This window comes from Columba livia, chromosome 13, assembly GCF_036013475.1.
Source record: "Columba livia isolate bColLiv1 breed racing homer chromosome 13, bColLiv1.pat.W.v2, whole genome shotgun sequence".
Classification (NCBI taxonomy): domain Eukaryota; kingdom Metazoa; phylum Chordata; class Aves; order Columbiformes; family Columbidae; genus Columba; species Columba livia.
Genome location: NC_088614.1, coordinates 20,193,923 through 20,266,011, shown reverse-complemented (window position 1 = coordinate 20,266,011; position 72,089 = coordinate 20,193,923). Strand labels below are relative to the sequence as shown.

At 43.9% G+C, this 72,089-nt stretch overlaps 1 long non-coding RNA gene across 1 annotated transcript in view; it reads right to left on the bottom strand.

Moving 5' to 3' along the window:
- Nucleotides 1-71,220: 71,220 nt before the first annotated feature.
- The window catches only part of LOC110362315 (uncharacterized), a 5,396-nt gene continuing 4,527 nt past the window's right edge, over nucleotides 71,221-72,089 (bottom strand). Inside the window, exon 4 of the long non-coding RNA XR_010465837.1 lies at nucleotides 71,221-72,089. This exon is cut by the window's right edge and continues 274 nt beyond it. This is a non-coding gene — a long non-coding RNA (uncharacterized LOC110362315).

The following is a 72,089-nucleotide window of genomic DNA, read 5'->3' as shown; positions in this document are numbered from 1 at the left end:
ATAATAAGTCTTTTATTGTATTAGCCAGCTTGGTTTTCACTAATATGAAACGAAAGACTTGCTAATATATTGGGAAAGTCACTAACACTATTAATTTACTAGATAAATTACTTCTCTATCTTGGAACTTTAAATGAAATGGAATTCACTAATCCTAATTGGTTTGCCTTCTACCAGAATTATTTCCCATTAGTTCAGCATGTTTTCTTTTTTCATACTTGAACAGAAGAGATTTCTTAAACTCAAAGCCTTGGGGTACAGTATATGGGTTTATTAATTATCAGGTATTCATTCAAGGGGGTTAATTAAGCAATAACTTTCCATTGACTGGAATATACAAAGGAATAAAAGGCTTGACTTGGCCTGCTGATTAAAGCACTGAGGCCATTGTGTCGTCATTTTGCTCCATTTGGTTGTGGAGGAGTAAAGATTTTTCTACTATTTAATGTAATGGGCCGAGAGCTAGGAGACCCCATTGCTTATGTACGGGAACTTTGTTGCTTTGTTGATTTTTGTCCTTTTTTTCCCCTCTGTCCGTGCCTGGCGGCGAGGGCTGTGGCCTTTCCTGGTGGCTGTGGACCTTGGTGCTGTTGTCCGTGTGTTTGTCACCGGAAGACTTGGGAGCTGCATTGCAAAGGGATCCGAATCCCCTGGGAAACGGGGCGCGGGTGCCAGGGCAGGCAGCCTGCTGAGTGAGCGGGGCACCTCGCTGGAGGCGCGTGGCACCCATGCTGAGGAGCTGGTGCTTGGCTGCGTGTTGGCTTCCAGGCGGAGTTCGTGGTGTTGGCTTTGACGTCTGGGTCTAACTCAAACCTCTTTGGGATCAGCGGAAAGACTCACCATGTACATCAGTTGATTCTGGATCAGGCCCAGCAGTCTCTGAACACCCTTTTGGGGGATGTCGCCTCATTGCTTGAGAGGAGCAGCGTGTCAGTGAGAACATCTTTTTTTTTGGGAAGGACAGCAAGATGCTCTCAAGTGAAGACTTGAGACTCTTGCAAGGGCTGTTTTGGTCTAGGGCTTCTCACGCAGGGACTTGAATCTGTTGGATTTTCGGGCATACCTTTGAGAAGTAGAACCTTTGAGGACCTAAATTAATATATTAGAATAGGTGGAAGAGAAACGGGGTTTTCCTAGAGCTTCCCCAGGTCCAAGTGAAGTCCGCTTCCTGCAACCGCCTCCCCAGGGCTGTGGCAATCTGTTTTAATTAGAGCAGCCCGCGAGCATCTCTCGATTATGCTGAGGAATGGGGCTTTGCGGAGAATTTAGCTGACCCAAGCTGTGGGAGCGCAAAGGCCATCGTTGCACAGGCCTCCCACGTACCCTCATTTGCACCGTGCGAGTCTCCAGCCTGAGCCAGCTCTCTGCCGTCCGGGCTCTGGAATCCATTTATAAAAGAAGCTTGTGGTTGTGTCTGTTTGTTGGTAAATGCACATTATACGCGAGCTGGAGCTGGCTGGCTGAAACTGCCGCTCGCAATCAGCCGCGCATCACTGAGTCAGCGCATCCCCAGCACGTCTCTGCCCAGGGGACGCGGGTCGGGGCCCCACCACGCCCGGGAAGGTGGGGCCCCGGGGACCGGCGCAGGAGCCCACTCGTCCCGGGCACGGGAGGAGGTGGAGCTGCAAGCTGGAAAAGTGTGTGATGTTAGAGGGACTGCTGAGTTTATTCTCCAACAAGCGTTAGCATGCTTTTCTTGCTTGATTGTTTTGGTGATTGTGGTAAAGTGCAGATGTTATGCAATGGCAGGACTGGTAACACTGGCCACTGCCAACAGTGGTGCCAGGAATAATTTATAAGCTTCCCAGCAATGAGCTCTGTCAGCACATGCTTCACCTCCTGTTACCATTGCAGGCATCACCGTTGTGCCAAACTGTGTCGTGACGGAGACATCCTTTCCATCAGCAAGGACCGCACCAGGCGTCTGGGAGAAGGGATTCTTGCCCCTGTGAAGCCACCGGGCTGTGCCCACGCTGTCCCCTGTTAACTCCTGCAGACCAGCGCCGCAGCTCAGCCGGAGAAGCTAAAATTCAGCAACACCTTACCAAGAGGGACATTTTGGTAAAATGACGAGATTTCACAATCTCAACAAGAAAGGCTGTAAGATTGCCTTGAGTGCTTGGAATAATGTATGTGTGCATATATATAGGTATACCTGCATAACTACATGAGCCAAATGACTTGCTTTGGCTTGCTTATCATTCTAAGACATAAAACAGGTAATCTAGCTTTATTTGACACCTACAATAATCATGCAAGAAAATGAGAGGCTCTGTAATGGAGGTCTATAAACAGGTCTTGCAGGTCATTCGCACAACCTGGCTCTGCACGCCAGGGCTCTATGGAAACATGGCTATAAACACTGTTGGATGAGGAGCTTCTCTACTGACAGAAAAGACAAGCGCTAAAGCTGTACAAAACTGAGTAAGTCTCAGAAAATGATTCACCCTCTTAATTAATTTTCCATGTTGGTTGGTGGAATGCCCTTAGGTGGCTGCAGTGGGCTTGGATTTCTTCTTTCTGGGCAGAGTTCACCTTTGCACAAGGACTGGGAAACTCTCCTCTCCCACCTCCTGTGCACTGAGGAGCCCAGGCAGGATCCTTTAAGGGAATATTTTCCTCTACCCAAATAATTCTGAATCATACTAATTTCTTAAGGCACAGTCACATGTGGCTCAGAGGCTTATTTAATTGCCAGCACAGTGGTATGCTGGGAAGCCTGTAGCCTTGCTTTGTTAAGCAATGTCCCCTTCCCGTCTCATAGAAAGTATCCCCAAGTGCATCACTGCAGTTTTCTGTCACGACAGCTCCCAGGAAAAGCAGCCGTACGTGTGAGCTGTCCTTGCAAAGGGTGCAGCATTCTCCACGTTCATTTCCCGATTGCCTTCATGCTAGGATTTTTCATTCGCTGGATGAATCAAGCATTTGTAAAATAAAGCAGAGCAGGCGCGCAGTCAGGCATGCATTCCCTAACCATGCAGCACTCAAACTGCCCGTGGTCTGCCATCTTGTAACAGTACAGCTGGAGCAAACTCACGCCGCAATGCAAATGTTCACACTCTGCTTTTATGTCAAGTTTGTGTGGTTGCTGAAGTTCAGAAGAAATAGTTCGCTTGCGTTCTTTTGAGTAATAACAAATGGAAGGCTCTGCTCCAGCTGTTTCTTCCATGATTTACAACTGCATCCTTAGGCGCAGTTTTCCCACTGAAATCCTTTACTCTGCTTGGGAGACTGGACAAAGGAATGGAAAGAGCTCCCGTGTCATGCCCGGGCCATCCCAGGGAGGGAATAGGCAATCCTGTGCCTTATCTCTCTGAGCTTTCTCCCCGATGTGCTTGCAGAAATGACTAAGCTGGGGAGAGGAGCTGGAGCAGCACAAGGTAGGTGTGTAGGAGTTTGCCAGTGGGGTTGTTCCAGCTTATGCTGGAGTCACCTTGACCCAGCGGTACAGAAGAAAAATAAAACTCAATTTCTTCTTCCCATTCCTCCCCCAAAAACTGCACAGCATAAAATGTATCACTTTCTTATTTTCAAATAGCATTTCTATATGTATTATTAATGTAACTAAAACCCAAACCTTCAATTTATCACTCCCTGTACACTCGCGCTTAGAAATGTGTGTTATGTCGTTGTCTGTTTAGAGATGGTGTTAAGTTCTAGCTGGAAAAAGAAGTGTGTTGTTGGAAACGGTATCTTTCCCTAAAGGAGCACCAAAGTTGGTTGGTTGGTTGTTTTCCAGGACAGCAGTGTGTAAGGGTCCCCCTGCCGCAGGTGTAGGGAGGCAGCAGCGTAATGAGAGAGCATGGTCGTTTTACTCTGTCCTACCGGGCAGGAGCTACCTTGGCTGCTTCTGCCGTTGTGCCTTCATTAATCAGTAGTTTGACTGTTTTTCCCCTCCCCGGATTTTCCCAATAAACATCAGTTTAAGGCCCAATATGTACCCCACTAATAAATCATGGTTATTTTGTTCTATCAGGCTTTCATCTGGCTGAGCCTTAAATTTCTGGTGCCCTGAGGAAGACTTAGATTAGGGTGCTCCATGCGGTGCCAGAGAGGGAAGAAGGTCTATGTATCTAAGAGTTTTTAGCAAACCATCAGAAGCTTTAGGGTTTCGCTTTACTCATGAGAAAAGCTGCTGGCAGAAGAACAGCTTCTCCTAGTCGTGTTGGCGGAAAAATTACCGGCACCTCTAAGAATCCAGGTAGGGACTAGAGTTTTGGCCCAGTGAGATTTTTAAAGTCAAGATCCCCGTGAAAGCTGGGTGAAGTCAATGGAGATACTGCCATTGATTTCAAGGGGTGGAGGAGTATCATATATCCCATAGGGTAAAAATCTCCCAAGCTCTTCAAAACCTGAGTTAGGTGGATATGGGCAGCAGATCTGTGTTAAAGGGGAAGGGGACATCCACTCCCTTTCCCTCTGAGAGAGAAGGTGCAGAATATGTACCTGTTGGCTTATCTACAACAAGATGTAGCCCCAGAGCAGCCACTGTCCGTTGGAAGGAATTACGAGGGCTGTACCACCCATCCAGCTGTTGTCTCTTACGAGATCTCACCAACATTTTCCCTGGGCAGGCTGTAGTGCAGTGGAGCATTCGGGAGCTACCGTCACTTTGGAACCATCATGATCCATGCAACGCAGGGGTGGAGGCCACAGCTTCTTTGGCCTCTATATCTTTTCCACCACGTGGGAAAATAGCTCCTTTGTGGCAGGCTGAAGGATGGGAGCCGGCCAGTGTTAACACGCACACTTTGTGGAGCCCTATGCCTTCAGGCAGGAATTGGACAAGATAGTTGAGTTGAAGCTGGAAGAAGTTGCTCCTGGAGGACTCTCTGGTGGAGTGGAGTGTTTCTTTTCTAACGTCAAGCACCTGCACTCAACTGTGCTTGGGAGAAGCCAGTTGTTTAACTCTGGGTACTGTCAGCAGGGCCGGGATTTCAACTCCTGTAATTAGCAGCTAACGTCAGGACTTCAGTGTGCCAGGCAGCCAAGGGGTCCCTTCTCCAAACATCTGCCCCCAGCGCCCCACTAGGAGGAGAGACATATGAGCACAGGGAATTAAAGTGACAGCCCCCGCGATCTGGCATATGTCACTGCCTCCGAGGCTGATTCAACTGGGCAGCAGGTAGGAAAGACAAATATTCACTAGAGGAGCTGGAGAAAATGGAGGCAAGGCAGAATGAGATAAAAACTATTAAAGAGATTGTTTTACAGAGCAATTCCTTGGGGGGCTGCGAAGGAAGGGGAGAGCTCGCCATAAATGGAAAAAAGGCTGGAACTATCATTAATTTGCCTTGTCCGAGCTTTTTACCACATTTCTATTGTATTTCTATGCATGGGGAAAAAAATGCACCAAACCGTGTATGTTCTGTATTTTCTAAGTACACAACAGGTAACTCTCACAGCAGATTAGCATGGTGGTATATTTGCTCAGTATATGTACTTGTAATGGTCTTGGACTTAAGCTTCAGACGAAATAACTGACCCAGACTGAAAGGGCGTTTATTGGAAAGGCAGCACGAGAAAAGATGCTGCTGCTGTCTGAACTGCCTGACTCCTGCAAATTAACAATGTAAAGGAGAGGTTTTCTTGTAAATCTCTGGGCATACCTTGCCAAAAAGAGGCTGGGTAATCAGACTGTATTGAACATTTCTAGCACCAGCTGTAGTAGATTCCGGCACAGTTACCTGTGTGGGTTCTGCGGGTGAATGTACGCCTGTAACAAATGTGTTTTGTGCCTCTCACAGTAGTATCAGCAGTAGGAGAGACTGAAAGATTTGATCAGCCCGAAGCCAGAACTCGCATAATCCATTTTGCTATGTAGAACTAAAGCAGATGAAAACAACAGGATTCCAGTGAAGGTCTGAACTGTCCCCAGGTTCAAGGAAGCTTGGATTAGGGGCGGGAGTCTGCTAGGAAATCAAGGCTAAATTTCGTGCTTTCCCCTTCGCAGTGATGGCTATTCAGAAAAAAAGGAGATATATAGAAGGGAGCAAAGTATATATACACTTCTGCTGCCTGAGAGCTGGTTTCAGTACTGCATACGTTTATGTAGAACTCAATAAAATGCATTTGCAAACATAATTACAGATGCAGCAATGTTCTCTAACAACAGATTATATAAAGCATGTTATGAAATGCATTTGTATCTAGTTCTTGGCAAATTAGACTACCTACTGTAACCAGGTGTTATAAAACCAATTATGGGTATACAGGAATTACCAACACAATGTACGTACCCCTTCAAAAAATACAGTTTGAGGTGTTGTAAAACATGCTGTAGAGGGTGGTGGAGTTCTTTGAAACATGCTGGAGCCAGCAGAACAGGACGGGAAGCCGTTCTGGGGCAAAGCGTGGTGATAAATGGTGCTTCAGTGCATAGCCGCTGACTCTTAGCTCAAGGCCTACAGGTTGATCCAGCTGTCCTTATGTGCCACAATACTGTGTCCTGTTTTGTAGCCCTATAAAATCCCATCAAAATATGTAGTACTTGTGTAAATAATTAATGAAAAATAACTAATACCCTGGTTCGTAATATCAAGTATTGATGGTGTTGCTTCAATTTGCTGGATTCCCATATCAAGGCTTTATCTGAAGCCTTTTTAGTTGAGTCAAAATTTACTATTGAATTGGGCAATCTCTGGATAAAGTCTTGGGTTTATTTTGTCAGATTATTTCTTTAGGGCAGAAAGGATGTTATTCTGAGTTTTTAGGTTGTGCATGTTGCTGTGTCATGAGAAAAACAAATGGATTTCTTATTCTACTTCCTCATCGCTAAAAACAACTTCTAGTAAAAGATAAGCAGGACCAGTACAGATAGAAAGGAAGCCCCTTCCCTTTTCTCCCTGCGGTGAACCTTCACCCAAACTCTCTTTTTTTGTATGGTTCCTGTTGTTGTTCATATATTTCCTCATTCTGCTGAGGACATAACCACATGAGTTCCCATCGTCTTGCTTCTTTGCTATTCAGAAGAATCTTCTTCAGGCCAGTTTTTGTAACAGCGGATGGCTGAACAGTTCGTGTGCAAATTGTGCGTGGACTATGGCGACCGCATCTGCAAACTACAATTCCAGCCTAAGCACGCGCTTGTAGACATACATCCCTCAATGTATCAAAGACAAATTTTGAGCATGAAGTGCACCCTATAGCGTGCCCAAAGCCCAGCTCTCTGAGTCAAGGGGCTGGCTCCAACTGAGTAAGCTGTTCTTTCAAGCTATTTTCCTGCAGATTTGTCGTATGAAATCCAAGTACATTATGGTGTATAATCACTTTTACACAGATATGAGATTGAGATGCAGCTGGGACATATGCTTAAACACAGAAACCTAGATTTATTTCCATAAAAGCAGATACACTGATAATTTGCAAGTACATTTTTCCTCCAGGCACCTCCGAACACTTCATGAGTATTGTTGGAGGCTTAGAACGTTCTTGCACGTGGGTAAACTTGGTCTTGAGAGGTTAAGTGATTTTCTCGGGGTTTCCCAGTAAATTAGAGGTGGAGGTAGGAAGTGAAACAGGATCATGACTGTACATGACATCCCGTAACCCTTGGAGGTGCTACTGTGTGCCAATACAGCCCTGACCCTGGTAGCCTCGCTCATGTGAGCAGCGTCTCTGGGATTAATGGAATGACTGGCGTGAGAAAAGGGCTGCAATACTGGCCTCAGTAGATCTTTCTCTGTGAAGTGTTTAATATTTCCCAAGAGGTACTGTTTGGCTTCACCTCCTACCAAAGTGTCCTGTAGCAACAGCAGCAACAGAAATCTCTATTTCTTTTTGTTTTCCTCTAGTGCATGAAAGTCAGGACCCCAGGCAAGAGCTCTCTCTGGGTAGGCACTAAACCACCGGACCTGAAGACACTTGGCGTTTCTTGGAAATGAGCTCTGACTTCTCTGCTTTTCTCCTGGACAAGGAAAGAAGAGATTTTGGGCAACGATATGGACCAAGCTATTTCTCAGCTGCTAAAAACCATAGGCCGTGTTTCTTCTTAGCAAAGGTTTGGCTCTACCCCAACTTCAGCAATTACAAAGACTAATACGTAAAAAAGACCACATTAAAAAATACAATGCAAAAATATGTCTTTAACGAAAGGAAGTGAGAATTCCACATTTCTTTCTTCTTTCTCTGCAGAAAAAGCGTTTCTAGCTACAAGCTACTTTCTGCCTGTTTAAGTCTCTGTGCTGCTTGCTCCACTTCTTTAGCAGGCTTGAAATGAATGAAGAGGTAGAAGATGAGAGGGTGACACAGGTAGTAAATCATGTAAGTTATATAAATGCACGGCAATAGCAAGCAGATTTCGGTGTTAATGCAGGCGGCAGAGATTTCCTCCGTTAAGGAATGGAGGAGGGAACCTGCAGCATCAGAGGAGAAGGGGTCTGGCTGAAGCCAGCGCCTGCTCCAGCCTGCGCAGACCCGAGCCCGCCATGGACAGACAGTGGAAGCGGCTCCCGAAACCTGCAGAAGTGACAATTCCCTGAAGCTGCAACTTCTGCGATAAAGGGAAGGGGATCATTAACTGAGTGAGGAGAGCTGGTGGAGGAGAGCAGGAAAAAAAGCACAACCCAAACCCTTTAACTCTGGAGTTTTTAAAAGTGCCCTTGTTTGTTTTCTTGGCAGAGGAGCGGAGCGTTTGGCACCCATCCTTGGAAGGTGGCCCGGCTGTAAAACGCTGGGGTTGGCCCTTTCCGTGCTGTTGCTAAGCCGATGGCCCAATAGCTGGCGGGGCCTCCGCACCCCACCCGCGCTCCGGCCAGAGCCGGGCTCCAGCCCGCTGCATTAAAACCCGCTCTGCTCCCACTTGCTAATAATAATAATTTAAAAAACAAAAAGAAAAAAGGCCAAAGAAGCGCCGAGTTTATGCAAGCAAACCCGCCCCGGCTGATGCCAGGGGCCGGGCAGCAGGAGCGGGGAGCACAGCCCGTGCCCGGCCCCCGCTGCGCAGCCCGCGGGGATGGATGGGGCTCTGTGCCCGGCTCCCGTCCGACTCGTTCTGCTCCCCTCCCGCTCTGCTCCCACAGCCTCAAGGTATAGGGCAGAAACAAAGTCCCCCCCCGCCCCTCCTTTTTTCTTTTTTAATAACTTTATCAACCCCGAACCTCAGGATGATTTGTGTGTTTCATACTCTCTGTGCTTTTACTCTTAGTTAGAACTTGGATCCTTTCCATTTCTCAGTTAAAACCTCTTCTTCTTTTCTTTTTTTTTCTTTCCCCCAGTTGTTTGTGGTTTTGCATGAAAGGGCATTGTTAACTCTTTCACCGCCCTTTTGGAAAGGGCTGTCTTGGCGTAGCTGTTATAGGCATTTCTGGAAGAACAAAATAAAAGTGCTGGGTTTCAGAAACGCAGGCTGAAGAAAAAGAAGAGGAACGATGGAAAAGGTTTACATTGAAACTGCTACTGCGGGATAACTGAGCTAGGAAAGCAGAGCGCCTATTATTTATTTACAAGAGCCCTGGCTGCTTCTGCAGGGCACTGGATGAGGCATTTCCAAGCTGGTCCTGGAAGCAGCAGCACAGGAGGGAGAGGGGACAGGTTTGGTAAGAGAAGAGCGCGGTCCTGGTGGACAGGGGAGCTGTCCCACGCCGCCACCCCTCCCTGGGACTGCGTGTGCCCAAAGCCTTGCTCTTGTGTGCAAAATGGGGAGATCCGTGCTGTTTTGCTATAATGCAAGCAAAGGATGCGCTTTTCCCCTGAGGCTGTGTTGAACGTGGTGTCACACTTGCCTGCGGGTGAACAGGAGAGCCTCGACATACCAGGGGCACACGTAAAGCGTGAGAGGAGCCGGTGGAAGTTCTCAGTGGAAGCTGTAAATAGCGGAGATGAATTTTGCCTGTTGCCCGTAGAGGTGCGAGGCTGGGAATCTGGCATCCGACATTTAAAGCTTATTTTTCGGCGTTCCTGGAGCGCTGCAGCTGCAGCGCGGGGTATCGCTGGCCCCGCGGGAGCCCGGCCCGCTGCGCACGTGTTGGCTCGCACAGCTCCCAGAGCTTTCCCAGCTGAAGTCCTTGAGCCCCGAGTGAGCGCTAGAAACAGAGATGACTTAAATATTTGGCAGCAGCTCGGATAAGTTATCTTTTTCTTTTGAAAAATAACATGTTACGCAAGCAGGTTTTATTATATTTATGGCTATTTATTATTTCTTTCTGTAGCTGATAAAATAATCTTGTTGGAACCGATAGGAATGTAAATTTAACATTTCATGCTATATGTGAATTAAACGACAAAACATCATATGAGTTCTAAAAGCACATGAAATACCCCTTCCTATATTTGTACATCCTGCGGTAATTAGCACATTAATATTTTCCATTTTTAGTCTTTGAGAAAAATACTTTTATAGCAGTTAAAGCAAGTGCCTGTTTTTATAGCAGCTTCTCCAGCATGATTGCTCTTCTTAAATATTGTGTGCATGCTTGTCTATATGTTTGTTGTCCCTGTTAGTTCAGTTTTGTAGTACAAATGGAGAAAATGAAAATATGGATTTTTAACCACAACAAGATTCCCTGCAGACAGGGTTTCTTTGTACTGCTGTGGAAATGCAGCAGCTCGGAGGAAGAGCACAGCGTGTAGTTCTCCATACATCACAGCCCGGTTTTATTACTCTTACCACGCCAGCTGAATGGAGAATTACAAAAGCTATGTCCTCGATTGTGTAAAGATTTTAGAAAGAGGCTTAACTTTAGGCATACAGGTAACTTCAAAGGGAATTAAGTGAAATAGAAGATGTGAGCGGTTCATGACAGATGGATACATTAGAGAGAATTATCTATACAAAACTTGATCCAGAAGTTCTGGAATTAGGTTAATTGACCTTGGTGAGCTAAACAAAAGCTCATTGGAAATTATGTTCAGAAGCTAAACCCAAGACTTTTATAAAATGAAACTCAGTGTAATGTGTATTCATATTATTGCATATCCGCCGACTTTTCTATAGGCAAAGGGCAAAATCCCGGCACTACGGAAGAGAGTGGGAGTGTTGCCATTGATTTTACTGACGCCAGAATTTTGCCCCAAACACTTACGTTTCCTCTGGCTCTGAGGTTTCTGTACTAACTCTGACATAATGTTTTGCATCCACGCTGTCATGTTGCATGGGGTGCAGAAGCGTTGTAAAATTAACAACGGGCTTGGGCTGCCGGGCACAGCTCGTCCATCAGACCTCTGAATGCAACTTGACAAAGTTTGATGAGATGTTTGATTCAAGCCTACCATATAGACACATCTCTCTGTACGTTCACAATTTTGTTGGCACACCTGTTGTGGGGAAATTTTGTGCATGTAGCAAATCCTGGTCTAGTGGGGCAAACTAAGCATTGATTTTGTTTCTCCACGTCGGAGCGAGCTATGTCAACTACTGCACATCACTTTGTGATAACGCTAAAGCCACGCCGACAAAAAGCCACCTCAGCAAGCTGTCATTTTAATGTTTTATCCGTTTTCTTTTTGTGCGCGTTTGCTCCACATTTCAGTGAAGCCTCATCTCCCCTGCCCACCGCCATCGGCTACGAGTCTGCAGCAGGGCTCGGTCTCCAACATGTCACATGTAATGAAACAGGAAAATTCCACCCGAGACGTTCTGATCGCTGGCTTTTGCGCTGAAATCCCCTCCCGGCCACGAAGAGAAGAGGACAAGGCAGGCAGTGGTAGGTGACACCTGCAGAGGGGCAGGATGGGACCTCTTGCAGCCACGAGCACGGTCCCGGTTGTTGGCTGCGGTTCGGGTGACACTGTCACCGCGCGGTGGCTGCGGTGGGGACCCCGACGTGCCTCACTGCCGCAGCCACGTGCCCGTGTCCATATATCACTTCAAAGTAAACTAAACAGCTATATTGTAATACTGCAAATTAGAGGCCTTATATATCATAATTTTAAAGCGCTTAAGCTTGTGTTATCGTTCAGCTGTTTATTGAAGACCTAATCTAGTCCCCATTAAGTGAATTCCTGTTGTACCTCGGGAAGCTAGAATCTTTGGTGTCTGTCATAGACATTTGTATCTCACAGGCATTAACAGCTCGACCTATGGGTTTTGCTTTTTCTGTGGGTAAGTTTTATTCTTATCCCCGTTTCACAGGATGAAGTCTCTTATTCAGTGAGGTATGTGAGCATGTGCCAGTTTCAACAGAGCTGGTGGAATCTTTCCAGGATAGACTAAGTTTGCCAAAAGTGCAATTCGAAGTGGAAAACTATTCGCAAATTCAGGTTGAATGTAATGAAGAGTTTTGTCAGAAAGCAAATCAGGGCAATTTCTTTTGTCAGGAAGGTTTAAATGTTTCGTTTCAGTATTTTCAAAATAAACTGTGTAATTTTGACCTTTCTTAAACCACTTTTCAAATTTAACCTTTTTTTGTTCATGATTATTTTGAAAATAATATTATAACTAGAATATTAAACTTCACAGTGAGTGATTTGTCACTGCTCTAAGTTTCATTCTGATGTTTTGAAACAGAGTTTTTTTTCGGCTAGAACTGTTTGTCAATTAAGTTTTGGCTTAAAAACAATATGAAAACTTCCATTCTAGATCACAGCAATCGGAGTTGATCCAAAATGAAACTTTTGGGAGACTTTCGTGCCTGCTCCACCAACACGTCGTGCGTTTCGGGTTCAGCCTCACCCGAATCATGTTCTTGGTTTGCCGCTCCGCCACCAGACTGAAGGGAACACGTTTGTACAGCTCCGGCTCCAACAGCTTAACAGCCCCATTGTTCTCGGTTGACTCCTGTGAAACTACCTGTGCTGGGGCTCGGCCACGTGGCTCTGAGTCTCCCTGAACCGGAGCCTAAATAAACCGTAGGAGTCAAACGGGGTGACGGGCAGAGCCTGGCGCCGAGCCCCGCTGTCCTGTCCTGCCTGCGCCCTGCTGCTCTGGCTTCTAGACCCTTCTCCTCCTCGGGGTTCGCCAGGCTCTCTACAACGCACCTGGCTTGAGAAGGAGAGTTGGGAACTGAAAGGGGAATTATTTCTACTTTGTTTTCGGTGCTTATGACCCAAACCGGGGCAGTGTGTCAGGTGGGCAGCAAAGGAGAGAAATGCCTGGGTGACTTTGAGGTCTGGGGTAACATTTTCAGTGGTTCTTATATTAACCTAAGATGTTCTTCTCCCTCTTATGAACATAACTTCCTTCAAATACCCAAATACCTTCCGTTAGTTACCAAAAGCTTCCCCATCTTCTTTTAATAGCTACTTCTAAGAATGCAAAGTGATAAAAATTAGTTGGAATAATTCTGCAAAGATGACTTTAACCAATTAGTCTATTAAGGTAACAACAAAGGCAGAAATTTAAACATATACCTGTAAATAGCATAACTGCCTTTTAAGTTTCAAACTGTACACATGAAGGAAAAACAAAAAGATTGCAGCCAGCCAAGAGAGAAGGAAACATGATCCAAAGGATCCTTACTACACACCAGAATATTTTCCACCGAACTAAGTTTTATTAACTTCCCAATGCCATGTGATACGTATCCGCAGCTCGCTCATACTGCCTTAATTTGTTGCTGTGTGTGACAAGTTGTAGTCTGATCTAGGCTGACACGCCATGGTATGCACAGTACACATATATCACGATAAGACAGTTGAAAACCAAAGACAAACAGCCCCAAAGAGAGAGTTAAATAGCATAATCCAGCAGGGGCCTGCATCCATCAGGGGGAGAGTGGAGCGGCACACCTTCCACTCGCAAGTAAATAAATACTGATCGCATGCTATAGCTGGGAGTGAACAAGACAATGCAGTCCAGCGTTCTCACGGACAACTTTGTTTGTTTTCCTCTCTATATGCTAATGTAATGCCAACTTTTTTATCAATGTGTTGTGAAAAACAGGGTGTCTTGGACCCATAAACCCCACTGAAATGAGAAGGGTGGAATCGCTTGCTGCCCGCTGGAGAAAGGGACGAACCCAGCTGCTGCTGTTGTAACACGATGCTTTGTGAGTGAAAACCTTCTGTTCTTTATTATGTTGGTAAAAGCACCAGTAATGCAACCAGCTTTCTTTCTGGCCAAATTTGGGTTCCTCTTCTGAGGAGAGAAAATATTTCTGGTCTTTAGCTAAAGGAGTTTCGTTGTCCAGGATTCCTCTGAGCTCTTCAGCGTCTGCAGCTTCAGGGAGCAGCTGCTGCCCAGCTGAAGCCATGTTGGTTGCATTCACATTACTAAAAGGTTTGGTAGGAGACAGGTGACTTTTTGTCATTTAATGATCTGGTAATTGACAAGGAGCTCGTGTCGAAGGGATCGTTATGAAAAGCCACAACAAAAACTTCTGCTTGGCTCCTTCTGTCTCAGCTGTCACATCTGGGGTTTTTCTGGGGTCCTGTTATCCAGAGTTTTGGGGCATTGCACAGATCTGGTTTTCACACCTAAAAAACTAACACAATGCATTTTATCACCTATATTTGGGGCACAGAAGAATATAAAAATCCAGGTAAAGGTGGCAGTAATTTGTAATGAATTCTTCAGCACTTCATTTTATAAAGACTCTGGTGGTTTGACCAAGTGAAAGTTGCCTTCACTTTGGTCCCTTTGGGCCCAGCATTGTGAGAAACAGAGAGTTGTCGCGGTTGTTCAAGTTTGTCTTAAAGTATTCTTCAATCTGTATCTGTAGTGTTGTACCGCCTTGCTCGGAGTAACCGGGATAATGTACTGGGCAAGTGCTGCGTCTGGTTAGTGTTTCTGCAGACCATGCGGGATGATCACTCATCCGGAAAGAAACACTTTCCACTCGACATGAGCATCGGTGGAAATGCTGAGAGTGTTCAGTGCTGTTCTCTTTTTATCATAGAAAAGTGACATTCTCCATGGACCTGCTCCAGAGCCCGATCGTGTCAATGAAAGGACTCCTGTTGACTTCAGTGTGACTTGGAGTGGTTCCTGAAAATGGGAACAAAGCAGCAGACTTCATAAATCTTCTAATATGGTCCTTAAAGCAAGAATTCAGACCCCATGGGGCAAAGGTTTGTGATTAGAAAGACGACTTGGCCTCTCTTTTTCCCTGAACTGAACCATTCAGGTCTTACTGAAGATTCATTCTTTGAGAAAAGTCATATGCCAGTCAGCATGGGGGATTGTCAGTCTGTTAAATGCTACGGTATGCCTTTTACTTTTCATTATGGTGTGAGATTTGATTAAGGCGGTCAATGACTCTGTGCTTAGGAACAGGAGGGGAAAAAAGTAAAAAAGACAATGGAGCTATAGGGCTAAAATATGTTTCTGAGAAGTGGAACAATCGAAGGTGTGGAGAACAGAGGAATTATCACAGCACTACTGACACCGAAGTGGAATTGAGAGGCTTTAAACTGCCACAAAGCGTATGCTGGCAGTATTTCCCATAACGCAGACCCTGCTGGTGCAGGAGTGCTTCCCGGCAGCAGGGGCTCGCCCCAGCGCCCACACTCCAGAACGGCCCGCAGTGCTCACCAGCTGCTGCTCTCTGCAGCCCATTGCCGGGCTGCTGCTGCCCTACACCCTTTCTAAGGAGGTTTTAAAGGTACTTAGGAAATGAACAGGAGTCAAACCTCTATGTCCCTTTGTGCCATTGACAGAAAACCACTTTTATTTCCTTTCCTAGCGGATGTGACCTTTCCTTCTCTCCCTTTAGACCTGCTCTGTGTCCTCCATAACCTGGTGCTGCTCTCTTAAATCCCTGCTCACTGTACAGCTTTCGGTCGTGACTCTCTGCATTTGACTCACACGTGTAATTTGGCTTTATCACTCCCTAAGTGCACCGTAGATGCCTGATTTGCAAGGCACATAATGTGAACCACCACGTTATTGTGTGGAACCTCTTTTTCACTCTGCTCTATATATGTCATTCAACCTTTTAATTTGATTAGGAGGGTAATTTGCATGGTACCATGTGTATTCTTTTACTGGAATATTTATACTATGAAATGTATGATGTAAGTTAATCCAAAGCTAAAGAGGCCAATAAAAGCTGGTTCCTTGAGGAGGAAGAAAAAAGAGCCCAGCTCAATGGAAGAAAAGCTTGGTAGGAGTCCAGAGTCCTGACTCATTGTTAGCCTCAAGAGCGTCCTGACTAGCATCAACGTGTTCTGGAAGCAATGTGATTTTCCTACCGTATTAACGAAAAAATAATAAAATGTAATGCTAAAACAATAGGACATACCAGAAAATTTCCACTGAGGAGCGGGGCTCTGTAATAAGCTCGTGTCGGAATGATTTCCATCCTGTTTGCGTAATCTGAGCGTATGGCAAAGTGACACGACTTTGTGCCCACCGTGGCGAAGTGGGCAGCTCTTCTAGGTGCTCAGACTGTTTCTTCAATACCAAGTGCGTTAGAAAGCTGGGAAACAGGGTATGAAATATCCTTCCGTTCATGGGAGCCACCCAGTCAGGAGGGAGCACTAGGAATGTGCTGTATTGCTGCAGAGAAGCATTGGGCCCTCATGGAAATCTGAAAAATGCCTCAATGGCTTTCTACCCGTCTCTCCATAACTATAATCTCAAAAATACACATCATTTGGAACTGATGGCATCCTGGGAGCTTGGCTAGTGTGAGCTCACAGTTATCTTTTACTTGATCCTGTGAAATAAATTATATGCAACAAATCCCAACTGCAGATAAATTCTTCTCCATCTGTTTTCCTATAAGAGAAAAAAAAAGTAGAATTACTTTCAAGCAACAATTGCACAAGCAAGTATTAAGCTTAAAGACAAAGGAGAAGAAAGTTAGAATGTTTTCTGGTTTAATGCCAAAGATTTTAAGATAAAAATTCTCTGAAAATAACTGCAATAATCCAATGACTGTTGAGCTTAAACAAACCTCAAGTTAAATTCAATTTCACTTAAAAAGTTCTCTAGGAGAAGAAGAAGAGAACAGAAATACAGGAAAACAAAATCTTTATGTCTTTAATTGTCATCTTTTTCCCACAATGTCTCCGAAGCTGAAATGAGGTCATTTGGATTTTAGTTACGAGTCAAAATGTATTTCAAGGCAGAACTAGAGTTCAGATCTCAAAAGCAAAGAGGCTAACAAACCCATAAAACTGCAGGAGAGAGAAGGCACTGGGTGCCTGGGGAAGTGTAGTTTTACCTGTCAGGAGCAAAACACATTGGTCTGCATCCATTGCGCCGACATAAACTGATCTCAGCGCGGGCTGCACACGAACAAACAGCTGACGCCTGATCAAATACCATCTAGCTGAGCAGAAAGTTCCCAAATCAGAGTTGATCTTTCTTTTTCAGGGAAATTTTGCTTCATTTACAAATAAAACATGTAGAGTTTGTAGTTGTGTGAATCAATAATAGCTGTAGTAAAAGTGACAGAATGTGCTTATACAGTTATAGTTTGCAGGTCTCTTGGATGTCTTGCAGGGACAGTCCTTAAAGAGAATATGAGCAGGCACTATGAATAACAGCCTGGGTAAACAGGGGAGTCGTAGAAGTAATGCTAAAGAAAAATTTCTGTTGGGAAATGGACAGTAAGAATTAAAGTGATCCAGTGTTTCAGGTATACAAGTGAATGAACATGTACTGCAAACATTGGAAGGGTCTAAAAACATTAATTAAGGGCTTGACGGCTACATTTGTCCCAACATGTTTAATTAGGACTTTGTAGGCAATGAGGTTTTTTTCCGACTGTCATATTTGTTGTCTTTTCACTCTGTTAAAAGTCCATCAGAAGTGCTCTGACACCACTCACAATCCAAAACCCAAAAATGCGTAAAGGAAAATAATCCAAATGTCACGTGTAACCGTGAGCAGTCAGTCAGTCCATCTGAACACAAGCAGTCAAGCCACATCATTTGCTTTCCTCATGTACATCTAATAAAACCCCACCATGAGCCCCTTAAGGAAAGGGAAGAGAGGAGGAGCTGTGAGTTTCGACCCCGTTATAGAAAGATATTGTCTCCAGGTATTTTGGTGCGAGTGCATCAGCCAGTGACACCCCAATGTAAAAGTTCTCATGACTGATGTGAATTACGCCCGGAGATCAGCTGGAGCATACAGCGCTGCTCACAGCGTGTCTGAGCTACTCCAAAGGCTCTAGGAGCCCCACTCTGGACTGTCTGGAGTTCTGCTGCGGTCCTACAAGTGTGTCTGCTGAATGGTTCCACACTGAGGTCAGTGTTGGAAAAGCCATGAGAAAACTCAGATAAGACAGGCAAATCACCACCAGCCCTTTGACTCGTGGGCACTGGTTCTCCACTTGACTCTCAGTGCTGTCCTCCCCAGCAGTGAGGGATGGTCCTACACCCCGTTCATTTATCTACAGCCCCCGTTAAAGTGCAAAATCATAACTGTGTTTCTGCAGGAAGTATTTGGGTGACAGTTTTGGGGAAGGCGCTTGGTTTTCTGTTGACAACCGCGCGCCAAGGACGCTGACAGAACGTTCCAGAGGCACTTGGTGTGGTGGCCATGGCGTGAGGAGCTGTGCGCGGTCTGGGGACTTCACCTGGCAGAGGCTTTGTGGAGGTGACTAATCCCAGCCAGCTGACCAGCACTACCCATATGTCAAATTAAATCCATGACGGCTTGCAGGATGAGGGGCTTTATGTATTTACACCTCACGTCTTTCAAAATCTAGCTTCCATGTGTAAGTACTTTATTAATGTGGTTGATTCCTGTGTTTGCTTTCCCGTGTGGGAATGTATTATGAATCTGCCTGAAGTCGTCTTTTGCAACCGTGTTGGTTTCAGTTTGTGAGAACGTCGTTCCTGTATGTACTGCTGGTATTTCTTTTGTTCGTTCTCCTTTGTCGGAGGCCGACAGCACACTAGCTGCACTTCTCATGTGATCATTCTTGAAATTACTTCGTGCTTGGAGAAACATGTAGGTGTTCTTTCTGTGTAGTGTCTTTAAATAGTAAGTGAAAACAGTATTACAAGCATAAAAAAATACACCACAGTATTCTGTTCTTCTTCTGCCATTTTAATCTTTCATTCATCCAGTGAGCTTATTTTTACACCCTTTCAGCCTCCACTCTGTATTAACAAGTTCTTCCTTGATTTCATTGATTCTCCTTACCCACAGTGGCCTTTTTTAATAATATATTCGATATGTTTATTCTTGTGAAAGTACAAGCTGCCAAGAGAGGTTGTGGAATTGTCATCATTGGCTCAACCAGACACCCATCTATTAGGGATTATTTAAGGATAAGGAAATCAATCCTTCTGAGATTCAGGGGGAGGAGGGGACGGCTTAAATGACCTGGTAGAATAGTCCCCTCTAATTCAAATTATTCTGCTTTCTTCCTTTTCTTTTTTTTTTTCTTTTCTTTCTTTTTGATCTCAATTTCCTAATTTTTGTAGATAATGTTCTCTTGTGTTTGTATTCTTTGAAAGTATGGAGAATTTGCATGAACCAATTTTTATTAGTTCCCTTGAGAATGTTAAAAACTTCAATTAGGTCACAGTGAAGTCTCTTTTCCAGAGTGAAATTCCTTAATCTTCCTTAATAACTTAAATCTTTGAGAAATGATGTTGTTCTGCAATGCATTTTCCTCAAAAGTAATTATATGCCAGCTAAGTTGCTACATAATAGTCAGGGCTGTGTTGTGCTCTCGGTATAGTCAGTCCTTGGGTTTTGTGGAGCCCGTTAGCCCCGGTGGGCTGGAAACACATGGCTGTCGGCGCGGAGATAGGCATTTCCAGTTTCCAAGAAGCTGGCGTTTTCTGTTTGCACAGGAACCTCTCCTAGTGTAAACCGATATTCTGGCTGTATTTCGCACTAGATCTGCTCAGTTGTAATTTTGGGATTATTTTCACAACAGTGGGCAAGGAAATCCATGAGGCAAATACGAATTAATAGGCTGAGGAGTGATGCAACTTCTGCCTTTCGCTTCGTGCATCTGTTATCATCTTTGCCGTGTGTTTGCTATATTTGCAGCAGAATGCATCGAGCTGTTTAGTACTGTAAGTAATCACAAGCTGCAGTACCGGTATCGATCCGGTGTGGTAGGAAGCCGGTCTCTCTCAAGCCTGGCGGAGATTCCCCTTTGTGGCTGCCCTTCTGCTGTTTCTGCCTTCACTCGTGTCAGCTTTGGGGTCATTGCAAAACCGCTCCGAAACACTTCTGCTTTCTGGAATTAAGGGAGAAGAGCCATCCAAATCCTCTTAAGCTTGGGAAGCGCAGCTGGCTTTGCTGTGTGCAGCAGTGAGCGCATGGCCAGGAGCTGGGCCAGCTCCGCTCCATTTCGTTTGCCTCGGTTTTGTGACAGCGATCTTGACGTGCTCCTGTGTCAGCCTCCAGAGGGGCAAAAAGAGACACGTTAGGCTAAAACATGAAAGTAAATTTAGTGCCAAAACTGGTTGTTCCTTGAAGAACTTTGATGGAACATCAAGAACAGTTTTATCTCACCTGAAAGAACGTGGTGGGAATTGTGGTAGACTTCATGGGCCATACATATTAGAAGCTTCCTAGTTGTAAAGATTAGGATAATCTGATTAGAAATCCACAGAAATAATTAGGATTGAAGATGGTAGGAAGAGAGGTGAGCTGCAGGGATCAGTAAGTGAGCTACTTCTCCCTTGCTTGTCTCTTGCGCACTATATTCCTCTCTCTGGTCTATGCGATCTTCAGAAGTGTGGGACTGAGGCAGAATCTCATGGCCCAGACGCTCCCCAGCCCGAAAGGCTGCTATTAAATAGTTTGTCTTGTGTTTTAAGCCTCCTGTTTTATGAGTTCATTCCCTCCCTGGGTGTCTTCAAAATGTGTACCTGTTTTATGGACAAGGAGATGCAGATGTTTTGCAACTGATGCTGTAGACATCCCGCTCAAACAATAAGGGTTTGTAGTATCTTTCCATCTCAGCTTGGTTGATACTCTTCATGGGCACAAGGTGATTCACGCTGAAGTTGCCACGTTGATCAGCCTTGTCCTCGTTCCCCGTACCCATAAGGTAATAATAAAAAAAAAAAAAAAAAAGAAAATAAGAGAAATTTGGTTACTTTCCTTAACCACTTCCATTTGAAGAGAAAATCAAGTGGTTTTTGTAAATCAGCCAAAACCTGCTTCCTTCACCCACCCTTTGGCTGTCGCACCTTCTTCCCCTGCTCCGCTTTCTCTTGATGCTTTGTGCCACTTCTGGAGCATTGTCCATGCTAATAGGAACACTTCTACAGCTCAGTTCTACATTAAGTCATGATGGGAAACTCTGCTGTTTCAGACCTGCTTTTTTTCTCAAGTAACAAATCTTTAATCGCCCTGTAATAATTAGAGCTATGTTTTCCCTCAGCCCTATAGGCATTATTTGGAGAGCAGACACCAGCGTGACACCGACCTTATGGATGTGTGTGATTTTGGCAAGAAAATCTTTCAGGTATTCCTCCTCTCCATTTGCTTTATTTCCTGCCGTTTTCCATAGGTCTCATTTCTGTTTTGTAATCGGAGGTCGCATTTCTTCACACGCGTTTGGTTACAACAGCCTGGATGTGGCAAAATCAAAATGCGTCTTGCTACCCTCAGCAGAACAGCCCGTCTCTGTGTTGTGTCACAGACACACGAGTGACATACCTTAGTTATCTGTCCCCCAAGAAGGAAAAGACATTGAGAGGAGGATGGGACCAGAAGTGTCTCAAAAGCCCTGTTTCTACAGCATGTCAACCTTGGATGGTGCTGGGCTGGGACTGGTCCATCTCCAAGCATGGCCAGGCTCCCCCTCCAATGAAACACACGCTTGTTGAGAACTGGGGATCAAATTCAGAGCTGATGCAAGGGATGGCTCCAGGACAGCGTCCTCAGACTTTGTTTTGTATCATATCAGGCGTCAAGTGTTATATAGTGTTGCCACGCCAGGATATTTTTAATGTCCTAGAGAATGGAAACAAAGCAATATTTTGTCTCTTGGCTGGAGGATTTGCCCATATTTGTTCCAGTCTAATTTAACTCTAAGCTGAATTCAATGCATCCAGTTTCTAGGCTCAGCTTAACTTTGGGACATAGATGTATTCTGCTATATCTATTTACTTCAAATATTGTGCTTTAGCAAAACAGCCACTGCTTGTAATAACTGAACAGCTACTTTCTTACAGCACTCACTGAAAGGCTGTGCGAGAAAAGGAGGTCACATCCACCAGCATTCTTTGGTTCTTTTGTTCTTTTTTTTTTAAACTTGGCAAAAGTATGAGTTTTAAAAGTTTACATTACAATCTTTGTTAAAGTCAACAGCGACCAAGTTTGAAACAGGAATAGAAGTCCCATGGCACTCAAATTAATATCAGGAAATGCAAGCCACTTAAGAGGCCTGTTGTTCAGCAATGTATCAAAGCCCTTAGCTGGAGTCCTAAGGGTCAAGTTTCTGGCACTATTAGTCATGTTATTTTTATATATATGGACAAGTGTATGTGTATACATTGCACGTGTGCACACGCACGGGTGCACCCCAGCCGTTGCTCAGCCCTAGTGCTGCACCAGTCCTGCTGCAGAGAAAGTCAATGGGAACGTGCCTGACGAGCCCGTGGGTTCCGTGTTTGCAGGCGAGGGGAAGAAGCAGGAGTGCAGTGTCACCGCTCGCAAGGCTTGTGATACTTACAAGATGTTTCTGTCTTGCTATTGAGAAAGAGATAAAGTGGGAGAAGGAAGAGGCAGTGAGTGAAGAAAAGATCTTTCTCATGGTGATTGGTGGAATTTGAGTTTCAAGATTATTACCCTTGCATGGAGTGCTTTCAGCAGAGAAGACTCCTAAAATCAATAGCGTTTTCGTACAATTAATACAATCCTCCTTTGGCAGAAGTAGATGTCCACCGTTTTAGCAAGGATGGGATAAATGTGCCAGTATATAAATCTGTTTTCTTCTAGACAGCCAAAATCCCATCGCTGGGGATTGCCTGCCCTCTCCCTCCTGCAGTCAGACCACGTCCCTTCCACCGCCACACACACAGAACGAGATTTCAAACGTATCTCGTGATGAGTTACTGAGTTACACTGATTACTTTAGTCTAGCACGGGTGATGTGGAGACAATGAAATTGCCTCGGGTAGAAGTTTAGCCCTGTTTTTAATGTGGTTGTGAATGACTCTCATATTTCTCTTGATATCTAGAAGGTGGCACACAGAATAAAAGCGATGAACTAGGACTCACAGGTTTCACAGGAGGTACGTTAGTCTCGCCAGCTTCAGTGTGAGCTTTGATTTGGAGCAGGAGGAGGTCTACAAATACATGGGGTTTCAGGTGGCCCTCATGAAGACCTCTGACTGAGGTGCCTGTGGTTTTGTGTGTCACCCATGGTGCTCAGAAAGACGGCTCTGTTGTCCTCTATGCAAATCTGCTATCAGTGGGTTTTAGTGCCTCCTGATCTGATACCGAATGATCATGGCTGGGCTGTGGAACAATGTCATACTGCTTGTTTCTAATAATATTTGAAAAAAAAAGGTGGTTCTTCATTGTATCACAGTGCTCCTGATTATGTGTTACATACTGGAGCTATTTAATCCAAACCATTAACAACCTACATCTTATAACGCTTTATAAAGCCAGCCAGTATTACAGTCCTTATTTTGCAATGTTTATGCTTAAATTTTTATGGGATACAAGTTGATTTCCCAAACCAAATGGATTGGATGGATGTTTGTGGTGGACAATCATATCAGCATGTGTGCTTGCTCCAAACGCGAGCACTTCAGTGCCTCCCAGCAAACAGTGCACACGCTGAACTCCAAGTGACCCGGTTGTCTTTGCTAATCGCTTGCTGATTACTAGGCTAATCAGTGCCTTGTTTAGAGCAACTAAGCCAAAACCACTCTCTGCTATGCTGCACTTGGAAAGTGGGATGCATTTTTTGGTCATTGTCATCACTGCACTGTGATTGCACCAGAGGTGGACAGTGAAGTGCGGACTTGTCCCATGTGCGGTCCCACAGTTGTAGGTAGCTCAGTGGTGTTGTCTGGGTGTAGACTTCCATGGGCCTTTGTTCTGTAGCACCATGCAATGAAGAAAGCAGTTTGTAAGCATTTGTGAGTGAGCTCGTGTTAGCATCCTCTCACACTGTATAGGAAGTGAGGCTGCAGACGGGGAGAAAAGCACCTTCTGGGGCTGGGATGGTGAATTTTAACCTCCAGCTGCCACCGGTGCAGTGGATCACCACTGACGTTGTGAAGTCTTGGCTCACCTTGGTGATGGAGTTGAATTCAGCATGGGGCAAATTAGAGGGAGAAGGAATCCTCACCTGTATTTATGCAAATAAGTCTCTTAGTAGATGTTTGGAAGAAGGAACATTGTTTAAATGTGAATTAATCTTTTGTTGCCGGAATTTTTGCAGGCAAGTGATGGGAGTTCTAAAGCTCCCTGTGATAGCTGTTTCAATAGGATGATCCCTTTTGGCAGCACGCTGCGTCCCGCAGCAAGCAAAATGCGCCGCTTAGAAGCTGTCGTTATCTTTGTCCTTGGCCAGAAGAGTACAGACAATGGTGTGGCATTTTTGCCAGCATGTTGATTAAATGGTTAATTAGCTATATAGGGTTAAAATTCACTCTGGGGCTATTTAGTATGGGCTTTCTGGTCAGACTTATCTTGCTGTCAAACAAGTACCCGGAGTTTTAAGAGAGGAAATAGAGGCTTTTGTGTGTGTTTTATGGCTTCTCTTACGACGAGGGACACACACACAGAGCCTCGCTGGTCTCCAAAGCACTGCAGTGACAGCGGGAACCAAAGAATCGGTGCAAACCTACTGGTTTCTACATTTGAAATCTTAAAACTCATGTTTGCTGGAGATGCTTTATGGTCTAATGGATATTTTTTAATGAGCATGAAATGTGTTTTTCATGTTGTGGTTTGGGTTTGTGTTTTTTTTTAATGTTTTCCCTTCATTTGTTAATTTGCTAAAGCAGCCACAAGAATAATCTGCACTGAAAAGCAGAATGATTTGTTCTACAATACCCCAGGCTGGCTAATCTGTGTCATACATACATTAACGTTTAACTTCTTTAAGTCTGCATGGAAAGGCTTCTGATCACAGGTGAAAATGAGTTTAATGTATCACTTTATTAAAAACACTATACCCTCTGATCTTACTAGCAGTTTCTGTTCATTTGAGGTGCCAGACAGGAATAGCAAGATAAGAAATGAGGCTTATTAACAGAGCTATTGTGTTTGAATAAAGCTATCAGCCTTTGTTTTATTCTGCCTCACCAGTAGGCATGAAAGGGAGGTGGTTTTTATGGGTGTGTATCAGAGTAAAAAGTATATGCTTGGTGGTTTGAAATATAATTAACTCTAGGTGAAAACACCACGGCCCCTCTATTATTGTAAAATCTATAAACTATGGATTTTCAGGGACCACAGGGAGTGAAAAGTGGGGCTGACCCCAAAAATCTGCAGCCTTCCGGACTGGCTGCCATCCTGATGGGGCTGTCAGCTATCAGCTTGGATACGTGTCCATTCACTCATGTCATAAACAGAGAGTATAAAATAGCAGGGCTGAACTTTGTTTAAGAAACTTGCTATTAGAAATATGCCAGGACTTCACAATAAAAGACAAAGTGCATCGAAATTTATGGGGTTTAAAATGTCCTCACAAAGCTAGAAGCGGGCTTGTGTTTGCTTTTCTGCCTGACCCTGCTCACCTCTGCCAGTGAGAAGCAGCCAGTTCGTGACGGAAGTTGGCTCTTCCTAAAGGCAGACTCCAAATTCTGTGCGTGATGTTAGAATTTCCTACCATTTCTCTATGCCAAGAACTCTTTCCACTAATTTTCCCAGAAAAACACAACATTCAAGGTACATAGTCTTCAAAATGTTGAGATAAATCAGCTGCAAATCTTCGCAACGTTCAGGCCTGGTTGTGAAAGTCAGCTGCTCAGGGAACGATGTCTCCGCTTGGGAGCAGGGAGACCAGGGGATCCGGGTCCCTCTCTTTTCTCTCTGACCATCCCAAAGACACCACTGCGCTGCTGTTTCCTCGTTGCCATTCTTAAAGTGAAGGATCAGAGGGTGCTTTTTGCTCTATTTGTTTTTCTGATGTCTTCCATACTATAGGCTCAAATGCCACTATATTTTCTATGTATTTTATGCTATTCAAGAAATACCCAGCCGTTATACTGAACAGAAAACTGGACTGGAAGGTTAATGCATAAGGCTTTTTTCCCAGGCTTTCCTCATGTTTTGGGTTTGCTCCTTGTCCTTTCTAGAAGGCTTAATGGACTATTTGCAGTCTGCTTTTAGTGCCTCCTTATTGGTAGATGAACCTTCTTCCTCCTTTGGTGTTAGAAACACTTTTCCTCCTTGGTCCTGGGAATTCATCTGTTCATTTCATCTTAAACCTCCTGCAATGTGGAGCAGATTGTTTGATAGTGCAGGGTGACACACGTGCTTTTTTTTAAACAACTGTTGTCTTTATTCTTCTGGCAGCAAATGCCACTGCTGTCAAATAAAGTAGAATTGACTCCCACAGGAAAGCTTAAAGAGTCAGATATGCCATTGCAAATTCTGGCTCAGACTGTTGGGAAAGCTTTTTCTTCTTGTTTGGCAGGACATGTGCTCAGTCCCTGAACACACCGCTCAGAAGCTGTTACAAAATATAGAAGACAATAAATACTAAGCAAGTTAAAATTTTATCTGCTTTGAGAGATAGGAGTCTGAATGTCTAAGACACCAGAATTCATTTGACAAGAACAAGAGATCTCATACCAGCCTTGTAAATGAAAAGCTGTTAGGCAGGCAGTACCTTCCCCAATGTCATGTTTTTCTTAGAACTGGGGCATACATTACACACAAATTTGAGATTATCTCTAACAATTATCTAAAATTAACTGTGGTTTTCTAATGAAAAACATTAAGAGGAGGATCTGATAAGAAGTGGGCCTATTTATAATACTTGCTACGAGAAAGAAAGGTTTGCCACTCTGAGTGAAACCGAAGTGCAGCATGTGTCAAAGTATAAAAGAACACTGGCTTCCTCTACTGCTTAGCAGCAGCACTGGGAGTTTATCACATCTATCAGTGGTTAACTGAAAAGAAGCAACTCGAACAAGTAGCGTTCCCATTTCGGCGTTTCTTTCGGTGCTGTAGCAGTCGCTCTCTGAACATCTCTGCTCTTACAGAGCATGTGCACGCCACGCAGTGTCACACATGGCAGCTCAGCTCTCTTTCTTTACACAATGCATGTCACAAAGGGGCACCAGCTTGGACAATCAAAGCAAGGTCGTGTCTGTTTGGTGCCGCACCCAAGTGAACTCCATGTGCCTCTGGAGTTTGATTCACATGGGGCTGCTCAGCTGTGCCCCGGGGGCACCTCGTGGGGGTATGCTCATACAACCACCACTGCGTTCATACAGCGAGCCTGAGACAATGGACCATAGAAGCTAAAAACCTGAGCTCCTGAAAAGCCACGGGGCCAAGTTCTTCTGAAACACCATATTTATTTGGGTGTGCCTTGGCCAGGGGAACCCTGCTCGTGATTGCTTCAAAGGACTCCAAAATATGAATGGTGTCTACCTGGTTGTGGTGTCTGTCTGTTCCCGATTCTGGAAGGCTGGTCCGGAGCCATCCCAGTGCCTGCAGGCTGTGAGATGCCAGCAGCACGGGTTATATGCCCTCTGCACCAGCATCTTTGCAGGCTGGAACGACAGAGGATAGGCAAACGCTGGCGTTGCACAAGGCGTTTCCCTTAGTCCAGGCACCGGGTGGGAACCAGGTCACTGTGTTTAGGGACTTCTCCAAGCTGCGCAGAACACAAGCGATGGGGAGGGGTTTGTCAGCAGAGAGCGTCGCTGGAGAGTCTCCTTTTCCAAGTCACGCTGGATTACAGAGAATGAGTCTCCAAAGAGATGCTGTGCTTTCTCGTTTGGCTTTTTGCACAACTTGGACTGCACAGGGCTGGGCCCAGGACCTGATCCACAAACAAGGGAGTTACTGTGAGGAGCATTTGAAGGCTCTGATTTCTAAAACCATCTGAAATTGGACAGTTTCATGTCATGGGTATCTACGTGCAGATTGGCGCAGGTAAGTTTTTTCTTCCTTTGACATGAGTTTGAAAGAACCCAAAGACAGTGAGTAAGACTCACAAAAATCATAATGTCACCCAAAATTCACACATTGAACAAATTCACATGCTGATTAAACAAAAAATACAAGTCATTCCACTTATACAAAAGGTCAATGGGTCTGGACATACCTTTCAATGAACCTATTGCAGCTTGTTATTTGTGGGAGCCACAGAAACCAGGTGGATTTTGTTGTGACCCATTTTCCGTAGTTCTGCTTATCAGTCATGTGAGCATGGGTAATTATGTTCACCCCATGTTTGCTAGCACTGATTTACTTTGCATTTGGCTGGTCTTAGAAAAAGAAAATCTTTAATCTAAACCAAACAACCCTTAATGCAACCAAATGTTTGGATGAAGAGAGGGCAAATGTCCGTGTGTTTGTGAAAGCAGCACCAATAAAAATAACACAGACATCGTGTAGTATTATAATGCCCCAGACAATGCAGAATAACTGAAAAAGCCAGGCCTAGCTTTGCGAGGTTGAAGGAGGTTCCGCTGTCTCTTCATGGTAGTGGCTTTACCTGGGGAAACGGTTTACGAAATTTAGACGCAGTTTATCCGAAAGGTTTGTCAATCTGTCTGCTGCTTTTGTTTGTTTTCCATTTCTACAGAGCAACTTTTAGAAATTTCCACCTGAGAAATGTTTTCTCAGCTGCTGAGCTAATGAGGAGACACAAGGATCGGTTTTCTTGTATTTTCCTCGGAATAGGAGTGAAGTTATTTCGTGCAATTTTTTGCACAACTCTGCTGTGTGATGGGCTGCATACAGAGTAGTTTATTTCTACCGCTTTATCTCACACCTGTTTGGATACTGGCTGGTTTATGGTATTTAAACATACTATTTCTTGCCAATTGCTTTATCTCCACAGTTCCTGCTTTTGCTGCAAATGGTTCTTATTAACTCTAAAAGAAACATCAATTGCTCCCTGAGCATTATTAGCGAGGACAAAAATAACATAATTGTTAGTTACTTCCAACATGTTATCACTGCAGACCTATAAAACAGACATTCTTTCAAAATACTGTAGGGGCTCTTTTACTCTGTTGAAAATAAATAATACATGTTTTAAGGACTTGTTATATCACCGGAATTTTGTTTTTAAATGGAAAAACACCAGCCTGAAAAATGACCAGGTTTCAGTGCTGCGCAGGGCGGTTTTCTGAGCCACCTCGCTGTGCCAGGTCTGAGCGCCAGAGCCCAAACGTGGAACACAGTGGTGAGCAAAGACCCACAGATGGGGCACACAAGATTATTCGTGCAGGAAACTCCTCCAGGATGAATATTTCTCCCTACGGCCTCGGCGCTGTGGGTCTGATGGTAGCGATTTTCAGCCCGGCAAGCGGGAAGGCAGGAGTTGGGGGCTGCCCCTCTGCACACGCTGTTACGGGGTTATGCACTGTGCAGGGCCCTCAGGATCACTAAAGGACTTTCACTCTGAGAACCCCTCCACGTCCAGTCTGCAGAGACAGCACGGCTCGGGTGAAGGGGCTTGGTGAAGTTGGGTAGGGGGGTGGTGTTATTGGTGAGGAGGCACCTGTCATGTCGGTACCACAGCCAGGAGCCGAGCGAGCCAGGGCGGCACGCCTGTGTTCATCCACACGTGGCCTTTGGGCACCATGTTCTGGCACCGCCGTTTCTGGGACAGTGGCTGCTTACAGGTTGTATTGATCCTCACAGCTCAGCCTGGGCTGGAGTTGAATGTTCAGCCTCTATTAATGGTGCATAACCCATATTGTATTCTTATACTGATGGCCAGGTAGATATCAGACAAGTGCTGAAGTATGTGAGTGCAAAGGTCTGGATATTTACCTCAGTGTTTGCCTGTCTGGTGCGAGCCCTCGTTTCATTACAGTTGTCAGGAAATGTTGCCTCGGTGGCAGCTGGGACACACCGGGACTGCCTGCAGAGCAGCTCGCTTTCAAAGCAGCCTGCTCCAGCCTCGCCTCGTGCTTCGTTTCTGAAGTCGGTTCTTTCATCCACAGCCAGAGCACACACCACCTCCGTCCTCCTTCCTTGGGTGGTGTTTTTACTGGAGGCATTGCTGGGTCTGAGCTTCATGCTATCCCGCCTTACCGCTACTGTTCAAAAACCTGTTCAACTTGAAGACACGTGTCAATGTTGCGTTTAGAGCTCCAGCTCTTATTTCTTTATAACCAAAATAACGCCATTTTAAACTACCTAAATACCTGGCTGTGAAGGTAGCCCTACATGAGCTCTTCAGAATGAAACTTGCCTTACCTATTTGGGACTTATACTACAAAAAGCAGGGTTTCCGAAGAGCAGAATTTCTAACCTGGACTTGTCTCAGTGATCCTCAACGGCGGGAGTTCAGCTCTGAAACCACAAACTAAATAAGGTTGGTTGTTGGCGGGATATTTTTGTCATTTCCTTTAGGCTTTGCTGTATCAACATGAAACTCAAAAAGCCCAATTTGCATTTACACTCAGGTGCGTTTGCGCTCCCCTTTGTTAAAACAAACAAACAAGCAAACCAGTTTTTCAAAGCTCCTTCCCTGTGAGCCTAATGAGAGGTTTGTTCCACTGCAACATCTGGTTTTAGTCACTGCTGGTTGGAGGATGCTGACAGTTCCTCTGTTCTCAAAAAGCAGGGAAAGCAGTGTTAATCCTGGGCCTGGGGAACTACCACAAGCCCAGCCAAAATAGCTCTTCCACTACAACAATTCATTGCTATTAGATACTTCAGGGTGCATCAGAAAATGGATTCTATTTATATGAGGATTTCTCAAACTAACAGCGAGACTTTAGTGTGAGAAGTAGGCTCCAAACCTGTGCAAATTAAACGGAGATGTGTGACTGATGAATCACACGTGAACCAACAGTGCCTGATTTCATTAGCTTTATTAATTTCTGTAGTACACACCGTATAATAGCGGCTTCGTTTTCAAGGAGGAGTTTTTAAAGACTTAACTGGGTTTGGATGAAAAATGTGATGAGCTACCTGCAAAGCACAGCAGAGCATGGCACCTCTGCTCCGAAATGCTGCAGAAAGCTTCTCTCATGCGCCGTGTGCTGCTGTTTGTAAGACTAGACCTGTAAATCACACTTCAGTCATGACCGTTTTCCAAGCACTTTCCAACAATATATCACATTGCTCAGCAATCTAAGGCTGTCTGACAGAAGACCGTGTAGACCAGCAGCAAGTTAAGCAGGCATGGTTCGGTGATACAGACCTTTCCATGGTTCAGATTTAAATCTGCTTTCTCACACTTTCAGGATGTTTTAACATATTTTTCATCCTTGAATTTGTTACCATTAGGGAAGAAATAGCTAAGCTAGATCTTGGAATCCAAACTCTCTCTTATTTTGGTTCTAAGTCACTTCTAAGCCCAGAGGACCATTTGTATGTTATACATATAATCTCATGAAAACAGTGATTCTTAGAAGGTTTTGGCCAGGAGAATATAAGATTCCTTGAGATTTCTCTGCAGTTGAACACAATCCCAATCCGAACCTCAAAACCCAGACTGCCTCTAAACTGAATCCATCTCCACACATAAACATCTTTCTCAGCACTCCAGATGTTATGCTGTATTTATTTTTGACATTGGTTAGAAGCAGTCGTGCTTCTTCGGTGTGCGCAATCCTGCCTGATCCTCAGGTGTGCACAGGTTGTTCACCTCTGGTTTACAAGTGTTGTTCAGCACACCAAACAATATACACACTGAGGCAAAGAATTTGCAGTTTAAGAGAGTTTGTATGTTCTTTACTATCACACTGAAGATATAAATCCTGCCGTAGTATTTCCATCATTCTATACAGTTGCTGCAATTATTTATCCGTAGCCAGAACTACAGCTCTTGTTTTACTGTTTAATGCTTAAAAATCCTTAACAAATGTCAAAGCAGAAACAAATTATGTTTTATCTGTTTCAGTGCTTGTAATTAAATTGTTTTTTCCTATAGTAAGACAAAAGCTGAAGAAGCCAAGCACCTCTCACGGGTGCTCACCAACTGCATATTTCCATCAGGATGCTGCAGAAGGCAAAAGCAGTTAATGCAAACCTGGGTGTAATTATTTACCAGGCAGTTGGCAGAACAGCCCTGCTCTGTTTATAAACCGGCCAACGCTTTGACTTACGCAGTAGACACATGTAAAATTCTGGGTATCTGTTATACAAAAGCTCCAGCGTAAATAAATAAAACTGCGTAGGATGTCTCCCACAGTTTACGCCACATCACAACTTCTGTTACACAAGACATCTGCAGGCACAGCAGAGATGCCGGCACAACCATCCACACCTTCACCGGCCCTTTAGCACAAGGCAGGTTCGAGCTCTCCTCTTTGCGGATGCACAACAGAGCCAGCAGAAAAGTTGTCTGTCCAGCTCAAGCAGCAGGCAGACACACACCACATATAAATCACCCTCCTGCTCAGCGAGGCAGGCAGAGTTCATCTCAGGACTGCTCTCCTGCCAGCCAGGGCAGGTCCGCAGCCCAAAGCCCCAGCCCCGTGCCGGTGCCTCGCGTGGGAACGGTGAGCTCCTGCGGCCATCACGATGTCTCTTTGGAGAGCAGATGGAGAGGAGGCCCCTGGCTTGCAGGGAAGATGCTTTCTGTACGTGCACCTCCAGGAGCAATGAAAACCAGCCGCTGAGCTCCGGCCAACACCGGGACCCATGAATCCCATCACCATCGTGGGATCCCGTTCACAGCAATGGGTCTGCGGCCTCACCACAGCTCTGGTGCAACGATGCTGTGTCCTGGGCTGGTGCTGCTCAGAGCTCAGTATTTCAGTTCAACAACCAAAATTTGCTTTGGAAGGGGTATCAGGGCCCGGTTCAATAGCTGTTGAAGTCAATGGCGTGAATTGCCGCTGGCCTTTGCTGTGCAGGGACGGCTCATGCCGGGGAGAAGTCGCTCCCTCGGTTCCAAAACACTTTGGCTCAGGTCGTGTATGTCATGGTTGAAAAGCTTTGCGTAGTTTTAGAGTGTGTGCTTAGGTCTGGGAGATGAGTTGCTGGGAATTTGTTTCTAAGGTAGGTAATTTAAACCGACTATTCAAATATGCGACCTTTTAAAATGCTGGAGGATTATGACATATTTCAGATCTCTGATAAAACCCCACTTAAGAAAAATAAAAGAAGCTAAGAACATATCTCTTCCTGTTTCTCTTTATAAACTGAGATTATGGAGGTGAAAAAAACAAACTTGTCTACTTGCTCCCTTCGTTGACATACTGAGTTCGGTCAGTGAAGGAAAATGGACTCGAAATAAATTCATAACCCTTTAGGTTTGAGGGGGGAATTCTCTTGGGAATAACATTTTCCTGGAATCCTGCTGCGGACAGTGGATGTGCGGGATCTCTTTAGCGATGGCTCTTGCGATGCTCGTAGAAGAGCAATTGCAAGCTGCACTGCAGCTTCGAGAGGTTGTACTTTAACACACCAGGGACTATTAATGAAAAGCTTGGGAAAAGATTTACAAAACCAGACCATCTCTTTAATTATTAGCTGCACATTTTTCATTCAGTAATTTTCTCCCCAACCTCAGTGATATTTGGGTAAATCAGTTAATTCTGTTGGAATCTGTAGAGCTACACTGGTTGACATAAACTGTGAGCAAAATTTTCATCAGAAGAAAAAAATACATATTTTATAAACATACTTACTGGAAGAGTTCCATCTCCATTAAAGTCTACTTTTTGGTCCTTTATGGTTTTCAAATCCCTACTAAGAACCAGATTCTAAAGTGAGATTAGAGCAGTGCATCAGTTTCCAATTGATTGCCTTAAAGATGTTGAAAAGGAAGTATGTTATCAATAGAGATGATTATCTCCATCAAAATATTCAGTGAATGCTAATGTTATTCTTTTCTCATTTAAATATAAAGATCAAGCCAAGACCCTGCTTGCTTGAAGTAAAAAACCCCACTATCAGTTGAGCAACCTACTCCATGAGTATTTTTAGTAGATTTTTTGCTGATTTTTTCATGTGGATTTCAGATGGGATTTTGTGTCCTCTTCCAGATCAGTATTTGGAATGAGTTCATTGCACTCTTTTATACACCCAGGCCTGAAAAACTAAAACCTCCATGAAGATAAATGATGTTAAATGGGCTTTCTTTACCTCTTTTAATGAAAAATAATCAACTTTTTTTTTTATAAGTAAAAGATTTCTGGCTCAGAAATCCTACTGGCTTAGGGCAGCTGGGAGGCAGGTTGGTAAGTAACAATGTATTTTAAAATAGATAAAGATAAAACTTCTACTTAGATAATACTTAGATAAAGAAAATAATACTTCTAAAACCAAAATGTTAGTGTTTGGTTACCAACATTTTAAATACAGCGCCAGCTGTGCCTGGTGGCACCGCAGACGTCAGTCAGAAAGCAGGCGCTGAAGACACTTGCCATCTTTTCTTATGTTTGGCATCATTTCACTGACCACTCTGTGGTGCTTCTTAGGCCACCAGTGGTCAATAGACCAGATCTGATTACCACTACTTCAGAAGGTAAAAGTCTAAATAGCAAAACCTAGCTGAACTCACCCCATACCTGACCTGGTTTTGGAACAAGTCAGCAAGGGCTCATTCCTCTGTTATTTCTGATTGTCCAGAGCATTTTTCTAGGAACTGCTTCAAAACTGAGCTGTCAGCCTGGTTTTGAAGGGGAAAATAGAAAGGTGTAGAAAGCTTCAGGAAGGAAAATACTGCGCTGTTGGTGGACTGAGTCATAAACCTCCCCCTGACCGCTCCGGTTTGGCCTCTGCAACTTTGCAAAGAGGGTGATGTCCCAGGAAAATACAGATGGAGGGACAAGACCAGCATAAAACAAGTAACCCAGATGTCACAGGCCAAATATAAGCGCAACCTTGACCTGATACGTCCTGCGTGATCTGCTCAGCATTTGAGTGAAAGAAAGGAGAGAAGCTCTCGGATAATGGCATGTGGGCCTCCCAGACCCAGAGTGGGCAAAGGCATCGCTCATTATTCTGTCAAGGACTCCACATGCCAGTCTATGCAATCTGATTTGCAATCAATTGCAAGTGATTACACATTGTTTATCATCGATTGGCACAAGGAATCCTTGAGAGAATAATGAGCTGCAGCTGATGACAATCAGAGACTACTGTCTTGTTGCAAGTTTGATTGCACATCCTTCCACTGGTGCAAACGAGCACCCACCAGCACCACAGAAAATAAATAAAGGGCAGTGCCAGAAAGCAAAACATGAAAAGGTCTTTTGAAAAATAAAGGCTAAATGGAGGTTCTTCAGTATGCTATTAGCAAGGTTAATGTTATTAGAATGATTTGGATTAGAAATATGATTAAAATGTTTTTGTAGATCTTCCAGCTTATCTTTCTGGCAAAATGAAATCTGGATAGCAGGCAATCATTTCTATAAATAAGCATGGGAAATTTTGGACCAAGTCGTCTAAAGGAAATCCTTTATTTTTAGGTGAAGCATGCAGCCAAGTTGGAAGCTTAGAGAGAAAGAGGGAAATTTTAAGACAATCTGCTAATACCTCCTGGTTACCGGAAATTCACCTGTTCTTCACACTGGGGTCTTTCTATCAACAAGTGCACAGACAGCAAAAGTAAGTAATTATATCATGTCGGGACTGTGGGCTTTATTAATTCAGTGTACAGCTCTTTCCAGACCTAAATGTTCTAGAAAACAGCAGTTAAAATTACGGTGAGCAGCAGATAATGGGCAAGACTCTCAAAAAGGGGAGTCCATCCCTGACTTTATACTGTGGTTAAGGATGGGGGCGGTAAGGATAGTCTGCTCATTGTGTGCCCAGTGTGGTATATGCAATGGTATACCACAATGGTATACGCCTGAGACAGGTTCTGGAGTCACAAATTGTCTTAAAACGTAGTAACAAGTGCAATTTTGTTGTATGTGGCTCAGTACCAAGGGAAATGTGACGAAAAGTATACAAATTTCTTCACTAGGGTTTTAATTTTTGGAAGTTTACATTCAAGTTAAGTCTTGGAAATGTCTCTTGCTGTCCCAGCGGTGTCAGCAGGAACTTTGCCGTTGCCTTTCTGGAGCTGAGCTGTTTGCCTTCTGATCTAGAAATCAGCTCCAAGCAAAGGAAACTAAATCATTCTTTCGAGATCTTGTTTCACTTTCTTCTCATTTAACCTTCACCCAGTTGTCCAGGCAGAACAGACCTGGGTCTGCAGGCTTCCCAGTTCATACCCAATGTTAAAATACACCCACGAAACTCAGTGCTTTCTAACAAATGCTGCCAAGCATGACTTCACCCTCTCCTTCACTGAGAAATGTCGAGTAGGGTGTTCTAGCTTGTTAGCACAGAATACAATATACTTGGTCTCAAACTGTAAATCAATATCTGTATCTGAGAGGTGACATTTCAACATCTGTGGAATGCTGGAGCCTGTTAGGATCTTTTTTTTGTCTTTTTTTAAGTGTCAGATTATAAACTTCATCAATAAATGATGAGCACACCTCTTACAACACCATGTGTGTTGGTGTGTGCCTGTGTCAGCACCTTCTTGGATGTAAGCACAGTGACCCTGGTAAAATAGTCCTTACAGGTTTACACGCTTGCCTTGTGCTGTAAAGTTTTACTTAAGCATTGACATACCCTGAGCCATTTAAATACCCTCGGACACTAGAAAGGTGAAAAGACTCACAGAAACCTACGTCTGGAAAAGTTGTGAAGGGGCCATCTGGTCCATCCTCTTGCCCCAAGGCAACATCGGCCAGATGTAGGAGATCCCAAACACATCTTTGTTGTATTCGTTCCTTAAAGCACCCTGTGATAGAATGTCCACCACCTCCTCGGGCAATCCGTTTCAGTGCTTCTACTGTCTGAACCATCAAAGAGGATTTTCCTAATATTTAACCTGAATTTTCCTCCTTCCAGTTCAAACCATACAGAAAAATAAACTGAGCAAGGAAATAAATTGTGAGGAAAAAAGGGGATTTTCATTGAGAAAGGGGATCTGGATGAAGAGAAGAAAGATATTTAACTGGAAAATTGAGTTAAAAAGAAGTGAGTGGGGAGAGGGAAAGCTATGCAGAAGAGGACATAGAGTTCCCTTCACAAGCAAGATACTGTTGAGAAAACATTTTGGGGGTGGTGGAGCGGTCTCTGAGACTGGGAATTTTCCTTTCAATGGTTTTCCCTTTTGTCCTTTTTATAACTCTTTTCTCTTGCACTTCTCCATGCTGCTCGGCATTCCCCCTTCTAACTGTGCCATAGAGTTTTCCCTATAGTTACAGGGTTTTTTTTTCTTCTATTGGCTTTATTGACCAAACAATGTAGTAAATTGTCAGGATGCAGCACACCTGGGGAATTTCTGAGGCCAAACATTCAAGCAATGAGCATCAGTGACTGCAGTTGAACGCATACTCCAAGACAGAACATTTTCAGACCTATTTGTGCATATTAATACTTACACATTGTGAGGAAGCTCAAGAAGGAAAATATTTAAGCAATCTTATATTTTTTACATAAAAACTGGCTTTTGAAAGGCTTTTAAATGTCGGCTTATTAGCCCTCCCAACAGCCCCCTGGAGTATTGGCAGTCCTGATTTACATGAAGTGATAAGAGCAACACAAGTGGGTATAAAATGAAAAAATAAGAAAGCAAAGAGGAAATACTGCTACAACAATATGTGTTGGTTTGTTATTAGTAGGCTTCTGGTGAAGACGAAAATAAAGTTTGTTTATGACTTTGACCTCTTAGATGTTGCAGCGACATTGTAATTTAATCATAAGCTAATAATTTACCAATTCCCCACTTCTGAGTAACAAAAAAGCCATTGTGAGAACAGCAGTCAATTTGCAGCTCTGCTTATGTCTTCATCATCGCTAAAAACCCCTCTTGTTTCAAAGACCACAAGAAATCTGGCGAGGTGATCACACACAATAGGAAGGCTGAAGTTATCAATAGGGTAATTTACAATAATTGTATTTGCAAATTGAACATCATTACAATAACAATAAGTATAAAATCCCAAAAAGATACTTCATGCTCTTGAGTAATTACATGCAATTAATTTGTATCTAATTCCAGACTCTGGCACGCTGTGTTCTAGCCTTTCTCAGAAATAGTTGCTGGCAATGAAAAAACAAGACGCTGCCCAGGCCACCTCTGCTGAGGAAGTTTGATGTGGTACAAGAGGGTTCCGATTTGGCGAAGAGAAGTGCTGTGTCTGCAGGGAAATGTCTGAAGGATCCCCGTTTGTCCCATGTATATGTGATAACAGTATTTATGCGATTATTCCACGCCAGGCTCTACCTCCTCGTGTTGCCTCTGCTGGCTCACGCTGAACTGTGACCTATAGACAGCAAGGGCAGAACTATTTTGCACTGGCCAAACCAAGAAGGGGAAGAAGACCCTCAGCTCTCTTGGCTCATGTTTTCCTTTCCCATGCTAATGAGTGAGGAGTAGGAGAATTTGGGCCCCATCTTCCCAAATGGCTGGGTGTTTGTCACCAAATAGCTTATATTCCCACAGTTTAATTGAAGAAAATTACTAAGGACCCTTAGTTATTTCTGGACCATACCTGTTCTTCAGCTAGGTGTAGGAAGGTTTGTACAGATCTTCAGGAACACACATACAAAAAACCCCCCAAAACAACACAAAAGCAACAACAACAAAAATAGAGGGAGGAAGAGTATGAAGACTTTAGAGAATGCAAGGAATTTGGAGTCTGAAAGTAAAAATACCTCAAAATGCAAGGGCTTGGTTTCTGGAGCATATATTTTAGACAGTTCAATATTAGTCAATGTGTCTTAGCACAAAGTTCCATGTTATAGCTTTCTATTGATATTGATTTTCATCTATTCTTCTCTTTAAAAGTTCAGTTTCAACTTTTAAAGGAAGAATGGGGTGGAAGTGGAGAATAGGGGAATTGGGAAGGGGGTAACATACACTTTTACTGCTTTACTTCTTGATACACTGACCTAGTCATGGCTAAGATGGTTGAAATCATTCCCTAGTGTACACTGATTTATTTTATCTTAACCACTATCAGACACAAGGAAAAGCTACGTGTCTTAGTGAACAAACGTACAAGTGGACGGGTTGGGTTGGTTTTGGTAACGCATGGTGTGCTGGACACAAGTACCCCAAGCAGTACACTGGGTATGGAGAAAACCTCCCCAGCTTGCTCTTGGCCTACCAGAAATGACGTCTTGGAGGTAAGAATTCACAAAAAAAGCTTCTGGAAAGCAATTATCTAACACAGCACTGCCCTCTTGGAAGACACCATGCTCAGCGGCCATCCACCACCTCAAGTCGTTACCTGTGTAAGAAGAAGCAATAAAAATCTGTACTGACCTATGGAGATACTGGAAGAAATGGACTACTGCCCCAAACTCCTGCTAATTGGGGCAGGAGCGCAGGGACCCCCGTGGGGCAGCGATGCTGGTCCGGGCAGCGTGTATCCACGTGGGATTCCAGTGTGAAGGGCAGGCAGCCGGGTGCATGCTGCAAGGTCCGAAATCACAAGTATCACTTGTTGTTTGCTGTTATTATAAGCAGCCCTGCACTGCTTTTTCTCTTGGGCAAGACTGTGTGTGGATCTGTGTGTGTACATATATATAAAAGATACGTATGCATATCGTAGAAATGAAACCAGTACGATCTACAAGCTTGGCTTTGATGTTAATGCAGTTAAACAACACGTTTCATTTAAAATAGCTTGTGAATAAATATTGTTGCAGGCATCACATAACCAGCGAACTCGAAACTGCAGCATTGAGGCTCTGGATAATTAGGTCAATGTTACAGCTAAAGGGAGGAGGAGCCATATCCTAATGATGCAAAATATTGGCTCTTTAAATTATAAAGCTTTCTCTGTGGGGTAACTGGGAGTTGCCTCCATCTCACGTTGAGATCTATTCAATGCATAGGGATCTGTAGGTGACAGTGATCTGCCATTGTTGGGTTGTTTGGAGAAAACTATTGAAAAGTAATGCAAATGTAGAAATGAGTGTCTGAGCGGAAAACATGGTGGGTAGAGGGTGAATGTCCCTGGCCCAGAGCGAGCAGTTAGCTGCAGCGGAGCTCCAGCTTCCCGGTTTTACATCTTTGCATATGCATCAGATGCTCCCGGGAAGGGTGACACTCGGAGCTGTAATTATTTGTTTTGGAAATTAAGTTATGTGTTAAGGAACACACGCGCCTCAGGACTTGTAGCTTTAACAGCTACTTAGGTTTCAGTAAACCAAGTAAATAAATGAACCAAGTGAAACTGAGAAGAAAGCTTCTGACTCACATCCTCTCTCTCCTGACTGTAATAAGAAAGGTCTTGAAAGCAAAATGTACCATTTTGTGCTATCAATAAACTCCCCATAGAGTTTATGATAGAGTTATTTACCTCCATCTGAATTCTAAGGAGGGATCAGGGACAGAAAACCACATTTTTTGAGATGTTTCAAAAATTTAGTTGTGGTGCAGCTCAGAGTGAAACTGCACGAAAATAAAACAAAGTATAACCTGAGAGAGCGTAATTGATAGCTGACTGACTGGGGATCTGTTTTGGCAGCTTGGAGACCCAGACAACAGTCCCCAAACCACCTGCAACACCTTTGTCTCTAAATTCATATCTTTTGGCCAAAAGTTGTGATTTTGAAAGCAGCTTTCTTCAGCAAAGGTATTTTAACCACCTCACCAGCATGCTAAATGCACCTCTCATTCTCCACTTGACTTCCTCCAGGGTTTTGGGCTGCAATGCCAGAACAGCAGTAATCAATAGCCCAGAAAATTGTAGCATTGCATGTCACTGTAATGACTCAAATGCTGGTATCTGTGTTGGTTTCTTACCTGGCTGTGATGATGCTACTGATTGGAAAAGAGGGGCACCTGCAGCAAAGCTCTCCTGAATTATCCTCCCAATGTGTGCAGCTGGGAACCTTATGATAACAAGCAAGTCAATCCTCACTTTCTCATTGTGTTTCTTCGGTCGGCGGGTGAGTCTGTCACCTGCTCAGAGCACTTGGCAGAGGAGCTTCCTTTGGCTCTAGGAAAGGGGGTAAGAGAGACTGGCTTCTTTTTCTGTGTTGGGAAACTAACGTTCCACATTGTCTGAGGGATTTCAAGTCCCTCCTATTTATTTGATGAGATGGAAAATATTGAAATGTGATTACACGGAAAATAGATTTAAATATGAATGCATGTGATACACACAAGCATTGTGTTGATTGTGGCTTCTGTTACTTTCCTAGTAGGTCTTACAGATGTAATGGGGTCTATGCTGGAGTTTTATCTCTGAATAAAATGTCTCCATGTTTCTCTTTATATTTGGAACTACTGTATTCCCTGTTTTTCATTTCTGTAATATAAAAAAATGCTGTAAAGGCTGTTACTAATGTCCTAGAACTTACCTAACATATATCTCTTGTGCCCCCGCTGCACAGCGTGTTGGTGTGTGAAGTGAGCTGGGGCTCTGTGGAGGCATCTTGGTGTTTTCTCTCCTGCCTGCAGATGAGCTGTTGGTCTTGGAAAAGCAGTTGGCTCCTGGGGGGCTGAAACAATACACAATGCTGGGGGTCAGCGCAGGGGCCCAGCTCCTACCCCAGGTAGGCTGCAACAGGACCCAGCTCAGGGAGCAGAGGGAATTGGGTTTGGGGAGGTTGTTTTGCAGAAGTGGATTCTCTATGGTTGAAACAGGGAACTTTATGGCACAAGGAAAGCAGTTTGGCTGTGTTGCCAAATTTATGTGAGTGCACAAAGAGTAACAAATATGCAGAGAAGGCTGTTGATGACATGCTTGGTGGAGCAGTGTTATGGCACTTGGTGCCATGGGCTTGTAGGAGGCAAACCAGCTTGCTAGTGAAATCAGCTTGTATTGTTCAAGACAGTCTTTGTTCTTTCTCTGTTCTTGTTTCCTTTTGGTTTAATGGCTGACAAGAAGGCTTTTCTGATAATTTTCTTAATGGGAAGAGAGTTAGAAATCTGATTTCTTTGCTTTCTATACTGCTTTAAGAGGATGTTTATGGTGGTTGAGTCAGTTAAATGGTAGAAGATCTAACAGTTATTTTCTTCTGTCAAGTGCTCTCCAAAGTTCTGGGAAATGAGCTTGGTGTAAATGTGGGCTCTGTTTCTTTGATGTTTTTCTGGAGGAGGTGGAGGCAATCGGTGTAAACCCAGGCCCAGGGTCCAGGCTTCTTTTAGTAGCAGGGATGGAAGATACGTTTGTTCTCTCTGCCCCAAAATGTGTGGATTTTCCTGTCCCCAACTGATGCTACGTCCCTTCTAGAGCTCACAATGGATGCCTGTGGGCTGAGGACATGACGCAAAGTGTGATGTCACCAGGGAAACCTTCCTAGGCCTAGGATGAAATTCTGGTGAGATCAGATTAAATCATATGTCTTGCTTTCAATAAAGCACGTTTCCTTTCCCCCAGTTTGTCTCTGGAGACGAGAATGAATTCCTGTGATACAAACAAATATAGATAGAACAACTTCTGCTAAATGCTTTCGTAGGGGCTGGTGTGCTTTGGTTTGGGTGCGTTTGTGGTTTTGTGTTTTTGGTTGTTAAAAAAAGGTATCTGGAAGAATCCCTCCTATGTATGCTGCTTTCATTACATACAGAGTTCTACGCTGAGCATAGTTAAGACATAGTATTTTAAAGCCTGGAATTAGTGCTTCTTCTCTTCAAGAGGGTGTTAACAGAAGGTTACAATTATACATACATTTTAATATGTAACTCTGTATTGTAAACAATTCACTCTTAATATGTCTAGCTTTTGTTTGCTGTAAAGTTATACGTTATATTTGGATTAATGATTCACTTGGCTGTATAGTAATTTCTCTGTATAGGTTCAGTCTCACTCCAGTCATCTTAGATTATTTAACATAATACAATTTTAAAAAGAAAACCTCCTCCCTGTTTATAAAAATATTATTTGTTCCTGGCTTTCATACATACATTTGGAGGAAAGAAATGAGTGGTACTGAATAATGGCTAGCACTCAGTCTCTCTAACCACAAATTATGCACCTCTATTTGCAATTTATTCTAAATGTTCATTGTTGTTGGTTTGCATCCTTCTTCTTTTTTTTTAACACTTTGTGTTTTCTCATCTCACTGTGCAGAATTTCATGTTCGTAACTCCCCTGAATCCATACCCAGAAACACAGGTGCCCGATTGGAGAACGTGAGCTCATGTAAAGGCACGAGGGGCACCAGACACTTCTGTGCTGGTTGTGAGGTTGGGTTTAGACTCATAAACTAGTGGGTGGAGAAAGACAAAGCCCAACTCTTGCACCACCCTGGCGTGACCGAGTCCATATAGAAACGGGGGTGTGTGAGATTCTGCTGTTGGTATTGGAGCAAAATGGAAATAGGGAGGAATTGTTCCTGTGCTGCCCAGGATGGAATGGCTTCCTCCCTCTTCTCTCGTGGGGTGTGTCCTTGAGATCTGATGTAGCTCAGTGGGGGAGAACACATCATCTTGTCTATATATAACAAATATTTCTGTAGCATGATCACAGACGCCTATCTGAATAAGATCCCTCTCACAACAAGTTTGTTGTGCAGCAATGTAGGAGAGGAGTCTTTGGATGGAAATGCTGGAAAATGCTGCTCCTCCCATCAGAGGAAAGGTTTTGTTCAAAATGCTCCGGATGCTGGATTAGGGTCACGAGACCAAAGGACTGTGCGAGTTACTCCACTCAACACATACTACTATATATGTTTCCGTCACTGTTTAATAAATGCTATGAAGGCAATGCTGTCCCTATCACCACAGACACAGTAAAGAAGTGGAGATAAACCATAGAACCCCACCATTTTTGCTATCGGTGAGAGTGAAATGGGAGAAAGGTATTAAAATAGCTGAAATGTCTTGCTGAGCATCCAGGGTGTTTGGGCCACAGAAATAGGTTTTTGTTTGCTTAGTTAAGGGAGCATATGTTTATAATCACGTAGGTTTTTCTTTTGTGGGCTGTATAGATAAATGTGCCTCAATTTACCAGTTTGCTGGAAATCCTGCATCAGATCATGCAGACAGACAAACCTGTTCATACGTTTACACTCGTGGCTTCTCAGTTCGTGGCATAGCTGCTCCAGAGGAGCTGTGCGCTGGGTGCTGGAAGGGGAGCAGCACCAGGAGAGGTCCTGTCTCCGGGGAGATCGAGGGCAACATTCCTCAGATAACGTCCGGCCTCCCACCGGCCCTCACTCGGGAGTAATGCTGTGAACTATGAAATAAATCAGTTCTGCTTGATGGCATTCTTTGGTCAGCCATAGATCTGTGGAAACAGGGCTTCAGCAGGAACCCCAAACGCAAATATTTAATCTGTTACAAACAGGAAAATGCATCTCTCTTATCAGATGATACAAAAGACCAATTTTTCAATGTCTCATGTTAGTTCTCAACATAGAGATTTTGCATGAGTATTAATGAACATTAATACATGCTTCATATATGGCCACTGATCTAGTTTCTGTCTGTTCTAAGCAAGATAAATAATGCTTTCTAATTCTAGCCTTTCAGAGGTTTGCAGGTCCAACCTAATATTATTAAATGTAGAGGGATAGCTCTTTTTTTACCCAGAAGTAACGTATAATATACTGAAGTCTAAAGCCAAGTTAGCTGGTGGTGTGGAAATGGTAAGGAATACATTTCCTTAACGATCGTCACCAGTGCCAGAGTTAAATAATTCCAGCATGGAAAGACTGCAGCCAGCTCTGAAAACCAAATGAGGAGTTTGTTAGCCTGAGAAATATAAGCATGAGAGTTTATGGGACTGAGATGACCTTCATGTGAGCACAGAGTGGTTAAGAGATGAGTGTGTAGATCTGAGTTGACTTAAGCTTGCATCAGCCGTCTCTGCTGAGGAACACCAAGCTACTGTACCGAACACAAGCCCTGGCCTGATACTCCCACGGCTCAAAGTTTCAGCCCGTTTGTGACTCTCGTATGTGGATGAGAAGCCTGTTAAGACACTATTTAGGGTCCAAAAGCCGGGGAAAATGAGCCCACATAGCTAAAGATCTACAGTTCACAGGCTGTGGAGCTGAATGTGTGCAGATGTGCTCAGGCAGGGTATATGTATATAGGAAAATACATTGCAGAATTAATGGCTTCAAAGAGACCCAGGGCAGAGAGGTGGCTTTGACATAGCCATAGCAACATGGAAAGAAATGATGAATGTAGCTGCTTTGTGTGCTAAACTGAGTCAGTTTCCTTCCCTCCTGAGAATTTTCAAAATACACTGAAAGTTTCCCATCCTAAAGCAAATTTAAAAAAAAAAAGTTCAAAATGAAATTAAGAACTTTGTTCTTTTAACATATTCATATGTTAACTACATTAAAACCAAACCTCTCGGGGTTTATTTTCACTGGAAAAATGGGTGCACCAGGTATGGCTGTGATGAAGAATGGAAAACCGGCAGCGCTAACCCAGCTGCTTCAGGCTGGTTCAGTGAGAGCAACGTGGTGCTCGGCCTTGCTGAAGACACTTATTTGAAGAGTTGAGTAAACAGTTTTACCTGCGTCTGTAACATGAGTTCCTCCCTCTAAGGCCCGTGCACGTTCTTACACTACTTTTCGTAGCCCCAGCAGACAAGATGAATTGCAATTACACCTCCAAGAGCTTTCTTTCCTCTAGTGGATGCTCCATTAGGCAGCAGAGCTTAACAGCCTGACTCCTCACTATGTTACTCCAGTGTTACGCTTTATTGTGATCAGTTGGACCAGTGATCTCAGGAGTTTGAGTAACATAACAATTATTTCCCCCCTGGATATGAAATTACTCTGAACTCCCTTACACTGCAGTCAATTGAGTTGTGACCTTCAAACAAGCATATTTTCCAGTCTGGTTGTTTCTGGTTTTTTGAAGACATGCAAAAATCTTTTGAATTTTTTTTATGCTTTCAGTTGCATCTATTGAAATGGAGATCATGCTGGAATTATCTCCCGAGGTACTGAAAAAAAAGTTCAGCTTTGCTAATCACAATGCTAGCCGATGTAACAGGCCCTCCCTGTCTCAGAACAGCCTTCTCAGAAATCTAACTTCCTATCTCCTGTGAAAACATCTTGGTAGTGGCTTTGAGTCATTTCAGTGGATGTTTACATGGTGTCTGCTGGCTTTCCTCCTGCCTGTAAGGGCCTCGTTGCAAGTCCAGTGAGAGATTTTCCCTGCCTTCAAAAAGGGTAAGATAAGGTACTTGAGAAGATCCTGTATTTAGGGAAAATGCGTTCTTTCTGCAAGTACTTACATGCTGGGCTTGCATCTTAGCTGAAGGGATCGCAGGCTCTATAGGGCGTGTGTGAGTCATGCTGGTGAATCAGAGTTTTCCCTGGTTTTCGAACTGTGGTTTTCTTTGTAATAAAATGTACGTTGTATTTTCACAGCCCAAGCTCTACCATCACATCGCTCTCGTAGGCATACATACTAAAGGGAGAAGCTATCCATGGACTTAAGTATCTTGTGCAAATCAAAGGGGCAGTACTAGAATGATGCACTTTGTTTGTATACAAATTGGATCTTTTTAAAGGTGCAAGATGAGTTTATTGCAATAGTTTCAAAATATAGGAACAGTTAAGCTGCCAGGTATTTGGGGCAGGAGTCAGGCATTTCTGTCAAGTAAGTTACATCCTGTAAACCTAAACTTTATGGGGAAGGGGCAGGACAGGGGAAGAACCCACTTTTCCAGGGAGTAACTCAGTGCTACTCTGAGGTGGATGTTGAGTTCAAAAGGAAGCATATGATGTACTGCTCAGTGCTAATTATCTGGTATTTTGCTGTTCTGTCTTCTTCCCTTTCTCTACAATATTAATCCTCTAGGCATTTCTGTTGTAGAAATAGTCTCAAAACCAGGGAAGCAAATCCCATTTACGATGCTGGGCTCAGGTCCCTGGTTAGTGTAAATCAGCACTGACTGGAGTATATTTATATTGCTATCTATCACCTGGAAATACAGGCTGTTACCATCTTCCTTGGCCTTTTACAAGATGATCGGGGATCTCGTGCTCTCAAAGAAAATATGGAGTGTCCCACCATGTATTTCCTACACTACTGCCCCTCTCAACAACTCATGCATTGGTGGGAAATGAACTAAATGTACCTCTAGGTCCTTTCATTGATAGACATGATATATAAAGTTGTTTGTGACACAAAATTACTTCGTACCAGATTAAAAAAAAAAAAAAAAAGCCAATTGCCTTAATCATTAGCAAGAAAAAGAGAACAGAAATAGAGGAGAGAAGGATCTGAAAAGATTTTGGAACAACAGTTTTTAGGGTGTTTGATTTACTATTCAAGTGTGCACAGCTGCTGCTCGGGGGAGAAAAGGCACTATGCCAAGAAGGAGAGGCAAGGGTAGAACAGCAACGAGAGAGGAGAAGATTGTTTGCAGACTGGGCTATTAAATAGGCTTGAAGAAAAGTCCCCCTATTCCTCCCACCATGAAAACGCTGTTTGCTTCAGAGTCCCGCCAGCCGCAGATATGCCGCTTGAGCATCACTGTCCTGAACTGGTGGTACCACCAGAATCTGCCTTCATTCCTCCACGCCAGTTTTCCTCAGAGGCAACATCAGCTGCGTTAAAAGCTCCCTTATTGGTAGTATCTCTTGTGTGCTCCTTCTCACATCCTTCAAACAATCAGGTCAAGTTGGAGGTATATAATTACTCATTTTAGTGAAATGGCAGCAGTTACCACTGCCTGTCCGCAGCAGTTCAGGCTCTCTGCATGGGAGTAGTGTCATGATGTGGGAGGGCATAAAGCTTCAGTACCTGACACCTAGTGGGAATGGTCCAGGTACAACCCCGAGACGCTTGCCAAAACTGATCACAGCAGCCACTTCCATACTTTTCAACAAGGTGAATGATGTCTCCCCTTGGACCCAGAGATTTGTCATCATTCGGGCACTGCTATACTTGTACAGACAGAGATTGACTCAGACTTAATGGCATTGATCGTCTCGCTCGGGTGACAGTCCTATAATACAGCCGTTTGTTCTGCCGCTCCCACCACCGGGCAGCTAACGTTTTTCTCTGCTTCCTTTGATGCTATTTTAGTTGTTGCAGTCTCCTTGGCTTTGCTCGCGTTTTGCGCTGCAGGAAGGTTTCGGCAACGCTCTGCTCCTGCTCTGAAATACAAGGATAGGGGCTGATCCTCGGGCAGCGGGGCCAGGTGCCTTTCTATGAGTGGAAGGGGGTTGACCCCGAGTTTCATGTGCTCAGCGAGGGACAGGAACTGGGCTTGTGCTACTGGTTTGGGTTACTTTGTTATAAGAATCTTGCTTTTGGTGATTAATAACTGCACACTATACAAGAATGGCTTCAAGTTTCTCTTTGAAGCGTAGCTCTAGACACACTGCCAGATAATCCTTCTTCCCAGGCAAGTAATTCCCTTCCTATTGAAAATAGAAATGCTCTGTCAGTTGCGAAAGACCCTAATAGGGTACAACTTGCCATCTTAGTTACAAACACAGCCTTTTATTCCAGTAAGAGGTGAATATACTGTTCAAACACTGGGCTGTTCAAACTTACCATAAGCTAAGCTGGCACTGCCTTCCCGAGTGACCAGTTCAAACAATTCACCAAACCAGCTGTTGAATTCCACAACAAGGGCTCTGGATGCAACATCTGCTTTTGCCTGGGCTCTGCTAGTCACAGCACTCACTGGGGAACAGGCTTTGGATGAGCTGGAACTACTTCAGTCTGATTTAACAAGCTGCTTTTTTTTTCCCCTCCCCGTGGTTTAGTCACATTTTCTCTTACCTCTTAGCAAATAGAATGCTTTAAGGAGACATTTATTTAATTTCTATTTCGACTGGATTTTTGAGATGTGATTTATCATGCTCAGTGGTCATGACAAACACGCTGTAGCCAACTGTGAGAAGAATTATTTGAATGCAGATTGACATGAAGGAAAAATTTCAGAGGAGCTTATGTGGCTAAGGTGTACAAATCCCATTGACTTTGAAGTTTTTTACCTAATATCTTTCTAATGATCTTAAGAGTCCAATTGTCTGGTTTACTAATTATGAGTCCAATTTTCAAAAGCATCTGTTAGACTTTTGCAAATGGGACTTAAATTCTTAAGTCACTGAAGAACTGCAGCATTGTATATAAGTGGGAGCCAACGTGGTTCACAAACAGGTAAACTGAGGAACTGCGTGTTAGGGCCTTGATTGCATCCCGCTGTCTGCTCAGGCAGACAGTTAGTGTGTGGCAAGGTGGTGTCCTGTGGGCACAAAATCCAAAATAAGTGACCCGTTATGCATCCTACATCCATCCAAACCACACCGCTACAGTCTCATTTTGTTCTTTTTTTGCTGTTTTTTTGTTTGTTTAATTTACTGCGTGCTGTCTAAACTCAATTTCTCATCTCTGATAATGTTACTGTGTTAAAATTCGCTCAGAACTCTGAGCTCTCTTTATGATTGTGCTAATGGCCCTGGAAGATGCTCTTGAGCTTTCGTTCTATTCAGTTTCGAAAGACCCACGTAACAGAGTTTTTTCCCCACTTCCTTTTGAAGACCGTTGTTCGGTGTAATATTGGTTACCATTTGAAAATTTTAGAGTTTCATCCTGAATATTTTTTATTTAATTTCATTTTCTGTCTTGCTGCTTCTCTGAAGTTACGCAAATGAAAACCCCACTTTGTCGTTTGCTGAGTGTAGCGGTGTCAATGGTTAAATATGTCCTTGGAATCAAAGATCTTGAGAGCTTTACCCACTAACATTGTTCCTCCAGAGATCCCTCAGGTTTGTTGAGATGCTCATACTAATGCCAGATTAGGTGCAATTAGCAGCTGACACCCTCACCCATAGCAGAGTATCTCTACAACCCCAATTGCTTTTCCATGTAGTAGTTTTGGGGAAGTTTGACAACTGATGTTTTATAGTGAGGTAGTTTGGGTATTTTCCCTGTTTAAAAAAATTGTGTGCGTATGTATCTGCCTTGCAATCAATTCGTGGTCATTTGGCTGTTTATCCTTTACGATAGAGCAATTCAGTTGGTCTGATTGATCTACTGATTTTAAACAACCAACGTGACAATAAAGGGCAAGCATCTTTGTGAGGTGAATTTCTATTTGGGATTTAGAAAAAAAAAAAAAAAAGAGTCTTTTAAATACAAATTGAGGGTTTGGACTTAATTTTCCTTCCTTTTCTAATGTGACACATTTTTTTTCCAATTTGAGTAAATAGTAAACTAGACTGAAGGTCTATCCACATTTTAGCATTTTGGTCAAAAGCACAGGCTGTTATTCATCATTTGATGTACATAACCCTGGTCATCCTCTTCCCTACCTCATCCTGCCCCCTGACATGAGTTCCTGGTATTTATGGGTGTGTTTTTCTAGGGTCACAATTGGCTTTGTCCGAGGGTGCGCATCTTCCTTTTCCATATGCACACAGGTGATTATGGACAACAGTATCCTCTTCGCAAATTCACCGAATTCTGGGAAATGAACCGATCACAAGTAGAGCCTTCTCATTTTCTGCAGAACTGATATCAAATTCATCAGAACAATCCAAACACTGATTAAGACAAAGTATTAGTTGATTTTGGTTGAGTCATCTTTTGTTTATATCTTTTTCCTATCCGGCATCTTAATCTCATAATTACTTTTGAGCGTCACACATGGTGCCACAACTGAAACACTGTTTGAAATAAAACACGACCAATTATTTGCTTATTTACTACTAAATGAACACTTTCAAATTAAAATGCTATCTTATTTTCCCCTATGTAGTAAAGCTGAAGGGAAAGAAAAGTAAGGGAAGTAGTCTGAACTCCTTTTTCCACAGGGACTTCTGTGAAGAAATCACTGCAAGTGACTTCAAATATGCATTTTTTCCAAAGAAAGTAAAGAGTGCATTTGATGAGGTAGGGAAGATGTTGAAGACTGCAGTGTGTATGCAGCATTAGAACTGAGCACATCCTTTCAGCTATGGTTTCTAGCTGGTTTTGGAACTGGCTTACCACCTTGATCTTAATGTTCAAAGCTTTTCTGCAAAGACTCTGGTTTCTCCAGGCTCTGGAGCAGCCCCACGTAACCTGGTTCTCTATGTCAAGCATATGGGAAATATTTGAGCTAAATTGGTTTACTGGTTCACCACGAAGTGGAAGAAGATTGTTGAAATCTAGACAGCTCCCTTCAAGATTTTGGATATAGTTGCAGTTTAAAAATAAACACCCATCAATCTTACAAGTTATTGAAATTTGTAATCATAGTCATGCAGATCCATACTGGGAGCTATGGGAAGCTTCAGCTGGTGTGATCTGCATTGGGTTCAGATTAACTTCTCAAATAAACCTGGTCCCAAGGGAACACCTTCTAAGGACCCAGTTCTGAAAATGATGTTTAGCTACCCAGCCTGAGCAAGCCAGTCTGCCAAGCTTTTCTTGGGCAGCCTTGAAGCCATAAAGCATTTCCCGATGGTTTCCAGGGCAGGCAAAATTGCAGTAGGCCTTCTTGACATGCTTCAATGCATCTCTGCTCACCAATAGCCCTTGTTTTAGGGAACATGAGGCTATTAAAGACAGTTTAACAGCATAGAAGTAAACCCTACGTTAAACCAGCTTGCAGCCACATACACCTACTTCATTGCAACTTGGCTGCCTGACCTTCCCTTTATAATGGGCATCGTTCTCTGTGTAGGAAAACCCTTCCCATAAATGCTGTTAATCTCATTCTAACCATGCTTTTGTAAATACAGTGACATGGCCAATGGTCCCGCTGAGACCACATTTCCCAATAATGAGGGAAATGGTATTTACAGGAAGGACTTAAATATTGCTTTTGTACTGGAGCATGCATTTTTGCATGTAGTATATGAACCCCCTAATACAACTATGACTAATGTACCCATCTAATTAAATTTTTACAGCATTCCAGCATGTCAGTGTCAAATGTTTTCCTCCAGTTACCCTCCTCATAACACTGTCAAATAAACTTCTGCCTTTTATATTTAGTATCTGCCTCCCTCCTTCCACACCGTGTGAAATCGAGGCATCATCATCATCTTCAAGCAGACAGGAGAGCTGCCTCCTGCTCCCTCTTGTCCCAGCAGTGACCCCTGAGCTTTTAACTTGCCACTTCAGATCTGCTGTTCTGCAGGAGCATCCCATCTTCTGTTATTCGACACAAGGATTAGAATTTTGAGTTAGAAAGTGACATGCATGTGCAAATAAAAGGAAGCAAACCATATATAAGACTTAATTTGTTTCATTTGCAGTTTTCCCTGAAAAAAAGCGAGGCTTTCCCACTAATCAGATATCTGCTTGGAAACAATCTGGGCAAAGATAAAACAGGAGGATGACAAGCTTAACACTACTAACTGTTAGGACATCAAAGCCAGTTGAAAAGGTCCATAAGGCACCTCTAGGTTATATCCCTCTAAATAACAAAAAGGCTTATGTTTGGGGCTAAAGTGGGATTACTCCCTCAAACCAGGCATCACCAGGAAAATAAAGACATCGTCTAGTTCAGTCTGTTCAGTCTTCCCTTTACCACACAGGCAGGTCATCATGCCATCTCCCTGAATCCCTAGGTAAGCACTAAGTCGTTGCCTTTAATTAGGCTGCAAGTTATAGTTTAAGTGCAGAGGCCTGACATCTCAATTAGGTATGTGAGATAAGATCCCACTAAATGATTTCTCAAGTCTAATATTCTACAGTGAGGCCTTCTGGAGTAGGGACACAATGGGTGTTCTTCTCACTGCGCAGTGAACGCAAACAGGGGCATTCAAAGTGTGCTGTTGTAAAGGAGCCCTGCGTACTGCTTTCATCCCTCAGCTTAAATGCTTGTTATTTGAATGGGTTCTGGAAAATAACCCTTCATTAATATCATCAGGAGTAGACTGGGGCCAAGCCCATTAGCTGCCTAGTAGTTGTAGATATGGTTGAATCTACACGACAATAAAATGTTTTGAGGAGTTTACCAATCAACTGAAAATGAGCTTTCAGGCTAAAAAGTTTCACCAATAAGTAAACCAAGATGAAAGCTGGGACTTGTGGTGGGGCCACGTCCCTCCTCCTTGTGGGCAATGTCACAGACCAGGGTTTGGTACAAACTCAAGCTCTGCACATCAGGGTTTGTGTTTTGTTTTTAGAGAATTTGCAACATTTATTTTTCTTGAAAATTGTTGAGTCTTTGCCACGTAAAAAAAACACCAAGCAATGTCAAAGACAGTTGTAAGCATGATTGGGTTGCAATGTCAAAGACATTTGTAAGCATGATCGGGTTTTTCATAAAAGAAACTGGGCAAAATATAAGCCAAGAAATTATTACAAACAAGTAGGGCTTGTTCTGAAGAGGCTGAAGTATTTTCTCACTTGGACCACAAAACAGGGCTTAGATTTTGTCAAAAGAGTCTGAGAGGCAATAATGCAGCTCCTAAATTCAGGGTGCTGAGTAATCCTGAATCTGGTGCTTAGGTTGCCAGGTTCAGTGTCTGCAAATCAGCGGGTGCCCAGGCACGGGATTCATGCAGGTGAGGACAGTCAGCAAGGGACTGCCTGAGCAGCCTTAGAGGACACACCAAGGGAAGGCGTGGACCTTTTAAACAGTTACGCGGTCTTTCTTTGGACCAAGCAGAGAGCTTTCCCTTTTAAAACTTGGATATCGCGTGGACATTTGAGCACCAAATCCTTCTCCCAGAAGTGGAGGAAGAAGAGCCCTTCTGCAGTGGGGCTGGAGGGAAGGTGGGACCAGCCTGGGAGAGGCCGGGTGCTGAGAGCACCTTCCCTCCTGTCCCCCGCCTGGAGGCAGCTGAACCCACATCTCCTAGCTCACCCTGCTGAGCTTTCTGCCTGTGTGGCTGCAGGACCTGAGGCATTTGCTGCCCTCCCTGTTTCCCGGGGCACTGCAGCGGCAGAGAGGAGGGAACGCTCGCCGGGACCCCGGCGGATTTGAGGTTGCTCCAAGATAAGGAGTGGGAAGCACAGAGGATCTAAACCAGTGCCTGAAAAACCCAACTGCTTTCTAAATTTCCCATTGAGTCCTTTGGAGGGAGTACCCGAATTGCTGTGCCAGTGGGTAAGCAGTAAGCTGGTTCAAACAAACAAGTGCTTTTCAGCAGGGGCTTACTCATAAAAATTTTCATATCTCATTAACCAGTTGATTCTGCAAACCTCCCCCACCCGTTAATTTTTCCCCCGTCTCTTTTCCTTGGCATGCTTCCTATTTCTCACAGCAGCAGCTGCACACAGTTGAATAGTAAATCAAACACCCTAAAAACTGTTGTTTTAATACAATGTCTAAGATTTCTCAATTCTCTCCCCCCACCCCCCGCCCCCCCTTATTTTTCTTGATAACCATTCTGGCTCATATTTGCCTGGTAGTAAAATAACTAAATCTGGTAGAAAAAACCTGACCTGTATTTTCACTTTTTTGTAGAAATCAGTAGATAGGTTGGTAAGTGAAAAGCAAGTAATCTACAAGCAGTTTAGATAAGTGGGTATTAGAAGCTTGTGTTGTTAATTGGTATTAAATACATTTTTCTAAATTACATTTCAGTGATAAATGACTTTTCTCATCAGACTTTCTTGTGGCAGAGCTATGTCTTTCTTCATTGTGGTTATAAGTCTTTGGAGAAATCAGTGTATGCGTCCCCTGCAGCTCCCATTTCGTCCCCTCCCAGGGCCATGCCATCTGGCAATGTCATCTTTCTCCAAGTCTTCAGATACCTCTGTTGGCCTGAAAAAAAACCAACTTCTGAAAGGAGGATGAGTTCCCCATGTCTTAAGAGACGTCCTCTCTAGGACAAAAGCACCTTCACATGTTCCTGAAGGTGTTTGGAGGCTTCCCAGCCCACAGTGCAGCATCTGAGGTGGCTTCCTGGCTCAAGAAAGGGTGAATGAATCCCCACTGGCAAGGCTGCAACTCTTTGAAGCAGATAGTTCGCAGTAATCAAGAGCTCTATCTGCTGAAGAAGTTATTGAACTTTTGTTATCTCTGTAGGACTTGGCTTGTCTAGTGTGGGACGCGCAGCTTCTGGGTTAGTGTTCACATCTCTGATTACGCACAGCACTGGGGTTTTTTCTGTTTTGTTTTTAATCTGGGCTGTGCAGTGGAACCAGCCAATGGTAAATCCATCTCCATGAAATGCAGTCTGGTACGAGTTAGGAGGAAGCTGTTTTGATTATGCTTGCGACGTGCAAATTGAAGATGCAGTGCCAGTGACACTCTCCTAGTGCAGTGAAACTGCTTGTGGGGGAACACGTCCTTCCCTTCAAGAACAGCCTTTGCGTTCCTTTCTGCTGTGAGAGGGGGGCTGTGAACACTCCTGAAGGCAGAGCGCAGGCCAGGGGTGTACACCCAGAAATCAAATCGTGTTCTGCAAACAGATTTTTCCAATAAGCCCCCATAGGCAGCAACAAAATCTCCGTGTTGCTATCAGCACAGCTGGGCAAATAGCATCGCCTGTGTGACATGATCACTGACAAAAGCCAGGAGATTTAAAGATAAGGCCAAGACCACATCCTTGACTCCAGCCATTCTGAGAAAAAAAGCTTGATGGCAAGACTGAGAGAGGAAACAGCAGCCTTAGCGGTGGGTCCTCACAGGTTCCGTTGGTGTCCCTCAGAGCTGGATGGGGTGGAGATGGCCATGGGGAGCCCAGCACTGCTGCCTTTTGTTGTTTGCTTGATCCTGTAAGGGATCCTCTGGTGGGGATTAAAAGAGATCCCCAGTACCCACTAGAAGCCAAAATCTTCTGCATTAGCGCTTTGAGTCCATGTTGCAATGCTGTGAGCACCGGTTGAAGCTGGGAACACTCATGGGGAGCTGGAGAGGCTCTGGGAACTGAGAGAAGATGTGGAAGAGTAACAAAATCTCCTGGCGGCCCATTTCTCTCTTTTTGTAGAAAGACATCTGGGGAAATCACTACTACTACCTCTCTCTTTATGTTCCTGCTCCCTTCTTGTGGGACATTATGCTTTTTGTGGCTTTTGGCCTTTTGAAGTTAAGTTTGTTATACAGTCTTGGTGAGTGCTTTGTGGCTTGTGGTGGTGTGTAGGCGAAGAAAAGGACAGGGCTGTGCCGAAGGCAGTTTGGTCTCTGTTGGTAGAGCCAGCTGTTAAAATCAAAGCCAGTTTCCTAAATCATCTTTAGAAACCACTCCAGCAAGCTCTGCTCCCTGCTGCTTGATGCCCCTGTCTTCTCAAAGCCACGCCACCCATGCTTGTTTTGGCAGGTCGCTTTCCTCCTCCTTTGCTTACTGAAGTCGCAACTCCAAAGCCTCCTCTCATGGTCCCATGGCTCACACCAGTTTCTGCTGGTCTGGCAGCACAGCCAGCAAAGAACGGGGTTGGGAAAGGTCTGCAGAGCTTTCTGGACTTAATATCTATTATGTGGGATGGCACTGACTGATCGGCCCTGAAGTACATGTGTTAACAGCATACAGTACTGCAGCCAACATTAATGACTTGTGGAGAGGCCATAGTATTTTAGCTAACCAGATTAATACCTCATCTGGTATACAAACTCTGTGGAGCAGCACAAGTTGCACACTGTCCCCAGAAGACCATAAGAACTGCTCTGGAGCCATTACCATCCAACTAGCAAATAAATACTAGGGCACGCAGGCTGCTTTCCAAATGTGGATTATTTCCCGAGAGGCTGCAGTGGCTCCTCTAGGTAGACGCTAGCTCAGGGCGCGCTATGAAGCAGAGTTTTGACCTGGTGGACCCTGGCTGGCAGGCGCGTGTGCCGGGCAGCAAGGCTGGGCTTTGCCGGGAGGACAGCGAGCCCTGGGCTGGGAGCAACGTCTTGTTTCATCAAATAACGTGTCTCCTGCTTCCCACCCTGCTCCTCACTTCTTATCCATTTCTCTTCAGCGGACACAAAGGTACTTTTCCAAGCAAGGGACTAAAACATGAGTGTATAAAAAGCTTTAAAAAATGCTTTTGAGTTTAAAATAAGATTGTCAATTGAAGATTTAAGAAATACCATCTTGAAGCTCCTTTTCCAGGCATGTTAAATTTTGCTTTTGCATTTAAAGGTTGTGTGTTAGTGGACAACTAACTTCTCCTTGTGCCCCCCCACCAGCAGGACATCTCCATGTTGACTCTGAAAGGCTGTTTCTCTGTGCCCTTTTTTCAGTCAAAACACATCTCCAAGGTGGAGGGAAAAGTTCTGGAAATAGGTTAAGCTCCCATTAAAAAGATTGATTTGGTATTGAAGTTAGGGAACCAGATAAGCTCAGAGGAATATGAGCAAGATACGGAGCTTTGCCTCCCTCAGTTGAGGTTTGGGTGACTCGTACCCTGATCCTCACGGACATGAACATCAGCTGCCTTCAGTCCGTGGTGCTGGGAGGTGTCCATGTTGTACGATTTTCTGCCAAAACAGCCTCCTTTCTGCCAAAATACTCCTTTAAGCCAAGAGCAGAGCCCCTGGCAGGTAGTTAAGCACTGTCCTTGTTTCCGTCTGTCTCCGGGGGAGGCATCTTCATGCCAGAAGCACACAAGAAAAAAGGAGCTGCCAAAACAGAGGTTGGGTTTGTTGGGACAGGTGATATTCAGAGATGCTGAATATTCTGCATGGCCAGCACAAGTTTGATTTGCGACTTTGAAAATCAAGGCACTCGATTTGTGCCACTAAACACTGAGATCTAGGGCTTTGTTTCAAAGATAGCCACAAGAGCGCATGCCTGTTTCAGGTGATGTTCAGTCCTGAATGCTCTTCTGTGGTTTGGAAAAATCTTTCCCACTCTCCCCAAGCTTAAAAAAACTGTCTTCAAGTGCTGTGAAGCTGCAGCTCCGCAGTAATGCTGAAATTCACTTGGAAGAATGTATTTAAAAATGAATACACTCAAAGATTATGCATGGATTCATATGCATGGATTCAAAGACATTGTCTCATGGACAACAACTGCAGCGTATTGAATCTCATATTGAGGAATCGTTTCACAGTGCTTTACTGCATGTTTTAGCCCTATCTCTTTGCATCTTTATCAGGAGCCCATATATGTCATCATTCATCTCTCCCCTTGAAACAACAGAATCACAGAATTTACTTGCTGAGAAGTGTTGAGGTATTTTGTTGTTTTTCCCCCTCCCCCGGGAATCCCTCTGGCTGGAGAAGGGACCCGCGCGGGTGTTTTCCCTTTGAGGAAGGTGAAGGGGGCAGCAGGAATTCAAAACCACCCAGATTTGCGCTTTTATCTTTTTCTTTCCGGGCCCACGAGGGCACAAGAAATCTGGTGAATTAATCTGCAGTGGAAGGGGACGCTTTGCCACGGCCATCAGATACGCAGTTGTGCTCAGGATGTTGTGGGTTGGTTTTTTGGTTTGTCTTAGTGAGGACGTAGGCTCTGCAGGGAGGAGGGCTTTGAGCGGGTCAGCACCAGCTCCTGTCAGAAAGTTAACGTCTTTGCAAATATCCCCCGCTTCCCTGCATTGAAAGGGTTCTTGGGGAGATTTTTAGAAAAATGAACAGCAAGTCTCTCTTCTCCCCAGCAGCATTTCTTGATGATGACAGAGCCCCTCTTTCCCTTCCCCCCTCGCTATCAGCTGGCTAATCTGCCTGCACATTCTGACACACAGCTGCGAGAGATGAAAACTGTACTGTTGATAGATGAAACTTTGGATAAGATTACATGGTTTTGAATATCTTGATGACATATTTGTCTGAAAAGTCTTTTAGAGGACAGCCTAATATAAATGCACGGAAATGTTTCTAATGACTAGCATTTGTCTACGTACTTGGTTTGGAAGATTAACATTCACGTGTTCTTCGACTGTCATTTGCATTTGTATGTGGAGGCAAACTTTTCAATAATCACTTCTTCATGCCGAGAAGAGTTAACAATTTATTCAAAATACACAAGGCCAAATGAGTCCCTTCTGCGCGGCTGGGAGCTCTGGTGGGGCCGCACCAGCCGTGCGTTTGGCCTCGCTGCGCTCCGCAGCGGCCGCAGCAGCGTGCCCAGGGGACACCACGCGCTGGCCTCGCCCCTGGGCATGATGAAAATCCCCCCGTTAGAGAGACAGAGCACACAACACAGCAAAAGGGAGGGGAAAAACACCCAACCACCCCAAGTCAGAACAATTGCATCTTTTATTTGTTTTGCTGTGCTGAACTTGGGGTTGTTTTCTGTTTTATGCTGGTAAATTAGTGCTCTAAGACTTACTGTAGTGTCTTTATTCTTATTTCCACAACACCCAGTAGTGTGGTTGGACCTCCAGGTTTCTGTTTTTCAACTGGGAGGAGGGCAGAGACCGCCTTAGTTTAACAAGTATTGGCACTACCGGTGGTAGTGTGGCACCTGGGTGCTTTTAAATACTGTCCTGGCCTAAAGGCTTCTGAATTTTAGGATTTTAGTTGTTTCAATCACTTTAGACAATTGACTTTCAAGAACTCTTGAAGAAAAGAGTCTGACATTGGTAAAATATGGAAATACTGCTGGAAACCTGGTCCCATTCAAGTAAGAGCAAGGATGTATTAGTGTTCATCCACCTCAGTTTTGCTCTGATACAACAAATGTTGATAGAGGAACTTCTTTACTGAGGATCAGAAAGGGCTTTGGTGGACCACACAGTAACGTTGTCCACTAATAATGCAAAAAATAATTAGAGCTCATCTGTGCTGCAGTAACATGAAGCCTCTGCCCTCCTCCTTCCTGCAGACAGCATAAAATGAAGGTACTGCTTCGATCTGGCCCCGGAATGATACATTCCAGATGTCCGGGCTAAAAAACTGTAACTTAACACTACAGAGCTGCACTTCTGAGATGGTGGGGTGTCCTTTCCAAGGGTGTGCAGGGAAGCGGGCTGTGGGGAGCTGCTGCATCCGCAGCACTGGACGGCGTTCAGCACAGCTGGGAGAAGAGGCGGCACGTGGGAAGGGGAGCTGCAGGACTGAGTGTTTTACAAAACATGGTTGGTGAGGACAGACAGACGCTTGCAGGGACTGGTGGAGATGTGCCTCCCTGAGGGCTTTGGCCAGTTGCTTAAATATAAATGTACCTTTGGGCCTGCCTCTAGTGAGCTCAGACCAACTCCATGAAATCAGCAGGTACCACCGTGCACCACAAGCATGATTTGTGTACTGATGCTGTGGCATGTGTGGCCTTTTGGTTACAGGAGAAGATTCTCACCTTCGTATTCCTGGCTGCGGTTCTCAGCTTCCCACAGGCTGTGTAAACCCTTCAGGAGGGTACTGCACCCTCCACTGACCAGGGAAAGGCAGGAGGAGCCTCTCGAGACCTTCCTCTGCATGAGGAGAACGGTCAGGAGGACAGCAGTGCGCATCCCCATCGGCTGGCCGTCTGTCCTCTCATTTAACACACACTACTGTTTCATTTTCCAATCACCTACTCTTGTTACTGTGAGGCCTCTGGTTATAGATGAGGTATTTTAGTGCAGAAGAGTGATTTAGAGCTAAAGTGTCCTTCATACTTGAAAATATCTAAATGACCTGTTTGCTGCCTCTTTGAACCCTGCACATGCTGCTTAAAAGGCTTCTGGGTTGATCATGTCTTTGTCTGGCGGTGTTGTACAATCATAGATACAACTTCATTTTGCTTCCTCTTCACATGCCACCGTGGCTCTGTCGACTTGCACTGACACTCTTTCCCCTTTCGGAATATGTTGACATCTTGATGTCTTCTCCATCGACTCACACTGACACGGTGTTAAGGACTTTGTGATGACACCGCAGCCCATGTTAGTGAATGGTGAAATAGCCCTGTCACAAACTATATTATGAAATACCAAAACTGTTTAAAAATGTAGTTTTCCACACAAAAAAAAAAAAAAAGAGAAAAAAATCCTGAAGGCCTTGAGTTTTCCTCGAGGAGTGATCTGCTCAGTTACATAGGAATACGAATGCTTAAGGAGAGTATTTTAACCTATGACAAAAGTATGGGCCTTAAACCCTTGTTTGTATTATAAAGATTTGCTGTAGCTAGGGATCATGTTCTTGACTTGTGAACACACCTTATGGTGTTTGTCCAGTGCAGGTACTTGGAAAGGCTGGTTGGCCTGATATTTGATACCGAATGTTTTTGTGTTTTTCACAGAATGGTTGGGGTTGGAAGGGCTTCTCTGGCCAAAATCTCTCTCTTTATTTTTTGTAATGAGTACTCTCTATGATATATATGGAATCGAGTGTTCTTCCTTTCAGAAATGGTGGCATAAATTACTCCAGTGCACCCACTTAATTTCCTCTGAGAATGACTCCAGTACACATTATTAATTTCTGCTGAAAATGCCTTTGCTGCTTGACAGGGTTTTGTCAGAGTTGGTTAATGAAGGCCTCACCATGTATGGCAACAGTTGGTTTCTCTGTTCCTTTTGACAGTTACGAGAATCTGAAATAGGTCAGGTGGAGATGGATGAGATTGCCCAGGCTTTACTTCTTTGCTACTCTTTTTAACCCTTGAAGACTACAACCAGTTCAGCACGAAGCTGAAGAGAAGAATAGCTTTAAAAGAGGCGCAGCTGTTGCACAGAATTTTTCCTCTTAGTATTTGGGACAGTCGTTAGATCTGGGATGAGATAACTTGGACAAATCAACAAGTTAAGACAAATAGTTTTGATTTCTTTGTTTGTTTATGAAGAAAAAAGTTTGCTTAAGAATGTTGGAGAGGTGATTTTGTCTCTTAGTCCAAAAAGTGATTAATAGTGGGGCAGGCGGACATGCTGTTGGAGTTTGACCGCACAGGACAGAGTTCATGAGACAAATTCAACCCTAGTTTAAGTGCTACGTGGTCTAATGAGCCTCAGGATCCAGTTATTTTCTTAAAAGTCTGCCCCACAGACACCTCCGATCTGGAATCGGAAAAATCCAGCTGTGCTCTTGCTGCTTCTCACAACACAGCGTAATTAGAACGTGCTGATAACTCTGTTGATGCATGACAGATAAAAATCCACTCTACCTCATGCTGGTGGTAAAAACGTGGTTTCATCAGGAAAGAGGGCAGATATGAATTAAAAACACACTGAAGACAGCAGTATCGTTTTCACCAACACGCTTCTTGGACATCACCAACGTCAGCATGTGTTGTGCGCCGCTGCTTTATCCCTCGCCTGGTGTTGATCTCAGCCAGAGTCAGGACTGTGCGGCGCTACACGCTGCAGAGAACAGAAAGCAGCATCATGGCCCTGGAAACCCTCATGTCAAGACACCAGCTACCCAGGGCTCCTGCATCCGAGCTCCTGCTGCTCCACAGCCAACCCTCTACTGGAGCCAGTTCTCCTGCATCCTGGGCCAAACTTGTCACGTGGCTTTTTTATGGGTAGGGGACATGACATTTAGTTGAGTTTTCCATGCTAAGAGTTTCGTGTTACATATTGTTAAAGATGAGTAAAATAGGTTATGTACATACCACAATGAGTGAACTTTTACCTTTCCTATTGCAAATTATCCGTGACATCCTTGGAAATCATTGACTTCTCAGCTATTGACATTGTCGGGGGAAAGGGAAAAAGGTTCATCTTGCAAGGAATGCTGACTCAGAGATTTCTCAAGAAAATCTACTTTCCTAGCTGAAGAAGAAAGATCTGTTATTTACTCATCTTGGTGAAATCTAATTCTGATCTTTATATTCTGTATTAATTTGATTCAGTAAAGACTTCCAGCGTAGGCAAAAAAGCCAATTGTAATAATTTGTTCTGAACCTTTTATTACGATAGTGTTTTGAATGCCGGTATTAAAACAGCAGAGGAGCAGCAGATGCTGTCCCTTGCATATTCCCGAAGATGCTACCTGTGCAATTCCGAAAAGCATGAGCCCTTCTAATGGGAGGAAGCAGCAGAACTCCCATTGACTTCAGCTGGGTATAGATTTCGTCTGGTAAATGTGGGGTGGTGTTACTTGCTGAGGAACAAAGTCATTCGCAAGGAACAGTTTACAGTAGCTTTGACTTTTCCTTTGTACTTTGTACTTTATAAAATAGAGTCGCATTCCATATATAAAAGTGACTGCTTTGCATAAAAACAAGTTTTCTTTTTAAGTAGAGCAAACCTGCTTAAAAAGAGGAGGCAGTTGGTACCGGTAGCTGTAACGTAGTGTATATTTTTTCTACATTTTCAAATACTCATTACAATTCCTACTTATTTTATAGCAACATCACACAAACATTTCTTCTCTGATTAAGGGATTGAAGGAGAACTGAATTATAAACAGTATTAATATAAGAGGGAATTTCTATCCTGTGCTCTGCAGACCTGAGTTTCTATGACCTTAAACAATCAGTCTGAAGAAGTCACATCAGCTGCTGTACACATTCCACATTACTGAGGAATTAAATTAAGCAGCTTTAATATCTGCGAAATGGCACAGGCCTGAAAGAGAATCTTTCCAATTTATGGACTTTGTATCTGATTTACTAGTGCATGTCTAGCAATTTCAGAGCCACCGATTGCTTTAAGACCACCTCCAAAGTGTTTTTATCACTTACAGTAAATGTGCTAACATAATGTTTTAATTAAACATTTAAAGTGCATCAAACAAATTTATTGATGCTGCCCGAAAAAAGAAGCAGAAAAAAAATAAGAAATTCTGCTGTTTGCAGAATAGCCCGATCTGTGCACCATGTTCTGACCCTGCTAAAATTGCTCTTAAACATTTCAGCTAGTGTCTATAAATTAACAGAAAGCTTCCCCTCCAGTTCCCTCATTTTCCATCCCCAATCTCCAAATCATACTTCGTGCATAAAAACATGGGAAGAGCTTGTTGAAAGCTATTCAGCTATAATATCAAATAGTTGGGAACACTGCATTTATTTTTGCTCCTTGAACACAGGCCTGATATTGAAATGATATAAAAGTCCCAGCAGCACTTTATATTGATGTTGGCATTAAAAATGCTTTTTCCGTTAGTGAGAGAGGAGTTTCCCCTTAAAAAAATAAAAGCCAATACCAGGCCTATCAAAACTTTATCATCCTGTTACCGCTTGGGCACTGTATTAAATATTCACAACTGAAGCTGGTTTTCATTAAAAATCCTTTTCCCTTCTGCACTGGGGATCACAGATCTGACCAGGGTCTAGAATTCCTGTAGCCCTTTATAAAAGAAGAGGGGCATTGCCTTGACATCACCTGAGAAGCCGCATTCGGGTTTCATCCCAGCTGGTTCCCAGTTTGCTCGCGGAAGCGGCGCAGAGTGGCGGGGACAGAGATGGCCCCGCTCGCCACCTCCCCCGGCTCTGCCCATCGCTGCCCAGGAAAGGTGGGACCTCGGGGAACGTGGCACAGCAGTTCAGTGCAGAGGGCTACATTCTGATTTATGCTTTATGGCACCAAAACTACAGGCATGCTATTTGTGTGTGCAGTATAGCTCGGGTTTTCCTAGCAAGGAGAATAGTATTTTGTCTTCCTGCATAAGCATTAATTTTAGAGACTGATAATCATGGCTGGTTTGCTTTCCTACGTATCTTTTCTTACATACATCTGTCGTTGTGTATGAGAGAACAGCTAAATACAGTGGGTCATAATATGAGTGGAAAGCGTATTTCTGTACTGAACAGACTTAGAGATGCTGATGCCTGGAGAAGGGTTTCTAAGCAATTCTTGTTAAGGTTGGAACTGCCTGCTAACAAGGTGATATACAAATGTAAAGCATATAATATATATTATATTATATTATATTATATTATATTATATTATATTATATTATATTATATTATATTATATTATATTATATTATATTATATTATATTATATTATATTATATTATATTATATTAATTTCGTCCATAATTCAATTTGCTCTATTCATTCAAGCCCAGTAACTATAAACATCACATGGTTGGAAAGGAAAGGAGTGGGGAGCCCAATAGCTGTTGGATCTGCCAGAGACAATAGGCAGGGCAGGATGCCATGGCAGAGCTGAGAACTGGCTGTTCTGGGAGACTCGTCTTACCTTTGCTAAGAGAAGAAAGAAAAACAAGGACAAGTAATTTCATCATTAGGGATTAGAAGCCTCATTTTTGCATGTCATTTAGTCACAGGTTACATGAAAGCCGCCGTGTCATCTAACAGAAAGCAGGATAATTGTTTCAGTGGTGGCAATGCGGTGATGTGAGAACCACCACTAACTCTTCATCCCTTGTGATCTCCTGTCACGTACCGACTCACCCCAGCTATGCCTCGGAAGACAGATCTAGTGCAGGGTGTTGCCGTGGCTCACGGTTACCTTGCGGTCCACGTCTATTTTTGTATCTGTTGTCTCCTGCTTTATATTTAGCTCTTTGGGCATTCTAGGATTTAGCATAATGGAGCTCAGTCAGTGATGTGAGCCACGGAGCAGTAACACAGTGTGAATAGGAAGAAATAAGAATTGTGACTTTCAGCAAGAAGGTGGAGGCATTTTTCCAGAGAAAAGAAATAAAGATCTCAGAAGAAGGGTGCAGCGTTTCTCTTCGTATCACTTCACCGTGCATGATTTACTATTGTGTTCTAGGGGATGGATTTTCAAAAAGAATGAATTTTGCATTAAATTCTGAGTATGGTTGCTGCAGAAGTTGTTTGCCTATTCAGATGCTGAGCTGGATGCATAAGCGATCACATCAATGGGTAATATACACATTCAGTCATGAGAAAAAAATTTGCATGCCCTATAAAGACCTAAAAGTTGAACATCTGGCCTTTTCTGTGGCACCTCAATTTTGTATTAATGTCTTCTCTTCCTTGAAAGGTTTATTCCTAAAACCGTCAGATCATCACAGTCTTGATACAACATTCACTGCGCACTGTTCATAAACAAGCCAAGCTCAGCTGTGGTGGGAATGGCTTTAGTTGTTCTGCATTACAGATGTTGCATTTACCACAAAGTCCTGTGTGAAAGTAAAGTCTGCGTTGTTCTTGTGCCGTGCAGGTGGGACATAGGACATTCTCTATTAAGTCCTAATGGAAAAGCTTCATTGAACTTCTATGGCATTATGTAGGATTGAAAGCCAAAGGGAATCAGACAACAACTGTTTCCTTCTAACCAGCTCTTATATTTTCCAGAAAGATGCAGTTAATTGCCAGTGTGAACTGTGAGGAAAGAATACCTAAGCAAAGGTAAAATTAATTACCACGTACCATTCTTTTCCTCCTAGTTTTACCGTGCAGCCTGCTCACCTGACTGATGTCCCATCCCTGAGTGTTCTGCTAGGTTTCCTAGTAAGAGCAAGAGCTGCCTCTTTCCAGGATACTATATATTGCAATATTATTTTCTATTCTATGGATATGGTGATGACAATTGCTCCTAACCAGAAAGACTGATGTACCAAGCACTTCTGTTGTGTCTATTTACTACTACCTAGCTGCTAATGCTGAGGAGCATTGATGTGCTGTGGGCGTTCCCTCCTCAGAGCAAGTCTCCCATGCCTCATCTTCATTTTTGTAATTTTGCCCTTGTCCTAACCACTCCAAACCTCAGAAGAAGCTTGGATGTGGACTTTACAGCTCTGGTTATGAGTCACGGCAATATTTTCACATATCCCAGTATATTAGTTAGGGGACTTGTGAAACAAAGGAAGGACAGAGAGTTATTAGTTGAAATTCCCAAATGAAGGGTCAAATGCTGAAAAACTTGCTCTGGTTTTATTCAGCTCGAACTGATATGAGATTCCTTGGTAGCATCAATAAATAGTTATCTGCTAACTAATAAAAGAGAGTTGTCTCCCAAGTTCCAGCCATCAGACTGTCAGTCTGGGTGGCAATGATAGGGGCTCCTGGCTTTTATGTCCCCAGCCTGGGTTTGCAGGACTACACTTCAGGAAATTAAACCATGTGAGGTTTGAAACACATTTTAATGTTTAAAATGATGAAGGAAGTAATGCTCCTGATTGGAAGCCCTGCTTCTAACCCTGCCAGCTGCCACCCAAGTCTAAAGAGGGAGGATAATTGTCTCCGACCTGAGTATTGTTAAAAGCAGGTGACAGGGAAGATAACGAGGGGGGTTGCGAGTCATTCCTGCTTATGCAGACTCTTTACGTGCTTGTACTTCTGACCCCAAGATCAAGTTCCAGATAGCTATGTATGTGAAGTTAAGCTATCTTTCAGAGACAAGAAGCCTAAAACTGAACAACTTTTGTTGCAGAGGAAATCTTGTAGCAGCTCTACTCTGCTGCGGTGACTGTAGCTTTGCTGCAAACAGGCATGGCAGGAATTGGGGCTGCGTTTCTGGCCAGCAATCAGAATCAGGTTTCTGTGCGCACAGAAGAATCCTCTGTGAAGCAGGGTGTTCCAGGAAAATAAAAGGACGGGCCCTCAGGACCTGTCACCTCCACTGATCCAACAGCGGTTTGCCCAGCTGAGGCTTGGTGTGAAGTGTTTACTCGTCTGCCTCAGCCCTGCAAAATGAAAAGAAGGTTAAAAATTAATCTTTGCAGCTGGCAGCTCCTGTAGGGAGTTGAGATGGTAGTGCATATTTTTTCCAATACCAGGAATGCTGTGCAGCAGTGGGGTGACCAGACGTCAGGGTTCATGTGTGATAGCTTGACCCACACGACTCGAGGCACTACGCGAACTTGGTGGAGATCAGTGTACCTGTTTGCACTGGCCCGTGTAGTTTTGGTGACTTGAAGGTGTTGGTATCCTGATTCTTCACTGTAACAGTGCCCATCAGCTACAGTCAGCCGTGCGTTCCCAGCTGTACTTGCAGAATAATGTGGCGTGATGGGTGTCTTTCCTTTAAATTTGCAAGGGTAGGTTTACCAACAGCAGGCTACTGGAGTTGCCTGGAACACTGTAGAAACCTCATGGTGGATCACCCCTCTCGTTACCAGCTCCCAGCCCTTCATTGTGGATCATCGCTTGCAAAAGGACATAGCCAAGTGCTGCAGGAATCAACTTGAGCCTGAACCTGGAATTTCAGCCAGATAAAAAAATAAATCCCTGTTAGAAGAGACTGCAGGGGATGGAATCTAAACCTGCTGGGGCTAAACTAACACCAGAGAGGCTGGCCTGCCGCTACACCAGGCCAGCCTCTAAGCAGTTTGGTAGTTAACAGCTATAAAAGGTGTAAATCTGTAGAGGGGACAGAAAGAATAAAGAGAGAAACTGCCCTAGCTGTCTCCTGCTCCACAGGGAATAATGCAAGCTACACTCTCAGTAACTGATCCTAGTAAATGCTCTAAAGGGAGACAAAAAAGCTGTGGCTGAAATCTCTGTGCAAATTGCAGGGAGACAAGTCTGTATCTCCAGCTCCCTCTCTCTGTCTAACTCCTGTGCTAGGCAAATGAAGATCCTCCATTGCTAAAGACCTTTAAGCCCCTTTGTACCACGTAGTAAATATGGAACTAAACAACTTCAGGTATGGAAAGACCCCTCCAGGAGCACTGTGATTTTATTACTGTTATTACTGTTTTCCCAGAACAATGAATGCAGTGACTGCGTGAGAGGTGTGTGTTGCCTTAAAAAACATCTCAGGTTTTACATTTAAAAGAGGTACCAGACCACTTTCTTTTTGTTAGGAATACAAGTAGCTGTAGGAATGTTTTCACACCCAGCATGTATGGCTCCTCGGGCCCGGGCAAGGTCTTTTTGCTTTTCATGAGCCAGTGTAGTCTTGAGAGCAGAAGAGAATAAAGCTGAAATTGGTAGTTACATTTCAGACACTCAGAGCATATAACTTGTGGCCATTAGGGCAGGATTAGGTAAATATAATTAGAGAAATTCCTTCTGAAAGATGGTTCTGCAAAAGGATTCAAGCGCACACCTATTCGGTGCGCTGCTTGAAGTACTGATGCTGCTCCACTGCTGGAAGCAAATGCCTTTTGAAGGCAGTTCAGAGCCACTGTGCAGTCACTTAGCTTTATAGTTCGGGAGCTGCATGTCACCTTTGAAGGCTTGGAAATTGCGGTGGCAGTACCGTGATTCCCAGTTGAGTGAAGCAGACACTTGACACATTTCATCCCTTGCAATTAAGGGAGAAAAGCAGAATCGGGGGAAAAGTCAAGCCGCATTTTAGCAATAGACCACTCCCTTATCTAGATGAGTGCAAGCATCAGCCACAGATATATGCAGGACTGATGCTAAGCGCAGACAGTAATAAATGCATGTGAACTTTGCATGCGAAAGCCTCACAGTTAAAGACCTTGTTTATTGCTCTTAGTAATTTACACACTTCCTTCTAAGGTGAGGAAGCTCAAACATAATCAAGCCCTGTGTGCAAATTACCAAGTCAAATGCCGCTGTTCTCTTCTGTTCCCTTTTAATATCAGAGCGCAAACCTCCCAGTGCAAAAATACAATCTTGTGATAAAATGACTAATACATGACTAAAGCCATTTTCCATTGTGCAGGCATAGCTCTGGGGATCATTTGTTTTTCATGGTAGATCCCTCAGACGGTGAATTCCTCTGGTGGTTGGGATTACATTAATGACCAGGACTGTTAGTCACCTCAAGGGAGCTGAAATAGGATGCCAGTCGGGTTGCCATTAGTAATTCCAACTGCAGGTGTAAAAATTAATTTCATGGGTATTTTTATCATTTCCTTTTAGTTAAGGATTAGAGTTTCTGGAGGACCCAGACTCCGGATGGAGACAAATCTGAACCGAGTTTGCCCGGCGCTCCCGTAACTGTGAGCTAATTCTGATGGAGTAGGAGGGAAAAAATGGGCTATAAGACTTTCCATCCCTTGCTTGATAAAGACAATTAATGATACTGAAAGATATTAGATGTCATTAGGACATGTCTTTGCACCAAGACTCTGTAAAGCAACCCACTAAATTGCAGGTTGTTTTCATTTCTGTGGAAGAATAACACATTTGCCAACAGCGGGGGAAAAAAGGAGAAGTTAAATATATCAAACCAAATCAAATGTAGCCGATTAGAAAGCTACAGTTTCCATTTGCTGGCACTGGTGCTGTTTTCACATAGATTTTCTGACGGATGCTGCTCTATCTCCATAGTTGAGAAGACGGCTCCAGCAGCCAAGCTTCTGCCACCGAAATCAGACCTGCCATGTTAACCAGAGGTGGGGCCGGGCTGTTGGGTTTGGGGAACGGGAGGGGAGAGGCTGGAGGGCAGCTGGCTCGCCTTGGCTCAGGCAGGAGGCGTAATCAGCTGCATCTGTTATGGAGGGGCAGGCTGGGAAGGGGGAGCCACCCCCATCCCCCCATTTCTGCCCACGATTAAGCTGCAACTCCTGCCAGTTCAGCTGGCGAAGGTGTTGACTCCAAACCTGTCCCGTATTCACTGACACCTCCTCCTGCCAGAGCCTGATGAGTAACGCTTAGAAGATAAGCAGGTTGGGCCAGATTGACTCAGATAATTAAAGGCTGGAGATAATGTAGGATCCTTATGTGCTCTTACACACACAGCTCATCTGGGCTTTTGATTTATAATATGTTGCGCTCACCACCACCTTGCATTGCACAGCTCTCCTCACGTCTGAAACATCCTCGCCATGTGGACAAGCGCTTTACCCGCTCCAGAGATAGACAGACAGGGTACCAGAGGTCCTGCCCGGGGGGTCCAGCACTCCGAGCTCCCTCCTCATCTGCACCACAGTCATCAGCCCCCATCCAGCTTTATTGTACTCGTCTCTCCTTATTGCTGCCCCGCAAAGCCTTTGCAGCCTGGTCCCCTCGCACCTCCCGGAGCTGTTTCCATCGGTGCCACCGAGCGCACGGTGCGGGGAGAAGCTGCCGCTTAGAATTGGCTTCACTTTGCAGCCCCCTCCCCGCACCACGAGTGCCCCCCCGCACAGAGAGCTGCCGGAGCCGGGGGGGCGCCGCGCCAGCCCTCCTCTGCAATAATCAACCTTTCCAGGTCATCTGAGCCAGGAGCCTTCTGTTACTAAAGACCCCATCAGTTATTTGAAGCAGTTCTTGTATTTTAGTGTTTACACTGAAGAAGCGCAGAGCGTGGCGCTCAGCCCACCGCATGCAGCGCAGTTCATCACCCAAAATTAATGAGTCTGTGCCATCTCTCACTCCTAGACGTTAAATCACAGATTTGTTTAAGATTTACTGAAGTTCGTAACTTTTAATAAAGACCATCTCAACCTTCACAGTTACCCATCAAAGCACCGTGTCAGGATGGTGCCCTGCTCACCACGTACTGACGGTTGCCTTTAAGGAAGAGATAGCACATAAAATCCACTTATTTTTTCATGCTGCCACTGCAACCATTCCTCACCGCTGAAACGACCTAATGCAGAGCAGAAGGGAGAAAAGCAGCTGTAATTTTTCTGAGCTAAAACAGACAAAAATGCAGTGTGCACGTTGCAGGATGTTGTCAGGACAGCTCAGATACTTAACATTAATCACTGTATTTTCTTCCCTTAATTAACATTATTTTTCTGCTTCTGTAGAGTTTTCAGATTAATATGTGCATGAGTTTTTACCAGGTTCTCTATTTACCCACTTCAGCTAATTTCAGAGCAAATACCACATTATATAACTGGACATGATCCGAGTTATCAATGATAAATTCCACCGTAAAGCTTGGTAAAAATCTTTATTGCAATTTCAGTTTTTATTTCTTTTAGATAAATAGATTTATTTTTTTTTTTAGTGTCAAAATGTCTTCATTGATTTTTACATCTAGGCAAAGCTATTCACAAAAATGAGTAAAGTAGGACATGCATCATGAACCAACCACAGCACAGATCTGGTGACTCCAGCCTTTAACCACGGCTCAGAGTCACCTGCAGCGTTTCCGTCGCACCCCTGTGCCGTTTTCCCTTCAGACAGAGAAATTGTTTCTGCATCATACAAAACTATTTGCAATCTTTTTAGCATTTTACAAATGGTAGAAGCAAGCAATGAAAATATTCTTATTGCTAAAAAGCTGTCACGTCATTTGTACTCGGTGCATGGAGCAACTTGCACGCTCAGGTGTAGCACTGATGCTGCATCTTCCGTATAGGGACTGTCAGGCACTTCCAGGGGAACAAAATTGAAGCAGCTGCTCATACCTCACAATTCCTGGAGCTAAAACAAAAGCCCTCTTGGGTGTTACACAAAAGCAACCAAGATATGTGTTTCAGCCTGCCTTTGCAAACTACTTTTTCTAATTTAGCAACAGAAACTTTACATACAAATAAAGAGAGGTTGTGTGCTTCGGGTCTGTGCAGACTGGCCAAGTAGGAGACTCAGTTGGAAAATCAAACTTTGCTTTCCCCCTTTCCTTTTACAGAGTTTTAACAGATCTTCAAACACATCAAGTCTGGTGGATCCAGTAACGCTAACGGAACACTGGAAAGTGAGGAGGAAGGAGAAGCGAGTTTCATTAACAGGGAGGATTCTACATAAGACGTACTGGAGCTGATGGAGGAAAGGAAGAGGCAGCCAAGATGTTCAGCTGC